The sequence below is a fragment of the Schistocerca gregaria genome, chromosome 9 (assembly GCF_023897955.1).
Source record: "Schistocerca gregaria isolate iqSchGreg1 chromosome 9, iqSchGreg1.2, whole genome shotgun sequence".
Taxonomy (NCBI): Eukaryota; Metazoa; Arthropoda; class Insecta; order Orthoptera; family Acrididae; genus Schistocerca; species Schistocerca gregaria.
The window spans coordinates 746688-818776 of record NC_064928.1 but is presented as its reverse complement, the minus strand read 5'-3'; positions in this window follow the sequence as shown (position 1 = coordinate 818776).

The following is a 72089-nucleotide window of genomic DNA, read 5'->3' as shown; positions in this document are numbered from 1 at the left end:
AAACACTCCACGCTTTGATCGTTCCCTGGAAGGCCAGAACTAGTTTCCGATGCACATCTGGAGGCATTCTGTAATCTGTCTACTATCAGAGTGTTGATGGAACACAGAAATTGCATCGGGATTGAATACAACAGTCACCATGCGCACTTTCCTCCATGGGAGTAATGTCTCAAACAGCCTACGCCTTGATCGTTCCCTGGAAGACAAGTAGTAGTTTCCGATGCACGTCTGGTGGCATTCTGTAATCTGTGGACTATCAGTGTGTTGATGAAACACAGAAATTGCATCGGGATTGAATACAACAGTCACCATGTGCACTTTCTCCACGGGAGTAATGTCTCAAACAGCCAAAGATTTAATCGTTCCCTGGAAGACCAGTAATAATTTCCGATGCACATCTGGTGGCATTCTGTAATCTGTGGACTATCAGAGTGTTGATGAAACACAGAAATTGCATCGGGATTGAATACAACAATCACCATGCGCATTTTCCTCCATGGGAGTAGTGTCTCAAACAGTCTACGCTTTGTTCGTTCCCTGGAAGACCAGTAGTAGTTTCTGATGCAAATCAGGAGGCATTCTGTAATCTGTGGACTATCAGAGTGTTGATGAAACACAGAAATTGCATCGGGATTGAATACAACAGTCAATATTCGCACATTCCTCCATGGAAGTAGTGTCTCAAACAGTGTACGCTTTGATCGTTCCCTGGAACACCAGTAGTAGTTTCCGATGCACATCTGGAGGCATTCTGTAAGCAGTGGACTATCAGAGTGTTGATGAAACACAGAAATTGCATCGGGATTGAATACAACAGTCACCATGCGCACTTTCTTGCATGAGAGTAGTGTCTCAAACAGTCTACGCTTTGATCGTTCCCTGGAAGACCAGAAGTAGTTTCCGATGCACATCTGGAGGCATTCTGTAATCTGTCTACTATCAGAGTGTTGATGGAACAAAGAAATTGCATCGGAATTGAATACAACAGTCACCATGCGCACTTTCCTCCATGGAAGTAGTGTCTCAAACAGTCTACGCATTGATAGTTCCCTGGAAGACCAGTAGTAGTTTCTGATGCAAATCAGGAGGCAATCTGTAATCTGTGGACTATCAGAGTGTTGATGAAACACAGAAATTTCATCGGGATTGAATACAACAGTCACCATTCGCACTTTCCCCCATGGGAGTAGTGTCTCAAACAGTCTACGCTTTGATCGTTCCCAGGAAGACCAGTAGTAGTTTCCGATGCACATCTTCAGGCATTCTGTAATCTGTGGAATATCAGAGTGTTGATGAAACACAGAAATTGATTCGGTATTGAATACAACAGTCACCATGCGCACTTCCCTCCATGGGAGTAGTGTCTCAAACAGTCTACGCTTTGTTCGTTCCCTGGAAGACCAGAAGTAGTTTCCGATGCACATATGAAGGCATTCTGAAATCTGTCTACTATCAGAGTGTTGATGGAACACAGAAATCGCATCGGGATTGAATACAACAGTCACCATGCGCACTTTCCTCCATGGGAGTAATTTCACAAACACTCTACGCTTTGATCGTTCCCTGGAAGACCAGAAGTAGTTTCTGATGCACATCTAGACGCATTCTGTAATCTGTGGACTATCAGAGTGTTGATGAAACATAGAAAATGCATCGGGATTGAATACAACAATCACCATGCGCACTTTCCTCCATGGGAGTAATGTCTGAAACAGTCTACGCTCTGATCTTTCCGTGGAAGACCATTAGTACTTTCCGGTGCACATCTGGAAGCATTCTGTAATCTGTGGACCTACAAAATGTTGATGAAACACAGAAATTGCATCGGGATTAAATACAACAGTCACCATCAGCACTTTCATCCATGGGAGTAACGTCTGAAACAGTCTACGTTTTGATCGTTAGCAGGAAAACCAGTAGTAGTTTCTTATGCACATCTGGAGGGAATCTGTAATCTGTGGACTATCAGAGTGCTGATGAAACACAGAAATAGCATCGGGATTGAATACAACAGACATCATGCGCACTTTCCGCCATGGGAGTAATGTCTCAAACAGTCTACGCTTTGATCTTTCCCTGGAAGACCAGTCGTAGTTTCCGATGCACATTTGGTGGCATTCTGTAATCTGTGGACTATCAGAGTGTTGATGAAACACAGAAATTGCATCGGGATTGAATACAACAGTCACCATGCGCACTTTCCTCCATGGGACTAATTCTCAAACATTCTACGCTTTGATCGATCCTTATAAGACCAGTAGTAGTTTCCGATGCACATCTGGTGGCACTCTGTAATCTGTGGACTATCAGAGTGTTGATGAAACACAGAAATTGCATCGGGATTGAATACAACAGTCACCATACGCACTTTCCTCCATGTGAGTAACGTCTCAAACAGTCTACGCTTTGATCGTTCCCTGGAATACCAGTAGTAGTTTCCGATGCACATCTGGAGGCATTCTGTAATCTGTGGACCTTCAAAGTGTTGAGGAAACACAGAATTTGCATCGGGAGTGAATACAACAGTCACAATCCGCTCTTTCCACCATGGGGTAATTTCTGATACAGTCTACGCTTTGATCGTTCCCAGGAAGACCTGTAGTAGTTTCCGATGCACATCTGGAGACAATCAGAGTGTTGATGAAACACAGAAATTGCATCGGGATTGAATACAACAGTCACCATCCGCACTTTCCTCCATGGGAGTAACGTCTGAAACAGTCTACGCTTTGATCGTTCCCTGGCAGACCAGTGATAGTTTCCGATGCACATCTGGTGGCATTCTGTAATCTGTGGACTGTCAGAGTGTTGATGAAACACAGAAATGGCATCGGGATTAGATACAACAGTCACCATGCGCACTTTCCTCCATGGGAGTATTGTCTCAAACAGTGTACGCTTTGATCGTTCCCTGCAAGACCAGTAGTAGTTTCCGATGCACATCTGGTGTCATTCTGTAATCTGTCTACAATCAGAGTGTTGATGAAACACGGAAATTGCATCGCGATTGAATACCACAGTCACCATGCGCACTTTCCTCCATGGGAGTAACGTCTCAAACAGTCTACTCTTTGATCGTTCCCCGGAAGACCAGTAGTTGTCTCCGATGCACATCTGGTGGCATTCTGTAGTCTGTGGACTAACAGAGTGTTGATGAAACACAGAAATTGCATCGGGATTGAATACAACAGTCAATACTGGCACTTTCCTCCATGGGAGTAACGTCTCAAACAGTCTACGATTTGATCGTTCCCTGGAATACCAGTAGTAGTTTCCGATGCACATCTGGTGGCATTCTGTAATCTGTGGACTATCAGAGTGTTGAAGAAACACAGAAATATCATCGGGATTGAATACAACAGTCACCATGCGCACTTTCCTCCATGGGAGTAACGTCCGAAACAGTCTACGCTTTGATCGTTCCATGGAAGACCAGTAGTTGTCTCCGATGCACATCTGGTGGCATTCTGTAATTTGTGGACTAACACAGTGTTGATGAAACACAGAAATTGCATCGGGATTGAATACAACAGTCAATACTGGCACTTTCCTCCATGGGAGTAATGTCTCAAACAGTTTACGCTTTGAACGCTCCCTGGAAGACCTCTAGTACTTTCCGATGCACATCTGGAGGCATTCTGTAATCTGTGGACTATCAGGGTGTTGATGAAACACAAAAATTGCATCGGGATTGAATACATCAGACACCATGCGCACTTTCCTCCATGGGAGTAATGTCTCAAACAGTCTACGCTTTAATCGTTCCCTGGAAGACAAGTTGTAGTTTCCGATGCACATCTGGTGGCATTCTGTAATCTGTGGACTGTCAGAGTGTTGATGAAACACAGAAATGGCATCGGGATTAGATACAACAGTCACCATGCGCACTTTCCTCCATGGGAGTAATGTCTCAAACAGTGTGCGCTTTGATCGTTCCCTGCAAGACCAGTAGTAGTTTCCGATGCACATCTGGTGGCACTCTGTAATCTGTGGACTATCAGAGTGTTGATGAAACACCGAAATATCATTGGGTTTGAATACAACAGTCACCATGCGCACTTTCCTCCATGGGAGTAACGTCTCAAACAGTCTACGATTTGATCGTTCCCTGGAAGACCAGTAGTTGTCTCCGATGCACATCTGGTGGCATTCTGTAATCTGTGGACTAACAGAGTGTTGATGAAACACAGAAATTGCATCGGGATTGAATACAACAGTCAATACTGGCAGTTTCCTCCATGTCTCAAACAGTTTACGCTTTGAACGCTCCCTGGAAGACCTCTAGTACTTTCCGATGCACATCTGGAGGCATTCTGTAATCTGTGGACTATCAGAGTGTTGATGAAACACAAAAATTGCATCGGGATTGAATACAACAGACACCATGCGCACTTTCCTCCATGTGAGTAATGTCTCAAACAGTCTACGCTTTGATCGATCCCTGGAAGACCAGTAGTAGTTTCCGATGCACATCTGGAGGCATTCTGTAATGTGTGGAGTATCAGAGTGTTGATGAAACACAGAAATTGCATCGGGATTGAATACAACAGTCACCATGCGCACTTTCCTCCACGGGAGTAATGTCTCAAACAGACTACGCCTTGATCGTTCCCTGGAAGACAAGTAGTAGTTTACGATGCACGTCTGGGTGCATTCTGTAATCTGTGGACTATCAGAGTGTTGATGAAACACAGAAATTGCATCGGGATTGAATACAACCGTCACCATGCGCACTTTCCTCCATTGGAGTAATGTCTCAAACAGTCTACGCTTTGTTCGTTCCCTGGAAGACCAGTAGCAGTTTCCGATACACATCTGGAGGCATTCTGTAATCTGTGGACTATCAGAGTGTTGATGAAACACAGAAATGGCATCGGGATTGAATACAACAGTCACAATGCGCACTTTCTTCCATGAGAGTAGTGTCTCAAACAGAATACGCTTTGATCGTTCCCTGGAAGGCCAGAACTAGTTTCCGATGCACATCTGGAGGCATTCTGTAATCTGTCTACTATCAGAGTGTTGATGGAACACAGAAATTGCATCGGGATTGAATACAACAGTCACCATGCGCACTTTCCTCCATGGGAGTAATGTCTCAAACAGCCTACGCCTTGATCGTTCCCTGGAAGACAAGTAGTAGTTTCCGATGCACGTCTGGTGGCATTCTGTAATCTGTGGACTATCAGTGTGTTGATGAAACACAGAAATTGCATCGGGATTGAATACAACAGTCACCATGTGCACTTTCTCCACGGGAGTAATGTCTCAAACAGCCAAAGATTTAATCGTTCCCTGGAAGACCAGTAATAATTTCCGATGCACATCTGGTGGCATTCTGTAATCTGTGGACTATCAGAGTGTTGATGAAACACAGAAATTGCATCGGGATTGAATACAACAATCACCATGCGCATTTTCCTCCATGGGAGTAGTGTCTCAAACAGTCTACGCTTTGTTCGTTCCCTGGAAGACCAGAAGTAGTTTCCGATGCACATATGAAGGCATTCTGAAATCTGTCTACTATCAGAGTGTTGATGGAACACAGAAATCGCATCGGGATTGAATACAACAGTCACCATGCGCACTTTCCTCCATGGGAGTAATTTCACAAACACTCCACGCTTTGATCGTTCCCTGGAAGACCAGAAGTAGTTTCCGATGCACATCTAGACGCATTCTGTAATCTGTGGACTATCAGAGTGTTGACGAAACATAGAAAATGCATCGGGATTGAATACAACAATCACCATGCGCACTTTCCTCCATGGGAGTAATGTCTGAAACATTCTACGCTCTGATCGTTCCGTGGAAGACCATTAGTACTTTCCGGTGCACATCTGGAAGCATTCTGTAATCTGTGGACCTACAAAATGTTGATGAAACACAGAAATTGCATCGGGATTAAATACAACAGTCACCATCAGCACTTTCATCCATGGGAGTAACGTCTGAAACAGTCTACGTTTTGATCGTTAGCAGGAAAACCAGTAGTAGTTTCTTATGCACATCTGGAGGGAATCTGTAATCTGTGGACTATCAGAGTGTTGATGAAAATCAGAAATTGCATCGGTATTGAATACAACAGTCACCATGCGCAATTTCCTCCATGGGACTAATGTCTCAAACAGTCTACGCTTTGATCGTTCCCTGGAAGACCAGTAGTAGTTTCCGATGCACATCTCGAGGCATTCTCTAATCTGTGGACTATCAGAGTGTTGATGAAACACAGAAATTGCATCGTTATTGAATACAACAGTCACCATGCGCACTTTCCTCCATGGGAGTATCGTCTCAAACAGTCTACGCTTTGATCGTTCCCTGGAAGACCAGTAGTTGTCTCCGATGCACATCTGGTGGCATTCTGTAATCTGTGGACTATCAGAGTGTTGATGAAACATAGAAAATGCATCGGGATTGAATACAACAATCACCATGCGCACTTTAATACACGGGAGTGATATCTCAAACAGTCTAGCTTTTGATAGTTCCCTGGAATACCAGTAGTAGTTTCCAATGCACATCTGGTGGCATTCTGTAATCTGTGGACTATCAGAGTGTTGATGAAACACAGAAATAGCATCGGGATTGAATACAACAGACATCATGCGCACTTTCCGCCATGGGAGTAATGTCTCAAACAGTCTACGCTTTCATCTTTCCCTGGAAGACCAGTCGTAGTTTCCGATGCACATTTGGTGGCATTCTGTAATCTGTGGACTATCAGAGTGTTGATGAAACACAGAAATTGCATCGGGATTGAATACAACAGTCACCATGCGCACTTTCCTCCATGGGACTAATTCTCAAACATTCTACGCTTTGATCGATCCCTATAAGACCAGTAGTAGTTTCCGATGCACGTCTGGTGGCACTCTGTAATCTGTGGACTATCAGAGTGTTGATGAAACACAGAAATTGCATCGGGATTGAATACAACAGTCACCATACGCACTTTCCTCCATGTGAGTAACGTCTCAAACAGTCTACGCTTTGATCGTTCCCTGGAATACCAGTAGTAGTTTCCGATGCACATCTGGAGGCATTCTGTAATCTGTGGACCTTCAAAGTGTTGAGGAAACACAGAATTTGCATCGGGAGTGAATACAACAGTCACAATCCGCTCTTTCCGCCATGGGGTAATTTCTGATACAGTCTACGCTTTGATCGTTCCCAGGAAGACCTGTAGTAGTTTCCGATGCACATCTGGAGACAATCAGAGTGTTGATGAAACACAGAAATTGCATCGGGATTGAATACAACAGTCACCATCCGCACTTTCCTCCATTGGAGTAACGTCTGAAACAGTCTACGCTTTGATCGTTCCCTGGCAGACCAGTGATAGTTTCCGATGCACATCTGGTGGCATTCTGTAATCTGTGGACTGTCAGAGTGTTGATGAAACACAGAAATGGCATCGGGATTAGATACAACAGTCACCATGCGCACTTTCCTCCATGGGAGTAATGTCTCAAACAGTGTACGCTTTGATCGTTCCCTGCAAGACCAGTAGTAGTTTCCGATGCACATCTGGTGTCATTCTGTAATCTGTCTACAATCAGAGTGTTGATGAAACACGGAAATTGCATCGGGATTGAATACAACAGTCACCATGCGCACTTTCCTCCATGGGAGTAACGTCTCAAACAGTCTACTCTTTGATCGTTCCCCGGAAGACCAGTAGTTGTCTCCGATGCACATCTGGTGGCATTCTGTAATCTGTGGACTAACAGGGTGTTGATGAAACACAGAAATTGCATCGGAATTGAATACAACAGTCAATACTGGCACTTTCCTCCATGGGAGTAACGTCTCAAACAGTCTACGATTTGATCGTTCCCTGGAATACCAGTAGTAGTTTCCGATGCACATCTGGTGGCATTCTGTAATCTGTGGACTATCAGAGTGTTGAAGAAACACAGAAATATCATCGGGATTGAATACAACAGTCACCATGCGCACTTTCCTCCATGGGAGTAACGTCTCAAACAGTCTACGCTTTGATCGTTCCATGGAAGACCAGTAGTTGTCTCCGATGCACATCTGGTGGCATTCTGTAATCTGTGGACTAACAGAGTGTTGATGAAACACAGAAATTGCATCGGGATTGAATACAACAGTCAATACTGGCACTTTCCTCCATGGGAGTAATGTCTCAAACAGTTTACGCTTTGAACGCTCCCTGGAAGACCTCTAGTACTTTCCGATGCACATCTGGAGGCATTCTGTAATCTGTGGACTATCAGGGTGTTGATGAAACACAAAAATTGCATCGGGATTGAATACATCAGACACCATGCGCACTTTCCTCCATGGGAGTAATGTCTCAAACAGTCTACGCTTTAATCGTTCCCTGGAAGACAAGTTGTAGTTTCCGATGCACATCTGGTGGCATTCTGTAATCTGTGGACTGTCAGAGTGTTGATGAAACACAGAAATGGCATCGGGATTAGATACAACAGTCACCATGCGCACTTTCCTCCATGGGAGTAATGTCTCAAACAGTGTACGCTTTGATCGTTCCCTGCAAGACCAGTAGTAGTTTCCGATGCACATCTGGTGGCACTCTGTAATCTGTGGACTATCAGAGTGTTGATGAAACACCGAAATATCATCGGGATTGAATACAACAGTCACCATGCGCACTTTCCTCCATGGGAGTAACGTCTCAAACAGTCTACGCTTTGATCGTTCCCTGGAAGACCAGTAGTTGTCTCCGATGCACATCTGGTGGCATTCTGTAATCTGTGGACTAACAGAGTGTTGATGAAACACAGAAATTGCATCGGGATTGAATACAACAGTCAATACTGGCAGTTTCCTCCATGTCTCAAACAGTTTACGCTTTGAACGCTCCCTGGAAGACCTCTAGTACTTTCCGATGCACATCTGGATGCATTCTGTAATCTGTGGACTATCAGAGTGTTGATGAAACACAAAAATTGCATCGGGATTGAATACAACAGACACCATGCGCACTTCCCTTCATGGGAGTAATGTCTCAAACAGTCTACGCTTTGATCGTTCCCTAGAAGACCAGTAGTGGTTTCCGATGCACAACAGGTGGCATTCTGTAATCTGTGGACTATCAGAGTGGTGATGAAATACAGAAAATGCATCGGGATTGAATACAACAATCACCATGCGCACTTTCCTCCATGGGAGTAATGTCTCAAACAGTCTACGATTTGATCGTTCCCTGGAAGACCAGTAGTAGTTTCCGATGCACATCTGGTGGCAATCTGTAATCTCTTTACTATCAGAGTGTTGATGAAACACAGAAATAGCATCGGGATTCAATACAACAGTCACCATGCGCACTTTCCTCCATGGGAGTAACGTCTCAAACAGTCTACGCTTTGATCGTTCCCTGGAAGAGCAGTAGTACTTTCCGGTGCACATCTGGAGGCATTCTGTAATCTGTGGACTATCAGAGAGTTGATGAAACACAGAAATTTCATCGGGATTGAATACAACAGACACCATGCGCACTTTCCTCCATGGGAGTAATGTCTCAAACAGTCTACGCTTTGATCGTTCCCTGGAAGACCAGTAGTAGTTTCCGATGCACATTTGGTGGCATTCTGTAATCTGTGGACTATCAGATTGTTGATGAAACACAGTAATTGCATCGGGATTAAATACAACAGTCACCATCAGCACTTTCATCCATGGGACTAACGTCTGAAACAGTCTACAATTTGATCGTTAGCAGGAAAACCAGTAGTAGTTTCCGATGCACATCTGGAGGGAATCTGTAATCTGTGGACTATCAGAGTGTTGATGAAAATCAGAAATTGCATCGGGATTGAATACAGCAGTCACCATGCGCAATTTCCTCCATGGGACTAATGTCTCAAACAGTGTACGCTTTGATCGTTCCCTGGAAGACCAGTAGTAGTTTCCGATGCACATCTCGAGGCATTCTCTAATCTGTGGACTATCAGAGTGTTGATGAAACACAGAAATTGCATCGGGATTGAATACAACAGTCAATATTGGCACTTTCCTCCATGGGAGAGATGTCTCAAACAGTCTACGCTTTGATCGTTCCCTGGAAGACCAGTAGTACTTTCCGGTGCACATCTGGAGGCATTCTGTAATCTGTGGACTATCAGAGTGTTGATGAATCACGGAAATTGCATCGGGATTGAATACAACAGTCAATACTGGCACTTTCCTCCATGGGAGTAACGTCTCAAACAGTCTACGATTTGATCGTTCCCTGGAATACCAGTAGTACTTTCCGATGCACATCTGGTGGCATTATGTAATCTGTGGACTATCAGAGTGTTGAAGAAACACAGAAATATCATCGGGATTGAATACAACAGTCACCATGCGCACTTTCCTCCATGGGAGTAACGTCTCAAACAGTCTACGCTTTGATCGTTCCATGGAAGACCAGTAGTTGTCTCCGATGCACATCTGGTGGCATTCTGTAATCTGTGGACTAACAGAGTGTTGATGAAACACAGAAATTGCATCGGGATTGAATACAACAGTCAATACTGGCAGTTTCCTCCATGGGAGTAATGTCTCAAACAGTTTACGCTTTGAACGCTCCCTGGAAGACCTCTAGTACTTTCCGATGCACATCTGGAGGCATTCTGTAATCTGTGGACTATCAGGGTGTTGATGAAACACAAAAATTGCATCGGGATTGAATACATCAGACACCATGCGCACTTTCCTCCATGGGAGTAATGTCTCAAACAGTCTACGCTTTAATCGTTCCCTGGAAGACAAGTTGTAGTTTCCGATGCACATCTGGTGGCATTCTGTAATCTGTGGACTGTCAGAGTGTTGATGAAACACAGAAATGGCATCGGGATTAGATACAACAGTCACCATGCGCACTTTCCTCCATGGGAGTAATGTCTCAAACAGTGTACGCTTTGATCGTTCCCTGCAAGACCAGTAGTAGTTTCCGATGCACATCTGGTGGCATTCTGTAATCTGTGGACTATCAGAGTGTTGATGAAACACCGAAATATCATCGGGATTGAATACAACAGTCACCATGCGCACATTCCTCAATGGGAGTAACGTCTCAAACAGTCTACGCTTTGATCGTTCCCTGGTAGACCAGTAGTTGTCTCCGATGCACATCTGGTGGCATTCTGTAATCTGTGGACTAACAGAGTGTTGATGAAACACAGAAATTGCATCGGGATTGAATACAACAGTCAATACTGGCAGTTTCCTCCATGTCTCAAACAGTTTACGCTTTGAACGCTCCCTGGAAGACCTCTAGTACTTTCCGATGCACAACTGGAGGCATTCTGTAATCTGTGGACTATCAGAGTGTTGATGAAACACAAAAATTGCATCGGGATTGAATACAACAGACACCATGCGCACTTTCCTCCATGTGAGTAATGTCTCAAACAGTCTACGCTTTAATCGTTCCCTGGAAGACAAGTTGTAGTTTCCGATGCACATCTGGTGGCATTCTGTAATCTGTGGTTTATCAGAGTGTTGATGAAACACAGAAATTGCATCGGGATTGAATACAACAGTCACCATGCGCACTTTCCTCCATAGGACTAATTCTCAAACATTCAACGCTTCGGTCGTTCCCTGGAAGACCAGTAGTAGTTTCCGATGCACATCTGGTGGCATACTGTAATCTGTGGACTATCAGAGTGTTGATGAAACACAGAAATTGAATCGGGATAGAATTCAACAGTCACCATGCGCACTTCCCTTCATGGGAGTAATGTCTCAAACAGTCTACGCTTTGATCGTTCCCTGGAAGACCAGTAGTGGTTTCCGATGCACAACAGGTGGCATTCTGTAATCTGTGGACTATCAGAGTGGTGATGAAATACAGAAAATGCATCGGGATTGAATACAACAATCACCATGCGCACTTTCCTCCATGGGAGTAATGTCTCAAACAGTCTACGATTTGATCGTTCCCTGGAAGACCAGTAGTAGTTTCCGATGCACATCTGGTGGCAATCTGTAATCTGTTTACTATCAGAGTGTTGATGAAACACAGAAATAGCATCGGGATTGAATACAACAGTCACCATGCGCACTTTCCTCCATGGGAGTAACGTCTCAAACAGTCTACGCTTTGATCGTTCCCTGGAAGACCAGTAGTACTTTCCGGTGCACATCTGGAGGCATTCTGTAATCTGTGGACTATCAGAGAGTTGATGAAACACAGAAATTTCATTGGGATTGAATACAACAGACACCATGCGCACTTTCCTCCATGGGAGTAATGTCTCAAACAGTCTACGCTTTGATCGTTCCCTGGAAGACCAGTAGTAGTTTCCGATGCACATTTGGTGGCATTCTGTAATATGTGGACTATCAGATTGTTGATGAAACACAGAAATTGCATCGGGATTAAATACAACAGTCACCATCAGCACTTTCATCCATGGGAGTAACGTCTGAAACAGTCTACAATTTGATCGTTAGCAGGAAAACCAGTAGTAGTTTCCGATGCACATCTGGAGGGAATCTGTAATCTGTGGACTATCAGAGTGTTGATGAAAATCAGAAATTGCATCGGGATTGAATACAGCAGTCACCATGCGCAATTTCCTCCATGGGACTAATGTCTCAAACAGTGTACGCTTTGATCGTTCCCTGGAAGACCAGTAGTAGTTTCCGATGCACATCTCGAGGCATTCTCTAATCTGTGGACTATCAGAGTGTTGATGAAACACAGAAATTGCATCGGGATTGAATACAACAGTCAATATTGGCACTTTCCTCCATGGGAGAGATGTCTCAAACAGTCTACGCTTTGATCGTTCCCTGGAAGACCAGTAGTACTTTCCGGTGCACATCTGGAGGCATTCTGTAATCTGTGGACTATCAGAGTGTTGATGAATCACAGAAATAGCATCGGGATTGAATACAACAGTCACCATGCGCACTTTCCTCCATGGGAGTAACGTCTCAAACAGTCTACGCTTTGATCGTTCCCTGGAAGACCAGTAGTTGTCTCCGATGCACTTCTGGAGGCATTCTGTAATCTGTGCACTATCAGAGTGTTGATGAAACACAGAAATTGCATCGGGATTGAATACAACAGTCACCATGCGCAATTTCCTCCATGAGAGTAATCTCTCAAACAGTCTACGCTTTATCGTTCCCTGGAAGTTAATGTAATAGTTTCCGATGCACATCTGGAGTCATTCTGTAATCTGTGGACCTTCAAAGTGTTGATGAAACACAGGAATTGCATCGCGATTGAATACAACAGTCACCATGCGCACTTTCCTACATATGAGTAATGTCTCAAACAGTTTACGCTTCGATCGTTCCCTGGAAGACCTGTAGTAGTTTCCGATGCACATCTGGAGGCATTTTGTAATCTGTGGACTATCAGAGTGTTGATGAAACACAGAAATTGCATCGGGATTGAATACAACAGTCACCATGCGCACTTTCCTCCATGGGAGTAATATCTCAAACAGTCTACGGTTTGATCGTTCCCTGGAAGACCAGTAGTAGTTTACGATGCACTTTTGGAGGCATTCTGTAATCTGTGGACCTTCAAAGTGTTGATGAAACATAGAAAATGCCTCGGGATTGAATACAACAGTCATCATTCGCATTTTCCTCCATGGGAGTAATGTATCAAACTGTCTAAGTTTTGATCGTACCCTGGAACACCAGTAGTAGTTTCTGATGCACATCTGGAGGCATTCTGTAATCTGTGGACCTTCAAAGTGTTGATGAAACACAGAAAGGGCATCGGGATTGATTACAACAGTCACCATGCCCACTTTCCTCCATGGGAGTAATGTCGCAAACAGTCTACGATTTGATCGATCCCTGGAAGACCAGTAGTAGTTTCCGATGCACATCTGGAGCCATTCTGTAATCTGTGGACTATCTGAGTGTTGATGAAACACAGAAATTGCATCGGGATTGAATACAACAGTCTCCATGCCCACTTTCCTCCATGGGAGTAATGTCGCAAACAGTCTACGCTTTGATCATTCCCTGGAAGACCAGTAGTAGTTTCCGATTCACATCTGGAGGCATTCTGTAATCTGTGGATCTTCAAAGTGTTGATGAATCACAGAAATTGCATCGGCATGGAATACAACAGTCACCGTGCGCACTTTCCTCCGTGGGAGTAATGTCTCAAACTGTCTACGCTTTGATCGTTCCCTGGAAGACCAGTAGTAGTTTCCGATGCACATCTGGAGGCATTCTGTAATCTGTGTACCTTCAAAGTGTTGATGAAACACAGAAATTGCATCGGGATTGAATACAACAATCACCATGCGCACTATCCTCCATGTGAGTAATGTCTCAAACAGTCTACGCTTTGATCGTTCCCTGGAAGACCAGTAGTAATTTCCGATGCACATCTGGAGGCATTCTGTAATCTGTGGTCTATATGAGTCTTGATGAAACACAGAAATTGCATCGGGATTGAATACAACAGTCACCATGCGCACTTACCTCCATTGAGGTAATGTCTCAAACAGTTTACGCTTTGATCGTTCCCTGGAAGACCAGTAGTAGGTTCCGATGCACATCTGGAGGTATTCTGTAATCTGTGTACCTTCAAAGTGTTGATGAAACACAGAAATTGCATCCGGATTGAATGCAACTGTCACCATGCGCACTATCCTCCATGTGAGTAATGTCTCAAACAGTCTACGCTTTGATCGTTCCCTGGAAGACCAGTAGTAGTTTCCGATGCACATGTGGAGGCAATCTGTAATCTGTGGACTATCAGAGTCTTGATGAAACACAGAAATTGCATCGGGATTGAATACAACAGTCACCATGCGCACTTTCCTACATTGGTGTAATGTCTCAAAGAGTTTACGCTTTGATCGTTCCCTGGAAGACCAGTAGTAGTTTCCGATGCACATCTGGAGGCATTCTGTAATCTGTGGACTATCAGAGTGTTAATGAAACACAGATATTGCATTGGGATTGAATACAACAGTCACCATGCGCACTTTCCTCCATGGTTGTAATGTCTCAAACAGTTTACGATTTGATCGTTCCCTGGAAGACCAGTAGTAGTTTCCGATGCACATCTGGAGGCATTCGGTAATCTGTGGACTATCAGAGTCTTGATGAGACACAGAAATTGCATCGGGATTGAATACAACAGTCACCATGCGCACATTCCTCCATGGATGTAATGTCTCAAACAGTTTACGCTTCGATCGTTCCCTGGAAGACCAGTAGTAGTTTCCGATGCACATCTGGAGGCATTCAGTAATCTGTGGACCTTCAAAGTGTTGATGAAACACAGAAATTGCATCGGGATTGAATACAACAGTCACCATGCGCACTTTCCTCCATATGAGTAATGTCACAAACAATCTACGTTTTGATCGTTACCTGGAAGCCCACTAGTGGTTTCCGATGCACATCTGGAGGCATTCTGTAATGTGTGGACTATCAGAGTTTTGATGAAACACAGAAATTGCATCAGGATTGAATACAACAGTCACCATGCGCACTTTCCGCAATGCGAGTAATGTCTCAAACAGTTTACACTTTTATCGTTCCCTGGAAGACCAGTAGTAGTTTCCGATGCACATCTGGAGGCATTCTGTAATCTGTGGACTATCAGAGTCTTGATGAGACACAGAAATTGCATCGGGATTGAATACAACAGTCACCATGCGCACTTTCCTCCATGGGTGTAATGTCTCAAACAGTTTACGCTTTGATCGTTCCCTGGAAGACCAGTAGTAGTTTCCGATGCACATCTGGAGGCATTCTGTAATCTGTGGACTATCAGAGTGTTGATGAAACACAGAAATTGCATCGGGATTGAATACTACAGTCACCATGCTAACTCTCCTCCATGGGAGTAATGTCGCTAACAATCGACGCTTTGATCGTTCCCTGGAAGACCAGTAGTAGTTTCCGATGCACATCTGGAGGCATTCTGTAATCTGTGGACCTTCAAAGTGTTGATGAAACACAGAAATTGCATCGGGATTGAATACAACAGTCACCATGCGCACTTTCCTCCATATGAGTAATGTCACAAACAGTCTAAATTTTGATCGTTCCCTGGGAGACCAGTAGTAGTTTCCGATGCACATCTGGAGGCATTCTGTAATCTGTGGACTATCAGAGTGTTGATGAAACACAGAAATAGCATCGGGATGAATACAACAGTCACCATGCGCACTTTCCTCCATGGGAGTAATGTCTCAAACAGTTTACACTTTGATCGTTCCCTGGAAGACCAGTAGTGGTTTCCGATGCACATCTTCTGACCTTCTGTATTGTGTGGACTATCCGAGTGTTGATGCAACACTGAAATAGCATCGGGATTGAATACAACAATGACCATGCGCACTTTCCTCCATAGGAGTAATGTCTCAAACAGTCTACGCTTTGATCGTTCCCTGGAAGACCAGAAGTAGTTTCCGATGCACTTCTGGAGGCATTCTGTAATCTGTGGATCTTCAAAGTGTTGATGAAACACAGAAATTATATCGGTATAGAATACAAAAGTTACCATGCGCACTTTCCTTCATGGGAGTGATGTCTCAAACTGTCTACGTTTTGATCGTTCCCTGGAAGACCAGTAGTAGTTTCCGATTCACATCTGGAGGCATTCTGTAACCTGTCGACCTTCAAAGTGTTGATGAAACACAGAAATTGCATCGGGATTGAATACAACAGCCACCTTGCGCACTTTCCTCCATGTGAGTAATGTCTCAAACAGTCTACGCTCTGATCGTTCCCTGGAAGACCAGTAGTAGTTTCCGATGCACATCTGGAGTCATTCTGTAATCTGTGGACCTTCAAAGTGTTGATGAAACACAGGAATTGCATCGCGATTGAATACAACAGTCACCATGCGCACTTTCCTACATGGGAGTAATGTCTCACACAGTCTACGCTTTGATCGTTCCCTGGAAGACCTGTAGTAGTTTCCGATGCACATCTGGAGGCATTTTGTAATCTGTGGACTATCGGAGTGTTGATGAAACACAGAAATTGCATCGGAAATGAATACAACAGTCACCATGCGCACTTTCCTCCATGGGAGTAATATGTCAAACAGTCTACGGTTTGATCGTTCCCTGGAAGACCAGTAGTAGTTTCCGATGCACATCTGGAGTCATTCTGTAATCTGTGGACCTTCAAAGTGTTGATGAAACACAGGAATTGCATCGCGATTGAATACAACAGTCACCATGCGCACTTTCCTACATATGAGTAATGTCTCAAACAGTTTACGCTTCGATCGTTCCCTGGAAGACCTGTAGTAGTTTCCGATGCACATCTGGAGGCATTTTGTAATCTGTGGACTATCAGAGTGTTGATGAAACACAGAAATTGCATCGGGATTGAATACAACAGTCACCATGCGCACTTTCCTCCATGGGAGTAATATCTCAAACAGTCTACGGTTTGATCGTTCCCTGGAAGACCAGTAGTAATTTCCGATGCACATCTGGAGGCATTCTGTAATCTGTGGACCTTCAAAGTGTTGATGAAACATAGAAAATGCCTCGGGATTGAATACAACAGTCATCATTCGCATTTTCCTCCATGTTAGTAATGTATCAAACTGTCTAAGTTTTGATCGTACCCTGGAACACCAGTAGTAGTTTCTGATGCACATCTGGAGGCATTCTGTAATTTGTGGACCTTCAAAGTGTTGATGAAACACAGAAAGTGCATCGGGATTGATTACAACAGTCACCATGCCCACTTTCCTCCATGGGAGTAATGTCGCAAACAGTCTACGCTTTGATCACTCCCTGGAAGACCAGTAGTAGTTTCCGATTCACATCTGGAGGCATTCTGTAATCTGTGGATCTTCAAAGTGTTGCTGAATCACAGAAATTGCATCGGCATGGAATACAACAGTCACCGTGCGCACTTTCCTCCGTGGGAGTAATGTCTCAAACTGTCTACGCTGTGATCGTTCCCTGGAAGACCAGTAGTAGTTTCCGATGCACATCTGGAGGCATTCTGTAATCTGTGTACCTTCAAAGTGTTGATGAAACACAGAAATTGCATCGGGATTGAATACAACAATCACCATGCGCACTATCCTCCATGTGAGTAATGTCTCAAACAGTCTACGCTTTGATCGTTCCCTGGGAGACCAGTAGTAGTTTCCGATGCACATCTGGAGGCATTCTGTAATCTGTGGACTATCAGAGTGTTGATGAAACACAGAAATAGCATCGGGATTGAATACAACAGTCACCATGCGCACTTTCCTCCATTGAGGTAATGTCTCAAAGAGTTTACGCTTTGATCGTTCCCTGGAAGACCAGTAGTAGTTTCCGATGCACATCTGGAGGTATTCTGTAATCTGTGTACCTTCAAAGTGTTGATGAAACACAGAAATTGCATCCGGATTGAATGCAACTGTCACCATGCGCACTATCCTCCTTGTGAGTAATGTCTCAAACAGTCTACGCTTTGATCGTTCCCTGGAAGATCAGTAGTAGTTTCCGATGCACATGTGGAGGCAATCTGTAATCTGTGGACTATCAGAGTCTTGATGAAACACAGAAATTGCATCGGGATTGAATACAACAGTCACCATGCGCACTTTCCTCCATTGGTGTAATGTCTCAAAGAGTTTACGCTTTGATCATTCCCTGGAAGACCAGTAGTAGTTTCCGATGCACATCTGGAGGCATTCTGTAATCTGTGGACTATCAGAGTGTTAATGAAACACAGATATTGCATTGGGATTGAATACAACAGTCACCATGCGCACTTTCCTCCATGGTTGTAATGTCTCAAACAGTTTACGATTTGATCGTTCCCTGGAAGACCAGTAGTAGTTTCCGATGCACATCTGGAGGCATTCGGTAATCTGTGGACTATCAGAGTCTTGATGAGACACAGAAATTGCATCGGGATTGAATACAACAGTCACCATGCGCACATTCCTCCATGGATGTAATGTCTCAAACAGTTTACGCTTTGATCGTTCCCTGGAAGACCAGTAGTAGTTTCCGATGCACATCTGGAGGCATTCAGTAATCTGTGGACCTTCAAAGTGTTGATGAAACACAGAAATTGCATCGGGATTGAATACAACAGTCACCATGCGCACTTCCCTCCATATGAGTAATGTCACAAACAGTCTACGTTTTGATCGTTCCCTGGGAGACCAGTAGTAGTTTCCGATGCACATCTGGAGGCATTCTGTAATCTGTGGACTATCAGAGTGTTGATGAAACACAGAAATAGCATCGGGATTGAATACAACAGTCACCATGCGCACTTTCCTCCATGGGAGTAATGTCTCAAACAGTTTACACTTTGATCGTTCCCTGGAAGACCAGTAGTGGTTTCCGATGCACATCTTCTGACCTTCTGTATTGTGTGGACTATCAGAGTGTTGATGCAACACTGAAATAGCATCGGGATTGAATACAACAATGACCATGCTCACTTTCCTCCATAGGAGTAATGTCTCAAACAGTCTACGCTTTGATCGTTCCCTGGAAGACCAGAAGTAGTTTCCGATGCACATCTGGAGGCATTCTGTAATCTGTGGACCTTCAAAGTGTTGATGAAACACAGAAAATGCCTCGGGATTGAATACAACAGTCATCATTCGCATTTTCCTCCATGGGAGTAATGTATCAAACTGTCTAAGTTTTGATCGTACCCTGGAACACCAGTAGTAGTTTCTGATGCACATCTGGAGGCATTCTGTAATCTCTGGACCTTCAAAGTGTTGATGAAACACAGAAAGTGCATCGGGATTGATTACAACAGTCACCATGCCCACTTTCCTCCATGGGAGTAATGTCGCAAACAGTCTACGATTTGATCGTTCCCTGGAAGACCAGTAGTAGTTTCCGATGCACATCTGGAGACATTCTGTAATCTGTGGACTATCTGAGTGTTGATGAAACACAGAAATTGCATCGGGATTGAATACAACAGTCTCCATGCCCACTTTCCTCCATGGGAGTAATGTCGCAAACAGTCTACGCTTTGATCATTCCCTGGAAGACCAGTAGTAGTTTCCGATTCACATCTGGAGGCATTCTGTAATCTGTGGACCTTCAAAGTGTTGATGAATCACAGAAATTGCATCGGCATGGAATACAACAGTCACCGTGCGCACTTTCCTCCGTGGGAGTAATGTCTCAAACTGTCTACGCTTTGATCGTTCCCTGGAAGACCAGTAGTAGTTTCCGATCCACATCTGGAGGCATTCTGTAATCTGTGTACCTTCAAAGTGTTGATGAAACACATCAATTGCATCGGGATTGAATACAACAATCACCATGCGCACTATCCTCCATGTGAGTAATGTCTCAAACAGTCTACGCTTTGATCGTTCCCTGGAAGACCTGTAGTAATTTCCGATGCACATCTGGAGGCATTCTGTAATCTGTGGACTATATGAGTCTTGATGAAACACAGAAATTGCATCGGGATTGAATACAACAGTCACCATGCGCACTTTCCTCCATTGGGGTAATGTCTCAAACAGTTTACGCTTTGATCGTTCCCTGGAAGACCAGTAGTAGTTTCCGATGCACATCTGGAGGCATTCTGTAATCTGTGGACCTTCAAAGTGTTGATGAAACACAGAAATTGCATCGGGATTGAATACAACAGTCACCATGCGCACTTTCCTCCATATGAGTAATGTCACAAACAGTCTACGTTTTGATCGTTCCCTGGAAGACCAGTAGTAGTTTCCGATGCACATCTGGAGGCATTCTGTAATCTGTGGACTATCAGAGTGTTGATGAAACACAGAAATTGCATCGGGATTGAATACAACAGTCACCATGCGCAATTTCCTCCATGAGAGTAATCTCTCAAACAGTCTACGCTTTATCGTTCCCTGGAAGTTAATGTAATAGTTTCCGATGCACATCTGGAGGCATTCTGTAATCTGTGGACTATATGAGTCTTGATGAAACACAGAAATTGCATCGGGATTGAATACAACAGTCACCATGCGCACTTTCCTCCATTGAGGTAATGTCTCAAACAGTTTACGCTTTGATCGTTCCCTGGAAGACCAGTAGTAGTTTCCGATGCACATCTGGAGGTATTCTGTAATCTGTGTACCTTCAAAGTGTTGATGAAACACAGAAATTGCATCCGGATTGAATGCAACTGTCACCATGCGCACTATCCTCCATGTGAGTAATGTCTCAAACAGTCTACGCTTTGATCGTTCCCTGGAAGATCAGTAGTAGTTTCCGATGCACATGTGGAGGCAATCTGTAATCTGTGGACTATCAGAGTCTTGATGAAACACAGAAATTGCATCGGGATTGAATACAACAGCCACCATGCGCACTTTCCTCCATTGGTGTAATGTCTCAAAGAGTTTACGCTTTGATCGTTCCCTGGAAGACCAGTAGTAGTTTCCGATGCACATCTGGAGGCATTCTGTAATCTGTGGACTATCAGAGTGTTAATGAAACACAGATATTGCATTGGGATTGAATACAACAGTCACCATGCGCACTTTCCTCCATGGTTGTAATGTCTCAAACAGTTTACGATTTGATCGTTCCCTGGAAGACCAGTAGTAGTTTCCGATGCACATCTGGAGGCATTCGGTAATCTGTGGACTATCAGAGTCTTGATGAGACACAGAAATTGCATCGGGATTGAATACAACAGTCACCATGCGCACATTCCTCCATGGATGTAATGTCTCAAACAGTTTACGCTTTGATCGTTCCCTGGAAGACCAGTAGTAGTTTCCGATGCACATCTGGAGGCATTCAGTAATCTGTGGACCTTCAAAGTGTTGATGAAACACAGAAATTGCATCGGGATTGAATACAACAGTCACCATGCGCACTTTCCTCCATATGAGTAATGTCACAAACAGTCTACGTTTTGATCGTTCCCTGGGAGACCAGTAGTAGTTTCCGATGCACATCTGGAGGCATTCTGTAATCTGTGGACTATCAGAGTGTTGATGAAACACAGAAATAGCATCGGGATTGAATACAACAGTCACCATGCGCACTTTCCTCCATGGGAGTAATGTCTCAAACAGTTTACACTTTGATCGTTCCCTGGAAGACCAGTAGTGGTTTCCGATGCACATCTTCTGACCTTCTGTATTGTGTGGACTATCAGAGTGTTGATGCAACACTGAAATAGCATCGGGATTGAATACAACAATGACCATGCTCACTTTCCTCCATAGGAGTAATGTCTCAAACAGTCTACGCTTTGATCGTTCCCTGGAAGACCAGAAGTAGTTTCCGATGCACTTCTGGAGGCTTTCTGTAATCTGTGGATCTTCAAAGTGTTGATGAAACACAGAAATTATATCGGTATAGAATACAAAAGTTACCATGCGCACTTTCCTTCATGGGAGTGATGTCTCAAACTGTCTACGTTTTGATCGTTCCCTGGAAGACCAGTAGTAGTTTCCGATTCACATCTGGAGGCATTCTGTAACCTGTCGACCTTCAAAGTGTTGATGAAACACAGAAATTGCATCGGGATTGAATACAACAGCCACCTTGCGCACTTTCCTCCATGTGAGTAATGTCTCAAACAGTCTACGCTCTGATCGTTCCCTGGAAGACCAGTAGTAGTTTCCGATGCACATCTGGAGTCATTCTGTAATCTGTGGACCTTCAAAGTGTTGATGAAACACAGGAATTGCATCGCGATTGAATACAACAGTCACCATGCGCACTTTCCTACATGGGAGTAATGTCTCAAACAGTCTACGCTTTGATCGTTCGTTGGAAGACCTGTAGTAGTTTCCGATGCACATCTGGAGGCATTTTGTAATCTGTGGACTATCGGAGTGTTGATGAAACACAGAAATTGCATCGGGAATGAATACAACAGTCACCATGCGCACTTTCCTCCATGGGAGTAATATCATAAACAGTCTACGGTTTGATCGTTCCCTGGAAGACCAGAAGTAGTTTCCGATGCACATCTGGAGGCATTCTGTAATCTGTGGACCTTCAAAGTGTTGATGAAACACAGAAAATGCCTCGGGATTGAATACAACAGTCATCATTCGCATTTTCCTCCATGGGAGTAATGTATCAAACTGTCTAAGTTTTGATCGTACCCTGGAACACCAGTAGTAGTTTCTGATGCACATCTGGAGGCATTCTGTAATCTGTGGACCTTCAAAGTGTTGATGAAACACAGAAAGTGCATCGGGATTGATTACAACAGTCACCATGCCCACTTTCCTCCATGGGAGTAATGTCGCAAACAGTCTACGATTTGATCGTTCCCTGGAAGACCAGTAGTAGTTTCCGATGCACATCTGGAGCCATTCTGTAATCTGTGGACTATCTGAGTGTTGATGAAACACAGAAATTGCATCGGGATTGAATACAACAGTCTCCATGCCCACTTTCCTCCATGGGAGTAATGTCGCAAACAGTCTACGCTTTGATCATTCCCTGGAAGACCAGTAGTAGTTTCCGATTCACATCTGGAGGCATTCTGTAATCTGTGGACCTTCAAAGTGTTGATGAATCACAGAAATTGCATCGGCATGGAATACAACAGTCACCGTGCGCACTTTCCTCCGTGGGAGTAATGTCTCAAACTGTCTACGATTTGATCGTTCCCTGGAAGACCAGTAGTAGTTTCCGATCCACATCTGGAGGCATTCTGTAATCTGTGTACCTTCAAAGTGTTGATGAAACACAGAAATTGCATCGGGATTGAATACAACAATCACCATGCGCACTATCCTCCATGTGAGTAATGTCTCAAACAGTCTACGCTTTGATCGTTCCCTGGAAGACCTGTAGTAATTTCCGATGCACATCTGGAGGCATTCTGTAATCTGTGGACTATATGAGTCTTGATGAAACACAGAAATTGCATCGGGATTGAATACAACAGTCACCATGCGCACTTTCCTCCATTGGGGTAATGTCTCAAACAGTTTACGCTTTGATCGTTCCCTGGAAGACCAGTAGTAGTTTCCGATGCACATCTGGAGGCATTCTGTAATCTGTGGACCTTCAAAGTGTTGATGAAACACAGAAATTGCATCGGGATTGAATACAACAGTCACCATGCGCACTTTCCTCCATATGAGTAATGTCACAAACAGTCTACGTTTTGATCGTTCCCTGGAAGACCAGTAGTAGTTTCCGATGCACATCTGGAGGCATTCTGTAATCTGTGGACTATCAGAGTGTTGATGAAACACAGAAAAAGCATCGGGATTGAATACAACAGTCACCATGCGCACTTTCCTCCATGGGAGTAATGTCTCAAACAGTTTACGCTTTGATCGTTCCCTGGAAGACCAGTAGTGGTTTCCGATGCACATCTTCTGACATTCTGTATTGTGTGGACTATCAGAGTGTTGATGCAACACAGAAATAGCATCGGGATTGAATACAACAGTGACCATGCGCACTTTCCTCCATAGGAGTAATGTCTCAAACAGTCTACGCTTTGATCGTTCCCTGGAAGACCAGAAGTAGTTTCCGATGCACTTCTGGAGGCATTCTGTAATCTGTGGATCTTCAAATTGTTGATGAAACACAGAACGTGCATCGGGATTGTATACAACAGGCACCATGCAGGCTTTTCTCCATGGGAGTAATGTCTCAAACTGTTTACGCTTTGATCGTTCCCTTGAAAACCAGTAGTAGTTTCCGATGCACATCTGGAGGCATTCTGTAATCTGTGGACTATCAGAGTGTTGATGAAACACAGAAATTGCATCGGGATTGAATACAACAGTCACCATGCGCAATTTCCTCCATGAGAGTAATCTCTCAAACAGTCTACGCTTTATCGTTCCCTGGAAGTTAATGTAATAGTTTCCGATGCACATCTGGAGGCATTCTGTAATCTGTGGACTATCAGAGTGTTGATGAAACACAGAAACTGCATCGAGATTGAATACAACAGTCACCATGAGCACTTTCCTCCATAGGAGTAATGTCTGAAACAGTCTACGCTTTGATCGTTCCCTGGAAGACCAGAAGTAGTTTCCGATGCACTTCTGGAGGCATTCTGTAATCTGTGGATCTTCAAAGTGTTGATGAAACACAGAAATTATATCGGTATAGAATACAAAAGTTACCATGCGCACTTTCCTTCATGGGAGTGATGTCTCAAACTGTCTACGTTTTGATCGTTCCCTGGAAGACCAGTAGTAGTTTCCGATTCACATCTGGAGGCATTCTGTAACCTGTCGACCTTCAAAGTGTTGATGAAACACAGAAATTGCATCGGGATTGAATACAACAGCCACCTTGCGCACTTTCCTCCGTGTGAGTAATGTCTCAAACAGTCTACGCTCTGATCGTTCCGTGGAAGACCAGTAGTAGTTTCCGATGCACATCTGGAGTCATTCTGTAATCTGTGGACCTTCAAAGTGTTGATGAAACACAGGAATTGCATCGCGATTGAATACAACAGTCACCATGCGCACTTTCCTACATGGGAGTAATGTCTCAAACAGTCTACGCTTTGATCGTTCCCTGGAAGACCTGTAGTAGTTTCCGATGCACATCTGGAGGCATTTTGTAATCTGTGGACTATCGGAGTGTTGATGAAACACAGAAATTGCATCGGGATTGAATACAACAGTCACCATGCGCACTTTCCTCCATGGGAGTAATATCTCAAACAGTCTACGGTTTGATCGTTCCCTGGAAGACCAGTAGTAGTTTCCGATGCACATCTGGAGGCATTCTGTAATCTGTGGACCTTCAAAGTGTTGATGAAACACAGAAAATGCCTCGGGATTGAATACAACAGTCATCATTCGCATTTTCCTCCATGGGAGTAATGTATCAAACTGTCTAAGTTTTGATCGTACCCTGGAACACCAGTAGTAGTTTCTGATTCACATCTGGAGGCATTCTGTAATCTGTGGACCTTCAAAGTGTTGATGAAACACAGAAAGTGCATCGGGATTGATTACAACAGTCACCATGCCCACTTTCCTCCATGGGAGTAATGTCGCAAACAGTCTACGATTTGATCGTTCCCTGGAAGACCAGTAGTAGTTTCCGATGCACATCTGGAGCCATTCTGTAATCTGTGGACTATCTGAGTGTTGATGAAACACAGAAACTGCATCGGGATTGAATAGAACAGTCTCCATGCCTACTTTCCTCCATAGGAGTAATGTCGCAAACAGTCTACGCTTTGATCATTCCCTGGAAGACCAGTAGTAGTTTCCGATTCACATCTGGAGGCATTCTGTTATCTGTGGACCTTCAAAGTGTTGATGAATCACAGAAATTGCATCGGCATGGAATACAACAGTCACTGTGCGCACTTTCCTCCGTGGGAGTAATGTCTCAAACTATCTACGCTTTGATCGTTCCCTGGAAGACCAGTAGTAGTTTCCGATGCACATCTGGAGGCATTCTGTAATCTGTGTACCTTCAAAGTGTTGATGAAACACAGAAATTGCATCGGGATTGAATACAACAATCACCATGCGCACTCTCCTCCATGTGAGTAATGTCTCAAACAGTCTACGCTTTGATCGTTCCCTGGAAGACCTGTAGTAATTTCCGATGCACATCTGGAGGCATTCTGTAATCTGTGGACTATATGAGTCTTGATGAAACACAGAAATTGCATCGGGATTGAATACAACAGTCACCATGCGCACTTTCCTCCATTGGGGTAATGTCTCAAACAGTTTACGCTTTGATCGTTCCCTGGAAGACCAGTAGTAGTTTCCGATGCACATCTGGAGGCATTCTGTAATCTGTGTACCTTCAAAGTGTTGATGAAACACAGAAATTGCATCGGGATTCAATGCAACAGTCACCATGCGCACTATCCTCCATGTGAGTAATGTCTTAGTCTACGCTTTGATCGTTCCCTGGAAGACCAGTAGTAGTTTCCGATGCACATCTGGAGGCATTTTGTAAACTGTGGACTATCAGAGACTTGATGAAACACAGAAATTGCATCGGGATTGAATACAACAGTCACCATGCGCACATTCCTCCATTGGTGTAATGTCTCAAACAGTTTACGCTTTGATCGTTCCCTGGAAGACCAGTAGTAGTTTCCGAGGCACATCTGAAGGCATTCTGTAATCTGTGGACTATCAGAGTGTTAATGAAACACAGATATTGCATTGGGATTGAATACAAAAGTCACCATGCGCACTTTCCTCCATGGTTGTAATGTCTCAAACAGTTTACGATTTGATCGTTCCCTGGAAGACCAGTAGTAGTTTCCGATACATCTGGAGGCATTCGGTAATCTGGGGACTATCAGAGTCTTGATGAGACACAGAAATTGCATCGGGATTGAATACAACAGTCACCATGCGCACATGCCTCCATGGATGTAATGTCTCAAACAGTTTACGCTTTGATCGTTCCCTGGAAGCCCACTAGTGGTTTCCGATGCACATCTGGAGGCATTCTGTAATGTGTGGACTATCAGAGTGTTGATGAAACACAGAAATTGCATCAGGATTGAATACAACAGTCACCATGCGCACTTTCCGCCATGCGAGTAATGTCTCAAACAGTTTACGCTTTGATCGTTCCCTGGAAGACCAGTAGTAGTTTCCGATGCACATCTGTGGGCATTCTGTAATGTGTGGACTATCAGAGTGTTGATGAAACACAGAAATTGCATCGGGATTGAATACAACAGTCACCATGCGCACTTTCCTCCATGGGAGTAATGTCTCAATCAGTCTACGCTTTGATCGTTCCCTGGAAGACTTGTAGTAGTTTCCGATGAACATCTGGAGGCATTCTATAATGTGTGGACTACCAGAGTGTTGATGAAACACAGAAATTGCATCAGGATTGAATACTACAGTCACCATGAACACTTTCCTCCATGGGAGTAATGTCTCAAACAGTCTACGTTTTGATCGTTCCCTGGAAGACCAGTAGTAGCTTCCGATGCACATCTGGAGGCATTCTGTAATCTGTGGACTATCAGAGTGTTGATGAAACACAGAAATTGCATCGGGATTGAATACAACAGTCACCATGCTCACTTTCCTCCATTGGAGTAATGTCTCAAACAGTCGACGCTTTGATCGTTCCCTGGAAGACCAGTAGTAGTTTCCGATGCACATCTGGAGGCATTCTGTAATCTGTGGACTATCAGAGTGTTGATGAAACACAGAAATTGCATCGGGATTGAATACAACAGTCACCATGCTCACTTACCTCCATTGGAGTAATGTCTCAAACAGTCGACGCTTTGATCGTTCCCTGGAAGACCAGTAGTAGTTTCCGATGCACATCTTTAGGCATTCTGTAATCTGTGGACCTTCAAAGTGTTGATGAAACACAGAAATTGCATCGGGATTGAATACAACAGTCACCATGCGCACTTTCCTCCATATGAGAAATGTCACAAACAGTCTACGTTTTGATCGTTCCGTGGAAGACCAGTAGTAGTTTCCGATGCACATCTGGAGGCATTCTGTAATCTTTGGACTATCAGAGTGTTGATGAAACACAGAAATTGCATCGGGATTGAATACAACAGTCACCATGCGCACTTTCCTCCATGGGAGTAATGTCTCAATCAGTTTACGCTTTGGTCGTTCCCTGGAAGACCAGTAGTGGTTTCCGATGCACATCTTCTGACATTCTGTATTGTGTGGACTATCAGAGAGTTGATGAAACACAGAAATAGCATCGGGATTGAATACAACAGTCATCATGCGCACTTTCCTCCATGGTTGTAATGTCTCAAACAGTTTACGCTTTGTTCGTTCCCTGGAAGACCAGTAGTAGTTTCCGATGCACATCTGGAGGCATTCTCTAATGTGTGGACTATCAGAGTCTTGATGAGACACAGAAATTGCATCGGGATTGAATACAACTGTCACCATGCTTACTTTCCTCCATGGGAGTAATGTCTCGAATTGTCTACGATTTGATCGTTCCCTGGAAGACCAGTAGTAGTTTCCGATGAACATCTGGAGGCATTCTGTAATCTGTGGACTATCAGAGTGTTGATGAAACACAGAAATTGCATCGGGATTGAATACAACAGTCACCATGTGCACTTTCCTCCATTGGTGTAATGTCTCAAACAGTTTACGCTTTGATCGTTCCCTGGAAGACCAGTAGTAGTCTCCGATGCACGTCTGGAGGCATTCTGTAATCTGTGGACTATCAGAGTGTTGATGAAACACAGAAATTGCATCGGGATTGAACACTACAGTCACCATGCCACCTCTCCTCCATGGGAGTAATGTCTCAAACAGTCGACGCTTTGATCGTTCCCTGGAAGACCAGTAGTAGTCTCCGATGCACATCTGGATTCATTCTGTAATCTGTGGACATTCAAAGTGTTGATGAAACACAGAAATTGCATCGGGATTGAATACAACAGTCACCATGCGCACTTTCCTCCATATGAGAAATGTCACAAACAGTCTACGTTTTGATCGTTCCCTGGAAGACCAGTAGTAGTTTCCGATGCACATCTGGAGGCATTCTGTAATCTTTGGACTATCAGAGTGTTGATCAAACACAGAAATAGCATCGGGATTGAATACAACAGTCACCATGCGCACTTTCCTCCATGGGAGTAATGTCTCAATCAGTTTACGCTTTGGTCGTTCCCTGGAAGACCAGTAGTGGTTTCCGATGCACATCTTCTGACATTCTGTATTGTGTGGACTATCAGAGAGTTGATGAAACACAGAAATAGCATCGGGATTGAATACAACAGTCACCATGCGCACTTTCCTCCATGGGAGTAATGTCTCAACAGTTTACGCTTTGATCCTTCCCTGGAAGACCAGTATTAGTTTCCGATGCACATCTGGAGGCATTCTGTAATCTGTGGACTATCAGAGTGTTGATGAAACACAGATATTGCATTGGGATTGAATACAACAGTCACCATGCGCACTTTCCCCCATGGTTGTAATGTCTCAAACAGTTTACGCTTTGCTCGTTCCCTTTAAGGCCAGTAGTAGTTTCCGATGCACATCTGGAGGCATTCTGTAATGTGTGGACTATCAGAGTCTTGATGAGACACAGAAATTGCATCGGGATTGAATACAACAGTCGCCATGCGCACTTTCCTCCATGGGAGTAATGTCTCAATCTGTTTACGCTTTGGTCGTTCCCTGGAAGACCAGTAGTGGTTTCCGATGCACATCTTCTGACATTCTGTATTGTTTGGACTATCAGAGATTTGATGAAACACAGAAATAGCATCGGGATTGAATACAACAGTCACCATGCGCACTTTCCTCCATGGGAGTAAAGTCTCAACAGTTTACGCTTTGATCCTTCCCTGGAAGACCAGTAGTAGTTTCCGATGCACATCTGGAGGCATTCTGTAATCTGTGGACCTTCAAAGTGTTGATGAAACACAGAAATTGCATCGGGATTGAATACAACAGTCACCATGCGCACTTTCCTCCATATGAGTAATGTTACAAACAGTCTACGTTTTGATCGTTCCCTGGAAGACCAGTAGTAGTTTCCGATGCACATCTGGAGGCATTCTGTAATCTGTGGACTATCAGAGTGTTGATGAAACACAGAAATAGCATTGGGATTGAATACAACAGTCACCATGCGCACTTTCCTCCATAGGAGTAATGTCTCAAACAGTTTACGCTTTGATCGTTCCCTGGAAGACCAGTAGTGGTTTCCGATGCACATCTTCTGACATTCTGTATTGTGTGGACTATCAGAGTGTTGATGAAACACAGAAATTGCATCGGGATTGAATACAACAGTCACCATGCGCACATTCCTCCATTGGTGTAATGTCTCAAACAGTTTACGCTTTGATCGTTCCCTGGAAGACCAGTAGTAGTTTCCGAGGCACATCTGAAGGCAATCTGTAATCTGTGGACTATCAGAGTGTTAATGAAACACAGATATTGCATTGGGATTGAATACAACAGTCACCATGCGCACTTTCCTCCATGGTTGTAATGTCTCAAACAGTTTACGATTTGATCGTTTCCTGGAAGACCAGTAGTAGTTTCCGATACATCTGGAGGCATTCGGTAATCTGGGGACTATCAGAGTCTTGATGAGACACAGAAATTGCATCGGGATTGAATACAACAGTCACCATGCGCACATGCCTCCATGGATGTAATGTCTCAAACAGTTTACGCTTTGATCGTTCCCTGGAAGCCCACTAGTGGTTTCCGATGCACATCTGGAGGCATTCTGTAATGTGTGGACTATCAGAGTGTTGATGAAACACAGAAATTGCATCAGGATTGAATACAACAGTCACCATGCGCACTTTCCGCCATGCGAGTAATGTCTCAAACAGTTTACGCTTTGATCGTTCCCTGGAAGACCAGTAGTAGTTTCCGATGCACATCTGTGGGCATTCTGTAATGTGTGGACTATCAGAGTGTTGATGAAACACAGAAATTGCATCGGGATTGAATACAACAGTCACCATGCGCACTTTCCTCCATGGGAGTAATGTCTCAATCAGTCTACGCTTTGATCGTTCCCTGGAAGACTTGTAGTAGTTTCCGATGAACATCTGGAGGCATTCTATAATGTGTGGACTACCAGAGTGTTGATGAAACACAGAAATTGCATCAGGATTGAATACTACAGTCACCATGAACACTTTCCTCCATGGGAGTAATGTCTCAAACAGTCTACGTTTTGATCGTTCCCTGGAAGACCAGTAGTAGTTTCCGATGCACATCTGGAGGCATTCTGTAATCTGTGGACTATCAGAGTGTTGATGAAACACAGAAATTGCATCGGGATTGAATACAACAGTCACCATGCTCACTTTCCTCCATTGGAGTAATGTCTCAAACAGTCGACGCTTTGATCGTTCCCTGGAAGACCAGTAGTAGTTTCCGATGCACATCTGGAGGCATTCTGTAATCTGTGGACTATCAGAGTGTTGATGAAACACAGAAATTGCATCGGGATTGAATACAACAGTCACCATGCTCACTTACCTCCATTGGAGTAATGTCTCAAACAGTCGACGCTTTGATCGTTCCCTGGAAGACCAGTAGTAGTTTCCGATGCACATCTTTAGGCATTCTGTAATCTGTGGACCTTCAAAGTGTTGATGAAACACAGAAATTGCATCGGGATTGAATACAACAGTCACCATGCGCACTTTCCTCCATATGAGAAATGTCACAAACAGTCTACGTTTTGATCGTTCCGTGGAAGACCAGTAGTAGTTTCCGATGCACATCTGGAGGCATTCTGTAATCTTTGGACTATCAGAGTGTTGATGAAACACAGAAATTGCATCGGGATTGAATACAACAGTCACCATGCGCACTTTCCTCCATGGGAGTAATGTCTCAATCAGTTTACGCTTTGGTCGTTCCCTGGAAGACCAGTAGTGGTTTCCGATGCACATCTTCTGACATTCTGTATTGTGTGGACTATCAGAGAGTTGATGAAACACAGAAATAGCATCGGGATTGAATACAACAGTCATCATGCGCACTTTCCTCCATGGTTGTAATGTCTCAAACAGTTTACGCTTTGTTCGTTCCCTGGAAGACCAGTAGTAGTTTCCGATGCACATCTGGAGGCATTCTCTAATGTGTGGACTATCAGAGTCTTGATGAGACACAGAAATTGCATCGGGATTGAATACAACTGTCACCATGCTTACTTTCCTCCATGGGAGTAATGTCTCGAATTGTCTACGATTTGATCGTTCCCTGGAAGACCAGTAGTAGTTTCCGATGAACATCTGGAGGCATTCTGTAATCTGTGGACTATCAGAGTGTTGATGAAACACAGAAATTGCATCGGGATTGAATACAACAGTCACCATGTGCACTTTCCTCCATTGGTGTAATGTCTCAAACAGTTTACGCTTTGATCGTTCCCTGGAAGACCAGTAGTAGTCTCCGATGCACGTCTGGAGGCATTCTGTAATCTGTGGACTATCAGAGTGTTGATGAAACACAGAAATTGCATCGGGATTGAACACTACAGTCACCATGCCACCTCTCCTCCATGGGAGTAATGTCTCAAACAGTCGACGCTTTGATCGTTCCCTGGAAGACCAGTAGTAGTCTCCGATGCACATCTGGATTCATTCTGTAATCTGTGGACCTTCAAAGTGTTGATGAAACACAGAAATTGCATCGGGATTGAATACAACAGTCACCATGCGCACTTTCCTCCATATGAGAAATGTCACAAACAGTCTACGTTTTGATCGTTCCCTGGAAGACCAGTAGTAGTTTCCGATGCACATCTGGAGGCATTCTGTAATCTTTGGACTATCAGAGTGTTGATCAAACACAGAAATAGCATCGGGATTGAATACAACAGTCACCATGCGCACTTTCCTCCATGGGAGTAATGTCTCAATCAGTTTACGCTTTGGTCGTTCCCTGGAAGACCAGTAGTGGTTTCCGATGCACATCTTCTGACATTCTGTATTGTGTGGACTATCAGAGAGTTGATGAAACACAGAAATAGCATCGGGATTGAATACAACAGTCACCATGCGCACTTTCCTCCATGGGAGTAATGTCTCAACAGTTTACGCTTTGATCCTTCCCTGGAAGACCAGTATTAGTTTCCGATGCACATCTGGAGGCATTCTGTAATCTGTGGACTATCAGAGTGTTGATGAAACACAGATATTGCATTGGGATTGAATACAACAGTCACCATGCGCACTTTCCCCCATGGTTGTAATGTCTCAAACAGTTTACGCTTTGATCGTTCCCTTTAAGGCCAGTAGTAGTTTCCGATGCACATCTGGAGGCATTCTGTAATGTGTGGACTATCAGAGTCTTGATGAGACACAGAAATTGCATCGGGATTGAATACAACAGTCGCCATGCGCACTTTCCTCCATGGGAGTAATGTCTCAATCTGTTTACGCTTTGGTCGTTCCCTGGAAGACCAGTAGTGGTTTCCGATGCACATCTTCTGACATTCTGTATTGTTTGGACTATCAGAGATTTGATGAAACACAGAAATAGCATCGGGATTGAATACAACAGTCACCATGCGCACTTTCCTCCATGGGAGTAAAGTCTCAACAGTTTACGCTTTGATCCTTCCCTGGAAGACCAGTAGTAGTTTCCGATGCACATCTGGAGGCATTCTGTAATCTGTGGACCTTCAAAGTGTTGATGAAACACAGAAATTGCATCGGGATTGAATACAACAGTCACCATGCGCACTTTCCTCCATATGAGTAATGTTACAAACAGTCTACGTTTTGATCGTTCCCTGGAAGACCAGTAGTAGTTTCCGATGCACATCTGGAGGCATTCTGTAATCTGTGGACTATCAGAGTGTTGATGAAACACAGAAATAGCATTGGGATTGAATACAACAGTCACCATGCGCACTTTCCTCCATGGGAGTAATGTCTCAAACAGTTTACGCTTTGGTCGTTCCCTGGAAGACCAGTAGTGGTTTCCGATGCACATCTTCTGACATTCTGTATTGTGTGGACTATCAGAGTGTTGATGAAACACAGAAATATAATCGGGATTGAATACAACAGTCGCCATGCGCACTTTCCTCCATGGGAGTAATGTCTCAACTGTTTACGCTTTGATCCTTCCCTGGAAGACCAGTAGTAGTTTCCGATGCACATCTGGAGGCATTCTGTAATCTGTGGACTATCAGAGTGTTGATGAAACACAGATATTGCATTGGGATTGAATACAACAGTCACCATGCGCACTTTCCTCCATGGTTGTAATGTCTCAAACAGTTTACGCTTTCATCGTTCCCTGGAAGACCAGTAGTAGTTTCCGATGCATATCTGGAGGCATTCGGTAATCTGTGGACTATCAGAGTCTTGATGAGACACAGAAATTGCATCGGGATTGAATACAACAGTCACCATGCGCACATTCCTCCATGGGTGTAATGTCTCGAACAGTTTACGCTTTGATCGTTCCCTGGAAGACCAGTAGTAGTTTCCGATGCACATCTAGAGGCATTCTGTAATCTTTGGACTATCAGAGTGTTGATGAAACACAGAAAATGCATCGGGATTGAATACTACAGTCACCATGCCCACTTTCCTCCATGGGAGTAATGTCGCAAACAGTCGACGCTTTTATCGTTTCCTGGAAGACCAGTAGTAGTTTCCGATGCACATCTGGAGGCGTTCTGTAATGTGTGGACTTTCAAAGTGTTGATGAAACACAGAAATTGCCTCGGGATTGAATACAACAGTAACCATGCGTACTTTCCTCCATGGGAGTAATGTCTCAAACTGTCTACGCTTTGATCGTTCCCTGGAAGACCAGTAGTAGTTTCCGATGTACATCTGGAGGCATTCTGTAATCTGTGGACTATCAGAGTGTTGATGAAACACAGAAATTGCATCGGGATTGAATACAACAGTCACCATGCGCACTTTCCTCCATTGGTGTAATGTCTCAAACAGTTTACGCTTTGAACGTTCCCTGGAAGACCAGTAGTAGTATCCGATCCACATCTGGAGTCATTCTGTAATCTGTGGACTATCAGAGTGTTAATGAAACACAGATAATGCATTGGGATTGAATACAACAGTCACCATGCGCACATTACTCCATGGGTGTAATGTCTCAAACAGTTTACGCTTTGATCGTTCCCTGGAAGACCAGTAGTAATTTCCGATGCACATCTGGAGGCATTCTGTAATCTTTGGACTATCAGAGTGTTGATGAAACACAGAAAATGCATCGGGATTTATACTACAGTCACCATGCCCACTTTCCTCCATGGGAGTAATGTCGCAAACAGTCGACGCTTTGATCGTTTCCTGGAAGACCAGTAGTAGTTTCCGATGCACATCTGGAGGCATTCTGTAATCTGTGGACCTTCAAAGTGTTGATGGAACACAGAAATTGCATCGGGATTGAATGCAACAGTCACCATGCGCACTTTCCTCCATATGAGTAATTTCACAAACAGTCTACGTTTTGATCGTTCCCTGGAAGACCAGTAGTAGTTTCCGATGCACATCTGGAGGCATTCTGTAATCTGTGGACTATCAGAATGTTGATGAAACACAGAAATTGCATCGGGATTGAATACAACGGTCACCATGCGCACTTTCCTCCATGGGAGTAATGTCTCAAACTGTCTACGCTTCGATCTTTCCCTGGAAGACCAGTAGTAGTTTCCGATGGATATCTGGAGGCATTCTGTAATCTGTGGACCTTCAAAGTGTTGATGACACACAGAAATTGCATCGGGATTGAATACAACAGTCACCATGTGCACTTTCCTCCATGTGAGTAATGTCTCAAACAGTCTACGCTTTGATCGTTCCCTGGAAGACCAATAGTAGTTTCCGATGAACATCTGGAGGCATTCTTTAATCTGTGGACTATCGGAGTCTTGATGAAACACAGAAATTGCATCGGGATTGAATACAACAGTCACCATGCCCACTTTCCTCCATGGGTGTTATGTCTCAAACAGTTTACGCTTTGATCGTTCCCTGGAAGACCAGTGGTAGTTTCCGATGCACACCTGGAGGCATTTGGTAATGTGTGGACTATCAGAGTCTTGATGAGACACAGAAATTGCATCGGGATTGAATACAACAGTCACCATGCGCACTTTCCTCCATATGAGTAATGTCACAAACTGTCTACGTTTTGATCGTTCCCTGGAAGCCCAGTAGTAGTTTCCGATGCACATCTGGAGGCATTCTGTAAACTGTGGTGTATCAGAGTGTTGATGAAACGCAGAAATTGCATCGGAATTGAATACAACAGTCACCATGCGCACTTTCCTCCATGGGAGTAATATCTCAAACAGTTTACGCTTTGATCGTTCCCTGGAAGACCAGTAGTAGTTTCCGATGCACATCTTCTGACATTCTGTAATGTGAGGACTATCAGAGTGTTGGTGAAACACAGAAATTGCATCAGGATTGAATACAACAGTTACCATGCGCACTTTCCGCCATGCGAGTAATGTCTCAAACAGTTTACGCTTTGATCGTTCCCTGGAAGACCAGTAGTAGTTTCCGATGCACATCTGTGGGCATTCTGTAATGTGTGGACTATCAGAGTGTTGATGAAACACAGAATTGCATCGGGATTGAATACAACAGTCACCATGCGCACTTTCCGCCATGCGAGTAATGTCTCAAACAGTTTACGCTTTGATCGTTCCCTGGAAGACCAGTAGTAGTTTCCGATGCACATCTGTGGGCATTCTGTAATGTGTGGACTATCAGAGTGTTGATGAAACACAGAAATTGCATCGGAATTGAATACAACAGTCACCATGCGCACATTCCTCCATGGGTGTAATGTCTCAAACAGTTTACGCTTTGATCGTTCCCTGGAAGACCAGTAGTAGCTTCCGATGCACATCTGGAGGCATTCTGTAATCTTTGGACTATCAGAGTGTTGATGAAACACAGAAAATGCATCGGGATTTATACTACAGTCACCATGCCCACTTTCCTCCATGGGAGTAATGTCGGAAACAGTCGACGCTTTGATCGTTTCCTGGAAGACCAGTAGTAGTTTCCGATGCACATCTGGAGGCATTCTGTAATCTGAGGACCTTCAAAGTGTTGATGGAACACAGAAATTGCATCGGGATTGAATGCAACAGTCACCATGCGCACTTTCCTCCATATGAGTAATGTCACAAACAGTCTACGATTTGATCGTTCCCTGGAAGACCAGTAGTAGTTTCCGATGCACATCTGGAGGCATTCTGTAATCTGTGGACTATCAGAGTGTTGATGAAACACAGAAATTGCATCGGGATTGAATACAACAGTCACCATGCGCACTTTCCTCCATGTGAGTAATGTCTCCAACAGTCTACGCTTTGATCGTTCCCTGGAAGACCAATAGTAGTTTCCGATGCACATCTGGAGGCATTCTTTAATCTGTGGACTATCAGAGTCTTGATGAAACACAGAAATTGCATCGGGATTGAATACAACAGTCACCATGCGCACTTTCCTCCATGGGTGTTATGTCTCAAACAGTTTACGCTTTGATCGTTCCCTGGAAGACCAGTAGTAGTTTCCGATGCACACCTGGAGGCATTTGGTAATCTGTGGACTATCAGAGTCTTGATGAGACACAGAAATTGCATCGGGATAGAATACAACAGTCACCATGCGCACATTCCTCCATGGGTGTAATGTCTCAAACAGTTTACGCTTTGATCGTTCCCTGGAAGACCAGTAGTAGTTTCCGATGCACATCTGGAGGCATTCTGTAATCTTTGGACTATCAGAGTGTTGATGAAAGACAGAGAATGCATCGGGATTGAATACTACAGTCACCATGCCCACTTTCCTCCATGGGAGTAATGTCGCTAGCCGTCGACGCTTTGACCGTTCCCTGGAAGACCAGTAGTAGTTTCCGATGCACATCTGGAATCATTCAGTAATCTGTGGACCTTCAAAGTGTTGGTGAAACACAGAAATAGCATCGGGATTGAATACAACAGTCACCATGCGCACTTTCCTCCATATGAGTAATGTCACAAACTGTCTACGTTTTGATCGTTCCCTGGAAGCCCAGTAGTAGTTTCCGATGCACATCTGGAGGCATTCTGTAATCTGTGGAGTATCAGAGTGTTGATGAAACGCAGAAATTGCATCGGAATTGAATACAACAGTCACCATGCGCACTTTCCTCCATGGGAGTAATATCTCAAACAGTTTACGCTTTGATCGTTCCCTGGAAGACCAGTAGTAGTTTCCGATGCACATCTTCTGACATTCTGTAATGTGAGGACTATCAGAGTGTTGGTGAAACACAGAAATTGCATCAGGATTGAATACAACAGTTACCATGCGCACTTTCCGCCATGCGAGTAATGTCTCAAACAGTTTACGCTTTGATCGTTCCCTGGAAGACCAGTAGTAGTTTCCGATGCACATCTGTTTGCATTCTGTAATGTGTGGACTATCAGAGTGTTGATGAAACACAGAAATTGCATCGGGATTGAATACAACAGTCACCATGCGCACTTTCCGCCATGCGAGTAATGTCTCAAACAGTTTACGCTTTGATCGTTCCCTGGAAGACCAGTAGTAGTTTCCGATGCACATCTGTGGGCATTCTGTAATGTGTGGACTATCAGAGTGTTGATGAAACACAGAAATTGCATCGGGATTGAATACAACAGTCACCATGCGCACTTTCCTCCATGGGAGTAATGTCTCAAACAGTCTACGCTTTGATCGTTCATTGCAAGACCAGTAGTAGTTTCCGATGCACATCTGGAGGCATTCTGTAATCTGTGGACCTTCAAAGTGTTGATGAAACACAGAAATTGCATCGGGATTGAATACAACAGTCACCATGAACACTTTCCTCCATGGGAGTAATGTCTCAAACAGTCTACGGTTTGATCGTTCCCTGCAAGACCCGTAGTAGTTTCCGATGCACATCTGGAGGCATTCTGTAATCTGTAAACTATCAGAGTTTTGCTCAAACACAGAAATTGCATCGGGATTGAATACAACAGTCACCATGCGCACTTTCCTCCATGGGAGTAATGTCTCATTAGTTTACGCTTTGATCCTTCCCTGGAAGACCAGTATTAGTTTCCGATGCACATTTGGGGGCATTCTGTAATGTGTGGACTATCAGAGTGTTGATGAAACACAGAAATTGCATCGGGATTGAATACAACAGACACCATGCGCACTTTCCTCCATGGGAGTAATGTCTCAAACAGTCTACGCTTTGATCGTTCCCTGCTTGACCAGTAGTAGTTTCCGATGCACATCTGGAGGCGTTCTGTAATGTGTGGACTTTCAAAGTGTTGATGAAACACAGAAATTGCCTCGGGATTGAATACAACAGTCACCATGCGCACTACCCTCCATGGGAGTAATGTCTCAAACTGTCTACGATTTGATCGTTCCCTGGAAGACCAGTAGTAGTTTCCGATGCACATCTGGAGGCATTCTGTAATCTGTGGACCTTCAAAGTGTTGATGAAACACAGAAATTGCATCGGGATAGAATACAACAGTCACCATGCGCACTTTCCTCCATGGCAGTAATGTCTCAATCAGTCTACGCTTTGATCATTCCCTGGAAGACCTGTAGTAGTTTCCGATGCACATCTGGAGGCATTCTATAATCTGTGGGCTGTCAGAGTGTTAAAGAAACACAGAAATAGCATCGGGATTGAATACAACAGTCACCATGCGCACTTTCCTCCATTGGTGTACTATCTCAAACAGTTTACGCTTTGATCGCTCCCTGGAAGACCAGTAGTAGTTTCCGATGCACATCTGGAGGCATTCTGTAATCTGTGGACTATCAGAGTGTTGATGAAACACAGATATTGCATTGGGATTGAATACAACAGTCAACATGCGCACTTTCCTCCATGGTTGTAATGTCTCAAACAGTTTACGCTTTGATCGTTCCCTGGAAGACCAGTAGTAGTTTCCGATGCACATCTGGAGGCATTCTGTAATCTGTGGACTATCAGAGTGTTGATGAAACACAGATATTGCATTGGGATTGAATACAACAGTCAACATGCGCACTTTCCTCCATGGTTGTAATGTCTCAACAGTTTACGCTTTGATCCTTCCCTGGAAGTCCAGTATTAGTTTCCGAAGCACATATGGGGGCATTCTGTAATGTGTGGACTATCAGAGTGTTGATGAAACACAGTAATTGCATCGGGATTGAATACAACAGACACCATGCGCACTTTCATCTATGGGAGTAATGTCTCAAACAGTCTACGCTTTGATCGTTCCCTGCTTGACCAGTAGTAGTTTCCGATGCACATCTGGAGGCGTTCTGTTATGTGTGGACTTTCAAAGTGTTGATGAAACACAGAAATTGCCTCGGGATTGAATACAACAGTCACCATGCGCACTTTCCTCCTTTGGTGTAATGTCTCAAACAGTTTACGCTTTGATCGTTAGCTGGAAGACCAGTAGTAGTTTCCGATGCACATCTGGAGGCATTCTGTAATCTGTGGACTATCAGAGTATTTATGTAACACAGATATTGCATTGGGATTTAATACAACAGTCACCATGCGCACTTTCCTCCACGGTTGTAATGTCTCAAACATTTTACGCTTTGATCGTTCCCTGGAAGACCAGTGGTAGTTTCCGATGCACATCTGGAGCATTCTGTAATCTGTGGACCTTCAAAGTGTTGATGAAACACATAAATTGCATCGGGATTTAATACAACAGTCACCATGCCCACTTTCCTCCATATGAGTAATGTCACAAACTGTCTACGTTTTGATCGTTCCCTGGAAGCCCAGTAGTAGTTTCCGATGCACATCTGGAGGCATTCTGTAATCTGTGGAGTATCAGAGTGTTGATGAAACGCAGAAATTGCATCGGAATTGAATACAACAGTCACCATGCGCACTTTCCTCCATGGGAGTAATATCTCAAACAGTTTACGCTTTGATCGTTCCCTGGAAGACCAGTAGTAGTTTCCGATGCACATCTTCTGACATTCTGTAATGTGAGGACTATCAGAGTGTTGGTGAAACACAGAAATTGCATCAGGATTGAATACAACAGTTACCATGCGCACTTTCCGCCATGCGAGTAATGTCTCAAACAGTTTACGCTTTGATCGTTCCCTGGAAGACCAGTAGTAGTTTCCGATGCACATCTGTTTGCATTCTGTAATGTGTGGACTATCAGAGTGTTGATGAAACACAGAAATTGCATCGGGATTGAATACAACAGTCACCATGCGCACTTTCCGCCATGCGAGTAATGTCTCAAACAGTTTACGCTTTGATCGTTCCCTGGAAGACCAGTAGTAGTTTCCGATGCACATCTGTGGGCATTCTGTAATGTGTGGACTATCAGAGTGTTGATGAAACACAGAAATTGCATCGGGATTGAATACAACAGTCACCATGCGCACTTTCCTCCATGGGAGTAATGTCTCAAACAGTCTACGCTTTGATCGTTCATTGCAAGACCAGTAGTAGTTTCCGATGCACATCTGGAGGCATTCTGTAATCTGCGGACCTTCAAAGTGTTGATGAAACACAGAAATTGCATCGGGATTGAATACAACAGTCACCATGAACACTTTCCTCCATGGGAGTAATGTCTCAAACAGTCTACGGTTTGATCGTTCCCTGCAAGACCCGTAGTAGTTTCCGATGCACATCTGGAGGCATTCTGTAATCTGTAAACTATCAGAGTTTTGCTCAAACACAGAAATTGCATCGGGATTGAATACAACAGTCACCATGCGCACTTTCCTCCATGGGAGTAATGTCTCATTAGTTTACGCTTTGATCCTTCCCTGGAAGACCAGTATTAGTTTCCGATGCACATTTGGGGGCATTCTGTAATGTGTGGACTATCAGAGTGTTGATGAAACACAGAAATTGCATCGGGATTGAATACAACAGACACCATGCGCACTTTCCTCCATGGGAGTAATGTCTCAAACAGTCTACGCTTTGATCGTTCCCTGCTTGACCAGTAGTAGTTTCCGATGCACATCTGGAGGCGTTCTGTAATGTGTGGACTTTCAAAGTGTTGATGAAACACAGAAATTGCCTCGGGATTGAATACAACAGTCACCATGCGCACTACCCTCCATGGGAGTAATGTCTCAAACTGTCTACGATTTGATCGTTCCCTGGAAGACCAGTAGTAGTTTCCGATGCACATCTGGAGGCATTCTGTAATCTGTGGACCTTCAAAGTGTTGATGAAACACAGAAATTGCATCGGGATAGAATACAACAGTCACCATGCGCACTTTCCTCCATGGCAGTAATGTCTCAATCAGTCTACGCTTTGATCATTCCCTGGAAGACCTGTAGTAGTTTCCGATGCACATCTGGAGGCATTCTATAATCTGTGGGCTGTCAGAGTGTTAAAGAAACACAGAAATAGCATCGGGATTGAATACAACAGTCACCATGCGCACTTTCCTCCATTGGTGTACTATCTCAAACAGTTTACGCTTTGATCGCTCCCTGGAAGACCAGTAGTAGTTTCCGATGCACATCTGGAGGCATTCTGTAATCTGTGGACTATCAGGGTGTTGATGAAACACAGATATTGCATTGGGATTGAATACAACAGTCAACATGCGCACTTTCCTCCATGGTTGTAATGTCTCAAACAGTTTACGCTTTGATCGTTCCCTGGAAGACCAGTAGTAGTTTCCGATGCACATCTGGAGGCATTCTGTAGTCTGTGGACTATCAGAGTGTTGATGAAACACAGATATTGCATTGGGATTGAATACAACAGTCAACATGCGCACTTTCCTCCATGGTTGTAATGTCTCAACAGTTTACGCTTTGATCCTTCCCTGGAAGTCCAGTATTAGATTCCGAAGCACATATGGGGGCATTCTGTAATGTGTGGACTATCAGAGTGTTGATGAAACACAGAAATTGCATCGGGATTGAATACAACAGACACCATGCGCACTTTCATCTATGGGAGTAATGTCTCAAACAGTCTACGCTTTGATCGTTCCCTGCTTGACCAGTAGTAGTTTCCGATGCACATCTGGAGGCGTTCTGTTATGTGTGGACTTTCAAAGTGTTGATGAAACACAGAAATTGCCTCGGGATTGAATACAACAGTCACCATGCGCACTTTCCTCCATTGGTGTAATGTCTCAAACAGTTTACGCTTTGATCGTTAGCTGGAAGACCAGTAGTAGTTTCCGATGCACATCTGGAGGCATTCTGTAATCTGTGGACTATCAGAATATTTTTGTAACACAGATATTGCATTGGGATTTAATACAACAGTCACCATGCGCACTTTCCTCCACGGTTGTAATGTCTCAAACATTTTACGCTTTGATCGTTCCCTGGAAGACCAGTGGTAGTTTCCGATGCACATCTGGAGCATTCTGTAATCTGTGGACCTTCAAAGTGTTGATGAAACACATAAATTGCATCGGGATTTAATACAACAGTCACCATGCCCACTTTCCTCCATATGAGTAATGTCACAAACTGTCTACGTTTTGATCGTTCCCTGGAAGCCCAGTAGTAGTTTCCGATGCACATCTGGAGGCATTCTGTAATCTGTGGACTATCAGAGTGTTGATGAAACGCAGAAATTGCATCGGGATTGAATACAACAGTCACCATGCGCACTTTCCTCCATGGGAGTAATATCTCAAACAGTTTACGCTTTGATCGTTCCCTGGAAGACCAGTAGTAGTTTCCGATGCACATCTTTTGACATTCTGTAATATGAGGACTATCAGAGTGTTGGTGAAACACAGAAATTGCATCAGGATTGAATACAACAGTCACCATGCGCACTTTCCGCCATGCGTGTAATGTCTCAAACAGTTTACGCTTTGATCGTTCCCTGGAAGACCAGTAGTAGTTTCCGATGCACATCTGTGGGCATTCTGTAATGTGTGGACTATCAGAGTGTTGATGAAACACAGAAATTGCTTCGGGATTGAATACAACAGTCACCATGCGCACTTTCCGCCATGCGAGTAATGTCTCAAACAGTTTACGCTTTGATCGTTCCCTGGAAGACCAGTAGTAGTTTCCGATGCACATCTGGAGGCATTCTGTAATCTTTGGACTATCAGAGTGTTGAGGAAACACAGAAAATGCATCGGGATTTATACTACAGTCACCATGCCCACTTTCCTCCATGGGAGTAATGTCGCAGACAGTCGACGCTTTGATCGTTTCCAGGAAGACCAGTAGTAGTTTCCGATGCACATCTGGAGGCATTCTGTAATCTGTGGACCTTCAAAGTGTTGATGGAACACAGAAATTGCATCGGGATTGAATGCAACAGTCACCATGCGCACTTTCCTCCATATGAGTAATTTCACAAACAGTCTACGTTTTGATCGTTCCCTGGAAGACCAGTAGTAGTTTCCGATGCACATCTGGAGGCATTCTGTAATCTGTGGACTATCAGAGTGTTGATGAAACACAGAAATTGCATCGGGATTGAATACAACAGTCACCATGCGCACTTTCCTCCATGGGTCTAATGTCTCAAACTGTCTACGCTTCGATCTTTCCCTGGAAGACCAGTAGTAGTTTCCGATGGACATCTGGAGGCATTCTGTAATCTGTGGACCATCAAAGTGTTGATGACACATAGAAATTGCATCGGGATTGAATACAACAGTCACCATGTGCACTTTCCTCCATGTGAGTAATGTCTCAAACAGTCTACGCTTTGATCGTTCCCTGGAAGACCAATAGTAGTTTCCCATGCACATCTGGAGGCATTCTGTAATCTGTGGACTATCAGAGTGTTGATGAAACACAGATATTGCATTGGGATTGAATACAACAGTCAACATGCGCACTTTCCTCCATGGTTGTAATGTCTCAAACAGTTTACGCTTTGATCGTTCCCTGGAAGACCAGTAGTAGTTTCCGATGCACATCTGGAGGCATTCTGCAATCTGTGGACTATCAGAGTGTTGATGAAACACAGATATTGCATTGGGATTGAATACAACAGTCAACATGCGCACTTTCCTCCATGGTTGTAATGTCTCAACAGTTTACGCTTTGATCCTTCCCTGGAAGTCCAGTATTAGTTTCCGAAGCACATATGGGGGCATTCTGTAATGTGTGGACTATCAGAGTGTTGATGAAACACAGAAATTGCATCAGGATTGAATACAACAGACACCATGCGCACTTTCATCTATGGGAGTAATGTCTCAAACAGTCTACGCTTTGATCGTTCCCTGCTTGACCAGTAGTAGTTTCCGATGCACATCTGGAGGCGTTCTGTTATGTGTGGACTTTCAAAGTGTTGATGAAACACAGAAATTGCCTCGGGATAGAATACAACAGTCACCATGCGCACTTTCCTCCATTGGTGTAATGTCTCAAACAGTTTACGCTTTGATCGTTAGCTGGAAGACCAGTAGTAGTTTCCGATGCACATCTGGAGGCATTCTGTAATCTGTGGACTATCAGAGTATTTATGTAACACAGATATTGCATTGGGATTTAATACAACAGTCACCATGCGCACTTTCCTCCACGGTTGTAATGTCTCAAACAGTTTACGCTTTGATCGTTCCCTGGAAGACCAGTAGTAGTTTCCGATGCACATCTGGAGCATTCTGTAATCTGTGGACCTTCAAAGTGTTGATGAAACACATAAATTGCATCGGGATTTAATACAACAGTCACCATGCCCACTTTCCTCCATATGAGTAATGTCACAAACTGTCTACGTTTTGATCGTTCCCTGGAAGCCCAGTAGTAGTTTCCGATGCACATCTGGAGGCATTCTGTAATCTGTGGACTATCAGAGTGTTGATGAAACGCAGAAATTGCATCGGGATTGAATACAACAGTCACCATGCGCACTTTCCTCCATGGGAGTAATATCTCAAACAGTTTACGCTTTGATCGTTCCCTGGAAGACCAGTAGTAGTTTCCGATGCACATCTTCTGACATTCTGTAATATGAGGACTATCAGAGTGTTGGTGAAACACAGAAATTGCATCAGGATTGAATACAACAGTCACCATGCGCACTTTCCGCCATGCGAGTAATGTCTCAAACAGTTTACGCTTTGATCGTTCCCTGGAAGACCAGTAGTAGTTTCCGATGCACATCTGTGGGCATTCTGTAATGTGTGGACTATCAGAGTGTTGATGAAACACAGAAATTGCTTCGGGATTGAATACAACAGTCACCATGCGCACTTTCCGCCATGCGAGTAATGTCTCAAACAGTTTACGCTTTGATAGTTCCCTGGAAGACCAGTAGTAGTTTCCGATGCACATCTGGAGGCATTCGGTAATCTGTGGACTATCAGAGTCTTGATGAGACACAGAAATTGCATCGGGATTGAATACAACAGTCACCATGCGCACATTCCTCCATGGGTGTAATGTCTTAAACAGTTTACGCTTTGATCGTTCCCTGGAAGACCAGTAGTAGTTTCCGATGCACATCTGGAGGCATTCTGTAATCTTTGGACTATCAGAGTGTTGAGGAAACACAGAAAATGCATCGGGATTTATACTACAGTCACCATGCCCACTTTCCTCCATGGGAGTAACGTCGCAGACAGTCGACGCTTTGATCGTTTCCAGGAAGACCAGTAGTAGTTTCCGATGCACATCTGGAGGCATTCTGTAATCTGTGGACCTTCAAAGTGTTGATGGAACACAGAAATTGCATCGGGATTGAATGCAACAGTCACCATGCGCACTTTCCTCCATATGAGTAATTTCACAAACAGTCTACGTTTTGATCGTTCCCTGGAAGACCAGTAGTAGTTTCCGATGCACATCTGGAGGCATTCTGTAATCTGTGGACTATCAGAGTGTTGATGAAACACAGAAATTGCATCGGGAATGAATACAACAGTCACCATGCGCACTTTCCTCCATGGGTCTAATGTCTCAAACTGTCTACGCTTCGATCTTTCCCTGGAAGACCAGTAGTAGTTTCCGATGGGCATCTGGAGGCATTCTGTAATCTGTGGACCTTCAAAGTGTTGATGACACACAGAAATTGCATCGGGATTGAATACAACAGTCACCATGTGCACTTTCCTCCATGTGAGTAATGTCTCAAACAGTCTACGCTTTGATCGTTCCCTGGAAGACCAATAGTAGTTTCCCATGCACATCTGGAGGCATTCTTTAATCTGTGGACTATCAGAGTCTTGATGAAACACAGAAATTGCATCGGGATTGAATACAACAGTCACCATGCGCACTTTCCTCCATATGAGTAATGTCACAAACTGCCTACGTTTTGATCGTTCCCTGGAAGCCCAGTAGTAGTTTCCGATGCACATCTGGAGGCATTCTGTAATCTGTGGAGTATCAGAGTGTTGCTGAAACGCAGAAATTGCATCGGAAGTGAATACAACAGTCACCATGCGCACTTTCCTCCATGGGAGTAATATCTCAAACAGTTTACGCTTTGATCGTTCTCTGGAAGACCAGTAGTAGTTTCCGATGCACATCTTCTGACATTCTGTATTTTGTGGACTATCAGAGTGTTGATGAGACACAGAAATTGCATCAGGATTGAATACAACAGTCACCATGCGCACTATCCACCATGGGAGTAATGTCTCAAACAATTTACGCTTTGATCGTTCCCTGGAAGACCAGTAGTAGTTTCCGATGCACATCTGTGGGCATTCTGTAATGTGTGGACTATCAGAGTGTTGATGAAACACAGAAATTGCATCGAGATTGAATACAACAGTCACCATTCGCACTTTCCTCCATGGGAGTAATGTCTCAAAGAGTCTACGCTTTGATCGTTCATTGCAAGACCAGTAATAGTTTCCGATGCTCATCTGGAGGCATTCTGTAATCTGTGGACCTTCAAAGTGTTGATGAAACACAGAAATTGCATCGGGATTTAATACAACAGTCACCATGCGCACTTTCCTCCATGGGAGTAATGTCTCAACAGTTTACGCTTTGATCCTTCCCTGGATGACCAGTATTAGTTTACGATGCACATATGGGGGCATTCTGTAATGTGTGGACTATCAGAGTGTTGATAAAATACAGAAATTGCATCGGGATTGAATACAACAGTCACCATGCGCACTTTCCTCAGTATGAGTAATGTCACAAACTGTCTACGTTTTGATCGTTCCCTGGAAGTCCAGTAGTAGTTTCCGATGCACATCTGGAGGCATTCTGTAATCTGTGGACTATCAGAGTGTTGATGAAACGCAGAAATTGCATCGGGATTGAATACAACAGTCACCATGCGCCCTTTCCTCCATGGGAGTAATATCTCAAACAGTTTACGCTTTGATCGTTCCCTGGAAGACCAGTAGTAGTTTCCGATGCACACCTGGAGGCATTTGGTAATCTGTGGACTATCAGAGTCTTGATGAGACACAGAAATTGCATCGGGATTGAATACAACAGTCACCATGCGCACATTCCTCCATGGGTGTAATGTCTCAAACAGTTTACGCTTTGATCGTTCCCTGGAAGACCAGTAGTAGTTTCCGATGCACATCTGGAGGCATTCTGTAATCTTTGGACTATCAGAGTGTTGATGAAAGACAGAGAACGCATCGGGATTGAATACTACAGTCACCATGCCCACTTTCCTCCATGGGAGTAATGTCGCTAGCCGTCGACGCTTTGATCGTTCCCTGGAAGACCAGTAGTAGTTTCCGATGCACACCTGGAGGCATTTGGTAATCTGTGGACTATCAGAGTCTTGATGAGACACAGAAATTGCATCGGGATTGAATACAACAGTCACCATGCGCACATTCCTCCATGGGTGTAATGTCTCAAACAGTTTACGCTTTGATCGTTCCCTGGAAGACCAGTAGTAGTTTCCGATGCACATCTGGAGGCATTCTGTAATCTTTGGACTATCAGAGTGCTGATGAAAGACAGAGAACGCATCGGGATTGAATACTACAGTCACCATGCCCACTTTCCTCCATGGGAGTAATGTCGCTAGCCGTCGACGCTTTTATCGTTCCCTGGAAGACCAGTAGTAGTTTCCGATGCACATCTGGAATCATTCAGTAATCTGTGGACATTCAAAGTGTTGATGAAACACAGAAATAGCATCGGGATTGAATACAACAGTCACCATGCGCACTTTCCTCCATATGAGTAATGTCACAAACTGTCTACGTTTTGATCGTTCCCTGGAAGCCCAGTAGTAGTTTCCGATGCACTTCTGGAGGCATTCTGTAATCTGTGGAGTATCAGAGTGTTGCTGAAACGCAGAAATTTCATCGGAATTGAATACAACAGTCACCATGCGCACTTTCCTCCATGGGAGTAATATCTCAAACAGTTTACGCTTTGATCGTTCCCTGGAAGACCAGTAGTAGTTTCCGATGCACATCTTCTGACATTCTGTATTTTGTGGACTATCAGAGTGTTGATGAGACACAGAAATTGCATCAGGATTGAATACAACAGTCACCATGCGCACTTTCCACCATGGGAGTAATGTCTCAAACAAATTACGCTTTGATCGTTCCCTGGAAGACCAGTAGTAGTTTCCGATGCACATCTGTGGGCATTCTGTAATGTGTGGACTATCAGAGTGTTGATGAAACACAGAAATTGCATCGGGATTGAATATAACAGTCACCACGCGCACTTTCCTCCATGGGAGTAATGTCTCAAAGAGTCTACGCTTTGATCGTTCATTGCAAGACCAGTAGTAGTTTCCGATGCACATCTGGAGGCATTCTGTAATCTGTGGACCTTCAAAGTGTTGATGAAACACAGAAATTGCATCGGGATTTAATACAACAGTCACCATGCGCACTTTCCTCCATGGGAGTAATGTCTCAACAGTTTACGCTTTGATCCTTCCCTGGATGACCAGTATTAATTTACGATGCACATATGGGGGCATTCTGTAATGTGTGGTCTATCAGAGTGTTGATAAAATACAGAAATTGCATCGGGATTGAATACAACAGTCACCATGCGCACTTTCCTCAGTATGAGTAATGTCACAAACTGTCTACGTTTTGATCGTTCCCTGGAAGCCCAGTAGTAGTTTCCGATGCACATCTGCAGGCATTCTGTAATCTGTGGACTATCAGAGTGTTGATGAAACGCAGAAATTGCATCGGGATTGAATACAACAGTCACCATGCGCACTTTCCTCCATGGGAGTAATATCTCAAACAGTTTACGCTTTGATCGTTCCCTGGAAGACCAGTAGTAGTTTCCGATGCACATCTGGAGGCATTCGGTAATCTGTGGACTATCAGAGTCTTGATGAGACACAGAAATTGCATCGGGATTGAATACAACAGTCACCATGCGCACATTCCTCCATGGGTGTAATGTCTCAAACAGTTTACGCTTTGATCGTTCCCTGGAAGACCAGTAGTAGTTTCCGATGCACATCTGGAGGCATTCTGTAATCTTTGGACTATCAGAGTGTTGATGAAACACAGAAAATGCATCGGGATTTATACTACAGTCACCATGCCCACTTTCCTCCATGGGAGTAATGTCGCAAACAGTCTACGCTTTTATCGTTTCCTGGAAGACCAGTAGTAGTTTCCGATGCACATCTGGAGGCATTCTGTAATCTGTGGACCTTCAAAGTGTTGATGGAACACAGAAATTGCATCGGGATTGAATGCAACAGTCACCATGCGCTCTTTCCTCCATATGAGTAATGTCACAAACAGTCTACGTTTTGATCGTTCCCTGGAAGACCAGTAGTAGGTTCCGATGCACATCTGGAGGCATTCTGTAATCTGTGGACTATCAGAGTGTTGATGAAACACAGAAGTTGCATCGGGATTGAATACAACAGTCACCATGCGCACTTTCCTCCATTGGAGTAATGTCTCAAACTGTCTACGCTTCGATCTTTCCCTGGAAGACCAGTAGTAGTTTCCGATGGACATCTGGAGGCATTCTGTAATCTGTGGACCTTCAAAGTGTTGATGACACACAGAAATTGCATCGGGATTGAATACAACAGTCACCATGTGCACTTACCTCCATGTGAGTAATGTCTCAAACAGTCTACGCTTTGATCGTTGCCTGGAAGACCAATAGTAGTTTCCGATGCATATCTGGAGGCATTCTTTAATCTGTGGACTATCAGAGTCTTGATGAAACACAGAAATTGCATCGGGATTGAATACAACAGTCACCATGCGCACTTTCCTCCATGGGTGTTACGTCTCAAACAGTTTACGCTTTGATCGTTCCCTGGAAGACCAGTAGTAGTTTCCGATGCACACCTGGAGGCATTTGGTAATCTGTGGACTATCAGAGTCTTGATGAGACACAGAAATTGCATCGGGATTGAATACAACAGTCACCATGCGCACATTCCTCCATGGGTGTAATGTCTCAAACAGTTTACGCTTTGATCGTTCCCTGGAAGACCAGTGGTAGTTTCCGATGCACATCTGGAGGCATTCTGTAATCTTTGGACTATCAGAGTGTTGATGAAAGACAGAGAACGCATCGGGATTGAATACTACAGTCACCATGCCCACTTTCCTCCATGGGAGTAATGTCGCTAGCTGTCGACGCTTTTATCGTTCCCTGGAAGACCAGTAGTAGTTTCCGATGCACATCTGGAATCATTCAGTAATCTGTGGACCTTCAAAGTGTTGATGAAACACAGAAATAGCATCGGGATTGAATACAACAGTCACCATGCGCACTTTCCTCCATATGAGTAATGTCACAAACTGTCTACGTTTTTATCGTTCCCTGGAAGCCCAGTAGTAGTTTCCGATGCACATCTGGAGGCATTCTGTAATCTGTGGAGTATCAGAGTGTTGCTGAAACGCAGAAATTGCATCGGAATTGAATACAACAGTCACCATGCGCACTTTCCTCCATGGGAGTAATATCTCAAACAGTTTACGCTTTGATCGTTCCCTGGAAGACCAGTAGTAGTTTCCGATGCACACCTGGAGGCATTTGGTAATCTGTGGACTATCAGAGTCTTCATGAGACACAGAAATTGCATCGGGATTGAATACAACAGTCACCATGCGCACATTCCTCCATGGGTGTAATGTCTCAAACAGTTTACGCTTTGATCGTTCCCTGGAAGACCAGTAGTAGTTTCCGATGCACATCTGGAGGCATTCTGTAATCTGTGGACTATCAGAGTGTTGATGAAACACAGATATTACATTGGGATTGAATACAACAGTCACCATGCGCACACTCCTCCACGGTTGTAACGTCACAAACATTTTACGCTTTGATCGTTCCCTGGAAGACCAGTAGTAGTTTCCGATGCACATCTGGAGGCATTCTGTAATCTGTGGTTTATCAGAGTCTTGATGAGACACAGAAATTGCATCGGGATTGAATACAACAGTCACCATGCGCACTTTCCTCCATGGGTGTAATGTCTCAAACAGTTTACGCTTTGATCGTTCCCTGGAAGACCAGTAGTAGTTTCCGATGCACATCTGGAGGAATTCTGTAATATGTGGACTATCAGAGTGTTGATGAAACACAGAAATTGCATCGGGATTGAATACAACAAACACCATAAACACTTTCCTCCATGGGAGTAATGTCTCAAACAGTATACGCTGTGATCGTTCCCCGGAAGACCAGTAGTGGTTTCCGATGCACATCTCCTGACATTCTGTATTTTGTGGACTATCAGAGTGTTGATGAGACACAGAAATTGCATCAGGATTGAATACAACAGTCACCATGCGCACTTTCCACCATGGGAGTAATGTCTCAAACAATTTACGCTTTGATCGTTTCCTGGAAGACCAGTAGTAGTTTCCGATGCACATCTGTGGGCATTCTGTAATGTGTGGACTATCATAGTGTTGATGAAACACAGAAATTGCATCGGGATTGAATACAACAGTCACCATGCGCACTTTCCTCCATGGGAGTAATGTCTCAAAGAGTCTACGCTTTGATCGTTCATTGCAAGACCAGTAGTAGTTTCCGATGCACATCTGGAGGCATTCTGTAATCTGTGGACCTTCAAAGTGTTGATGAAACACAGAAATTGCATCGTTATTTAATACAACAGTCACCATGCGCACTTTCCTCCATGGGAGTAATGTCTCAACAGTTTACGCTTTGATCCTTCCCTGGATGACCAGTATTAGTTTACGATGCACATATGGGGGTATTCTGTAATGTGTGGACTATCAGAGTGTTGATAAAATACAGAAATTGCATCGGGATTGAATACAACAGTCACCATGCGCACTTTCCTCCATGGGAGTAATGTCTCAAACTGTCGACGCTTTGATCGTTCCCTGGAAGACCAGTAGTATTTTCCGATGCACATCTGGAGGCATTCTGTAATCTGTGAACTATCAGAGTGTTGATGAAACACAGAAATTGCAACAGGATTGAATACAACAGTCACCATGCCCACTTTCCTCCAGGGGAGAAATGTCTCAAACAGTATACGCTTTGATCGTTCCCTGGAAGACCAGTAGAAGTTTCCTATGCACATCTGGAGGCATTCTGTAATCTGTGGACTTTCAAAGTGTTGATGAAACACAGAAAATGCATCGGGATTGTATACAATAGGCACCATGCAGGCTTTTCTCCATGAGAGTAATGTCTCAAACAGTTTACGCTTTGATCGTTCCCTTGAAGACCAGTAGTAGTTTACGATGCACATCTGGAGGCATTCTGTAATCAGTGGACCTTCAAAGTGTTGATGAAACGCAGAAATTGCATCGGGATTGAAAACAACAGTCACCATGCCCACTTTCCTCCATATGAGTAATGTCACAAACAGTCTACGTTTTGATCGTTCCCTGGAAGACCAGTAGTAGTTCCGATGCACATCTGGAGGCATTCTGTAATCAGTGGACTATCAGAGTGTTGAAGAACACAGAAATTGTATCGGGATTGAATACAACAAACACCATGCGCACTTTCCTCCATGGGAGTAATGTCTCAAAGAGTCTACGCTTTGATCGTTCATTGCAAGACCAGTAGTAGTTTCCGATGCACATCTGGAGGCATTCTGTAATCTGTGGACCTTCAAAGTGTTGATGAAACACAGAAATTGCATCGGGATTTAATACAACAGTCGACATGCGCACTTTCCTCCATGGGAGTAATGTCTCAAACTGTCGACGCTTTGATCGTTCCCTGGAACACCAGTAGTAGTTTCCGATGCACATCTGGAGGCATTCTGTAATCAGTGGACTTTCAAAGTGTTGATGAAACACAGAAAATGCATCGGGAATGTATACAATAGGCACCATGCAGGCTTTTCTCCATGGGAGTAATGTCTCAAACAGTTTACGCTTTGATCGTTCCCTTGAAGACCAGTAGTAGTTTACGATGCACATCTGGAGGCATTCTGTAATCTGTGGACTATCAGAGTGTTGATGAAACACAGAAATTGCATCGGGATTGAATACAACAGTCACCATGCCCACATTCCTCCATGCGAGTAATGTCGCAAACAGTCTACGATTCGATCGTTCCCTGGAAGACCACTAGTAGTTTCCGATGCACATCTGGAGGCATTCTGTAATCTGTGGACTATCTGAGTGTTGATGAAACACAGAAATTTGATCGGGATTGAATACAACAGTATCCATGCCCACTTTCCTCCATGGGAGTAATGTCGCAAACAGTCTACGCTTTGATCATTCCCTGGAACACCAGTAGTAGTTTCCGATGCACATATGGAGGCATTCTGTAATCTGTGTACCTTCTAAGTGTTGATGAAACACAGAAATTGCATCGGGATTAAATACAACAATCACCATGCGCACTATCCTCAATGTGAGTAATGTCTCAAACGGTCTACGCTTTGATCGTTCCCTGGAAGACCAGTAGTTGTTTCCGATGCACATCTGGAGGCATTCTGTAATCTGTGTACCTTCAAAGTGTTGAAAAACACAGAAATTGCATCGGGATTGAAAACAACAGTCACCATGCCCACTTTCCTCCATATGAGTAATGTCACAAACACTCTACGTTTTGATCGTTCCCTGGAGGACCAGTAGTAGTTTCCGATGCACATCTGGAGGCATTCTGTAATCTGTGGACTATCAGAGTGTTGATGAAACACAGAAATTGTATCGGAATTGAATACAACAAACACCATACACACTTTCCTCCATGGGAGTAATGTCTCAAACAGTATACGCTGTGATCGTTCCCCGGAAGACCAGTAGTGGTTTCCGATGCACATCTCCTGACATTCTGTATTTTGTGGATTATCAGAGTGTTGATGAGACACAGAAATTGCATCAGGATTGAATACAACAGTCACCATGCGCACTTTCCACCATGGGAGTAATGTCTCAAACAATTTACGCTTTGATCGTTTCCTGGAAGACCAGTAGTAGTTTCCGATGCACATCTGTGGGCATTCTGTAATGTGTGGACTATCAGAGTGTTGATGAAACACAGAAATTGCATCGGGATTGAATACAACAGTCACCATGCGCACTTTCCTCCATGGGAGTAATGTCTCAAAGAGTCTACGCTTTGATCGTTCATTGCAAGACCAGTAGTAGTTTCCGATGCACATCTGGAGGCATTCTGTAATCTGTGGAGTATCAGAGTGTTGCTGAAACGCAGAAATTGCATCGGAATTGAATACAACAGTCACCATGCGCACTTTCCTCCATGGGAGTAATATCTCAAACAGTTTACGCTTTGATCGTTCCCTGGAAGACCAGTAGTAGTTTCCGATGCACATCTTCTGACATTCTGTAATGTGAGGAATATCAGAGTGTTGGTGAAACACAGAAATTGCATCAGGATTGAATACAACAGTTACCATGCGCACTTTCCGCAATGCGAGTAATGTCTCAAACAGTTTACGCTTTGATCGTTCCCTGGAAGACCAGTAGTAGTTTCCGATGCACATCTGTGGGCATTCTGTAATGTGTGGACTATCAGAGTTTTGATGAAACACAGAAATTGTATCGGGATTGAATACAACAGTCACCATGCGCACTTTCCGCCATGCGAGTAATGTCTCAAACAGTTTACGCTTTGATCGTTCCCTGGAAGACCAGTAGTAGTTTCCGATGCACATCTTTGGGCATTCTGTAATGTGTGGACTATCAGAGTGTTGATGAAACACAGAAATTGCATCGGGATTGAATACAACAGTCACCATGCGCACTTTCCTCCATGGGAGTAATGTCTCAAACAGTCTACGCTTTGATCGTTCATTGCAAGACCAGTAGTAGCTTCCGATGCACATCTGGAGGCATTCTGTAATCTGTGGACCTTCAAAGTGTTGATGAAACACAGAAATTGCATCGGGATTGAATACAACAGTCACCATGAACACTTTCCTCCATGGGAGTAATGTCTCAAACAGTCTACGGTTTGATCGTTCCCTGCAAGACCAGTAGTAGTTTCCGATGCACATCTGGAGGCATTCTGTAATCTGTAAACTATCAGAGTTTTGCTCAAACACAGAAATTGCATCGGGATTGAACACAACAGTCACCATGCGCACTTTCCTCCATGGGAGTAATGTCTCAACAGTTTACGCTTTGATCGTTCCCTGGAAGACCAGTATTAGTTTCCGATGCACATTTGGGGGCATTCTGTAATGTGTGGACTATCAGAGTGTTGATGAAACACAGAAATTGCATCGGGATTGAATACAACAGACACCATGCGCACTTTCCTCCATGGGAGTAATGTCTCAAACAGTCTACGCTTTGATCGTTCCCTGCTTGACCAGTAGTAGTTTCCGATGCACATCTGGAGGCGTTCTGTAATGTGTGGACTTTCAAAGTGTTGATGAAACACAGAAATTGCCTCGGGATTGAATACAACAGTCACCATGCGCACTACCCTCCATGGGAGTAATGTCTCAAACTGTCTACGATTTGATCGTTCCCTGGAAGACCAGTAGTAGTTTCCGATGCACATCTGGAGGCATTCTGTAATCTGTGGACCTTCAAAGTGTTGATGAAACACAGATATTGCATCGGGATTGAATACAACAGTCACCATGCGCACTTTCCTCCGTGGCAGTAATGTCTCATTCAGTCTACGCTTTGATCATTCCCTGGAAGACCTGTAGTAGTTTCCGATGCACATCTGGAGGCAATCTGTAATCTGTGGACTATCAGAGTGTTTATGTAACACAGATATTGCATTGGGATTGAATACAACAGTCACCATGCGCACTTTCCTCCATGGGAGTAATGTCTCAAACAGTTTACGCTTTGATCGTTCCCTGGAAGACCAGTAGTAGTTTCCGATGCACATCTGGAGGCATTCTGTAATCTGTGGACTATCAGAGTGTTGATGAAACACAGATATTACATTGGGATTGAATACAACAGTCACCATGCGCACTTTCCTCCACGGTTGTAACGTCACAAACATTTTACGCTTTGATCGTTCCCTGGAAGACCAGTAGTAGTTTCCGATGCACATCTGGAGGCATTCTGTAATCTGTGGTTTATCAGAGTCTTGATGAGACACAGAAATTGCATCGGGATTGAATACAACAGTCACCATGCGCACTTTCCTCCATGGGTGTAATGTCTCAAACAGTTTACGCTTTGATCGTTCCCTGGAAGACCAGTAGTAGTTTCCGATGCACATCTGGAGGAATTCTGTAATATGTGGACTATCAGAGTGTTGATGAAACACAGAAATTGCATCGGGGTTGAATACTACAGTCACCATGCCCACTTTCCTCCATGGGAGTAATGTCGCAAACAGTCGACGCTTTGATCGTTCCCTGGACGACCAGTAGTAGTTTCCGATGCACATCTGGAGGCATTCTGTAATCTGTGGACCTTCAAAGTGTTGATGAAACACAGAAATTGCATCGGGATTGAAAACAACAGTCACCATGCCCACTTTCCTCCATATGAGTAATGTCACAAACACTCTACGTTTTGATCGTTCCCTGGAGGACCAGTAGTAGTTTCCGATGCACATCTGGAGGCATTCTGTAATCTGTGGACTATCAGAGTGTTGATGAAACACAGAAATTGTATCGGGATTGAATACAACAAACACCATACACACTTTCCACCATGGGAGTAATGTCTCAAACAATTTACGCTTTGATCGTTTCCTGGAAGACCAGTAGTAGTTTCCGATGCACATCTGTGGGCATTCTGTAATGTGTGGACTATCACAGTGTTGATGAAACACAGAAATTGCATCGGGATTGAATACAACAGTCACCATGCGCACTTTCCTCCATGGGAGTAATGTCTCAAAGAGTCTACGCTTTGATCGTTCATTGCAAGACCAGTAGTAGTTTCCGATGCACATTTGGAGGCATTCTGTAATCTGTGGACCTTCAAAGTGTTGATGAAACTCAGAAATTGCATCGGGATTTAATACAACAGTCACCATGCGCACTTTCCTCCATGGGAGTAATGTCTCAACAGTTTACGCTTTGATCCTTCCCTGGATGACCAGTATTAGTTTACGATGCACATCTGGAGGCATTCTGTAATCTGTGGACTTTCAAAGTGTTGATGAAACACAGAAAATGCATCGGGATTGTATACAATAGGCACCATGCAGGCTTTTCTCCATGAGAGTAATGTCTCAAACAGTTTACGCTTTGATCGTTCCCTTGAAGACCAGTAGTAGTTTACGATGCACATCTGGATGCATTCTGTAATATGTGGACTATCAGAGTGTTGATGAAACACAGAAATTGCATCGGGATTGAATACTACAGTCACCATGCCCACTTTCCTCCATGGGAGTAATGTCTCAAAGAGTCTACGCTTTGATCGTTCATTGCAAGACCAGTAGTAGTTTCCGATGCACATCTGGAGGCATTCTGTAATCTGTGGACCTTCAAAGTGTTGATGAAACGCAGAAATTGCATCGGGATTGAAAACAACAGTCACCATGCCCACTTTCCTCCATATGAGTAATGTCACAAACAGTCTACGTTTTGATCGTTCCCTGGAAGACCAGTAGTAGTTCCGATGCACATCTGGAGGCATTCTGTAATCAGTGGACTATCAGAGTGTTGATGAAACACAGAAATTGTATCGGGATTGAATACAACAAACACCATGCGCACTTTCCTCCATGGGAGTAATGTCTCAAACAGTATACGCTTTGATCGTTCCCTGGAAGACCAGTAGTGGTTTCCGATGCACATCTCCTGACATTCTGTATTGTGTGGACTATCAGAGTGTTGATGAGACACAGAAATTGCATCAGGATTGAATACAACAGTCACCATGCGCACTTTCCACCATGGGAGTAATGTCTCAAACAATTTACGCTTTGATCGTTTCCTGGTAGACCAGTAGTAGTTTCCGATTCACATCTGTGGGCAGTCTGTAATGTGTGGACTATCAGAGTCTTGATGAAACACAGAAATTTTATCGGGATTGAATACAACAGTCACCATGCGCACTTTCCTCCATGGGAGTAATGTCTCAAAGAGTCTACGCTTTGATCGTTCATTGCAAGACCAGTAGTAGTTTCCGATGCACATCTGGAGGCATTCTGTAATCTGTGGACCTTCAAAAGGTTGATGAAACACAGAAATTGCATCGGGATTTAATACAACAGTCGACATGCGCACTTTCCTCCATGGGAGTAATGTCTCAAACTGTCGACGCTTTGATCGTTCCCTGGAACACCAGTAGTAGTTTCCGATGCACATCTGGAGGCATTCTGTAATCAGTGGACTTTCAAAGTGTTGATGAAACACAGAAAATGCATCGGGAATGTATACAATAGGCACCATGCAGGCTTTTCTCCATGGGAGTAATGTCTCAAACAGTTTACGCTTTGATCGTTCCCTTGAAGACCAGTAGTAGTTTACGATGCACATCTGGAGGCATTCTGTAATCTGTGGACTATCAGAGTGTTGATGAAACACAGAAATTGCATCGGGATTGAATACAACAGTCACCATGCCCACTTTCCTCCATGCGAGTAATGTCGCAAACAGTCTACGATTCGATCGTTCCCTGGAAGACCACTAGTAGTTTCCGATGCACATCTGGAGGCATTCTGTAATCTGTGGACTATCTGAGTGTTGATGAAACACAGAAATTTGATCGGGATTGAATACAACAGTATCCATGCCCACTTTCCTCCATGGGAGTAATGTCGCAAACAGTCTACGCTTTGATCATTCCCTGGAACACCAGTAGTAGTTTCCGATGCACATCTGGAGGCATTCTGTAATCTGTGTACCTTCTAAGTGTTGATGAAACACAGAAATTGCATCGGGATTGAATACAACAATCACCATGCGCACTATCCTCAATGTGAGTAATGTCTCAAACGGTCTACGCTTTGATCGTTCCCTGGAAGACCAGTAGTTGTTTCCGATGCACATCTGGAGGCATTCTGTAATCTGTGTACCTTCAAAGTGTTGAAAAACACAGAAATTGCATCGGGATTGAAAACAACAGTCACCATGCCCACTTTCCTCCATATGAGTAATGTCACAAACACTCTACGTTTTGATCGTTCCCTGGAGGACCAGTAGTAGTTTCCGATGCACATCTGGAGGCATTCTGTAATCTGTGGACTATCAGAGTGTTGATGAAACACAGAAATTGTATCGGAATTGAATACAACAAACACCATACACACTTTCCTCCATGGGAGTAATGTCTCAAACAGTATACGCTGTGATCGTTCCCCGGAAGACCAGTAGTGGTTTCCGATGCACATCTCCTGACATTCTGTATTTTGTGGACTATCAGAGTGTTGATGAGACACAGAAATTGCATCAGGATTGAATACAACAGTCACCATGCGCACTTTCCACCATGGGAGTAATGTCTCAAACAATTTACGCTTTGATCGTTTCCTGGAAGACCAGTAGTAGTTTCCGATGCACATCTGTGGGCATTCTGTAATGTGTGGACTATCAGAGTGTTGATGAAACACAGAAATTGCATCGGGATTGAATACAACAGTCACCATGCGCACTTTCCTCCATGGGAGTAATGTCTCAAAGAGTCTACGCTTTGATCGTTCATTGCAAGACCAGTAGTAGTTTCCGATGCACATCTGGAGGCATTCTGTAATCTGTGGACCTTCAAAGTGCTGATGAAACACAGAATTTGCATCGGGATTTAATACAACATTCACCATGCGCACTTTCCTCCATGGGAGTAATGTCTCAACAGTTTACGCTTTGATCCTTCCCTGGATGACCAGTATTAGTTTACGATGCACATATGGGGGCATTCTGTAATGTGTGGACTATCAGAGTGTTGATAAAATACAGAAATTGCATCGGGATTGAATACAACAGTCACCATGCGCACTTTCCTCCATGGGAGTAATGTCTCAAACTGTCGACGCTTTGATCGTTCCCTGGAAGACCAGTAGTATTTTCCGATGCACATCTGGAGGCATTCTGTAACCTGTGAACTATCAGAGTGTTGATGAAACACAGAAATTGCAACAGGATTGAATACAACAGTCACCATGCCCACTTTCCTCCATGGGAGTAATGTCTCAAACAGTCTACGCTTTGATCGTTCCCTGGAAGACCAGTAGAAGTTTCCTATGCACATCTGGAGGCATTCTGTAATCTGTGGACTTTCAAAGTGTTGATGAAACACAGAAAATGCATCGGGATTGTATACAATAGGCACCATGCAGGCTTTTCTCCATGAGAGTAATGTCTCAAACAGTTTACGCTTTGATCGTTCCCTTGAAGACCAGTAGTAGTTTACGATGCACATCTGGATGCATTCTGTAATATGTGGACTATCAGAGTGTTGATGAAACACAGAAATTGCATCGGGATTGAATACTACAGTCACCATGCCCACTTTCCTCCATGGGAGTAATGTCTCAAAGAGTCTACGCTTTGATCGTTCTTTGCAAGACCAGTAGTAGTTTCCGATGCACATCTGGAGGCATTCTGTAATCTGTGGACCTTCAAAGTGTTGATGAAACGCAGAAATTGCATCGGGATTGAAAACAACAGTCACCATACCCACTTTCCTCCATATGAGTAATGTCACAAACAGTCAACGTTTTGATCGTTCCCTGGAAGACCAGTAGTAGTTCCGATGCACATCTGGAGGCATTCTGTAATCAGTGGACTATCAGAGTGTTGATGAAACACAGAAATTGTATCGGGATTGAATACAACAAACACCATGCGCACTTTCCTCCATGGGAGTAATGTCTCAAACAGTATACGCTTTGATCGTTCCCTGGAAGACCAGTAGTGGTTTCCGATGCACATCTCCTGACATTCTGTATTTTGTGGACTATCAGAGTGTTGATGAGACACAGAAATTGCATCAGGATTGAATACAACAGTCACCATGCGCACTTTCCACCATGGGAGTAATGTCTCAAACAATTTACGCTTTGATCGTTTCCTGGAAGACCAGTAGTAGTTTCCGATTCACATCTGTGGGCAGTCTGTAATGTGTGGACTATCAGAGTCTTGATGAAACACAGAAATTTTATCGGGATTGAATACAACAGTCACCATGCGCACTTTCCTCCATGGGAGTAATGTCTCAAAGAGTCTACGCTTTGATCGTTCATTGCAAGACCAGTAGTAGTTTCCGATGCACATCTGGAGGCATTCTGTAATCTGTGGACCTTCAAAGTGTTGATGAAACACAGAAATTGCATCGGGATTTAATACAACAGTCGACATGCGCACTTTCCTCCATGGGAGTAATGTCTCAAACTGTCGACGCTTTGATCGTTCCCTGGAACACCAGTAGTAGTTTCCGATGCACATCTGGAGGCATTCTGTAATCAGTGGACTTTCAAAGTGTTGATGAAACACAGAAAATGCATCGGGAATGTATACAATAGGCACCATGCAGGCTTTTCTCCATGGGAGTAATGTCTCAAACAGTTTACGCTTTGATCGTTCCCTTGAAGACCAGTAGTAGTTTACGATGCACATCTGGAGGCATTCTGTAATCTGTGGACTATCAGAGTGTTGATGAAACACAGAAATTGCATCGGGATTGAATACAACAGTCACCATGCCCACTTTCCTCCATGCGAGTAATGTCGCAAACAGTCTACGATTCGATCGTTCCCTGGAAGACCACTAGTAGTTTCCGATGCACATCTGGAGGCATTCTGTAATCTGTGGACTATCTGAGTGTTGATGAAACACAGAAATTTGATCGGGATTGAATACAACAGTATCCATGCCCACTTTCCTCCATGGGAGTAATGTCGCAAACAGTCTACGCTTTGATCATTCCCTGGAACACCAGTAGTAGTTTCCGATGCACATCTGGAGGCATTCTGTAATCTGTGTACCTTCTAAGTGTTGATGAAACACAGAAATTGCATCGGGATTGAATACAACAATCACCATGCGCACTATCCTCAATGTGAGTAATGTCTCAAACGGTCTACGCTTTGATCGTTCCCTGGAAGACCAGTAGTTGTTTCCGATGCACATCTGGAGGCATTCTGTAATCTGTGTACCTTCAAAGTGTTGAAAAGCACAGAAATTGCATCGGGATTGAATACAACAGACACCATGCGCACTTTCCTCCATGGGAGAAATGTCTCAAAACGTCTACGCTTTGATGGTTCCCTGGAAGACCAGTAGTAGTTTCCGATTCACATCTGGAGGCATTCAGTTAACTGTGGACTATCAGAGTGTTGATGAAACACAGAAATTGCATCGGGATTGAATACAACAGTCACCATGCGCAATTTCCTCCATGGGAGTAATGTCTCAAACAGTCTACGCTTTGATCGTTCTCTGGAAGTCAATGTAATAGTTTCCGATGCACATGTGTAGGCATTCTGTAATCTGTGGACTATCATAGTGCTGATGAAACACAGAAACTGCATCGGGATTGAAAACAACAGTCACCATGAGCACTATCCTCCATGGGAGTAATGTCTCAAACTGTCTACGTTTTGATCGTTCCCTGGAAGACCAGTAGTAGTTTCCGATGCACATCTGGTAGCATTCTGTAATCTGTGGACCTTCAAAGTGTTGATGAAACACAGAAATTGCATCGGTATTGAATACAACAGCCACCATGCGCACTTTCCTCCATGTGAGTAATGTCTCAAACAATGTACGATTTGATCGTTCCCTGGAAGACCAGTAGTAGTTTCCAATGCACATCTGGAGGCATTCTGTAATCTGTGTACCTTCAAAGTTTTGATGAAACACAGAAATTGCATCGGGATTGAATACAACAGTCACCATGCGCACTTTCCTCCATGGGAGTAATGTCTCAAACAGTCTACGCTTTGATCGTTCCCTGGAAGACCTGTAGTAGTTTCCGATGAACATCTGGAGGCATTCTGTAATCTGTGGACTATCAGAGTGTTGATGAAACACAGAAATTGCATCGGGATTGAATACAACAGTCACCATGCGCACTTACCTCCATGGGAGTAATGTCTCAAACAGTCTACGGTTTGATCGTTCCCTGCAAGACCAGTAGTAGTTTCCGTTGCACATCTGGAGGCATTCTGTAATCTGTGGACCTTCAAAGTGTTGATGAAACACAGAAATTGCATCGGGATTGAATACAGCAGTCATCTTTCGCATTTTCCTCCATGGGAGTAATGTCTCCAACAGTCTACGCTTTGATCGTTCCCTGGAAGACCATTAGTAGTTTCCGATGCACATCTGGAGGCATTCTGTAATCTGTAAACTATCAGAGATTTGCTCAAACACAGAAATTGCATCGGGATTGAATACAACAGTCACCAGTCTGGATTCCAGCGGCTATCTGATTTGGTGAAGGCTGCCGGTCTTGCTTACGAGATGAAGGCAGAGCTCACCATCTGCAGCATCGTTGACAGAATCGACTGCGGACCTTTGGTGCAGAGCCGGGTGGAGGGTCTGAATCAGAGGCCCAGACGGTTTTGCGACCGTATTGGCTGCAGATTCCTTGACTTGCGCCATAGTGTGGTGGGGTTTCGGGTTCCGCTGAATAGGTCAGGAGTTCACAACACTCAGCTGGCGGCTACACGGGTAGCGGAGGCTGTGTGGCATGGACTGGGCGGTTTTTTAGGTTAGAAGGGGATGGGCTGCAATGTCAAAGGTTGCTTGGCAATTCCAGGAGGTGCTTGGATCAAGGAACAGCCGGAATTATAGTTGTAAACTGTTGTAGTTGCGCTGGAAAAGTCCCTGAGCTTCAAGCGCTAATAGAAAGCACAGAAGCTGATATCGTTATAGGTACAGAAAGCTGGCTAAAGCCTGAAATAAGTTCTGCAGAAATTTTTACGAAGTCTCAGACGGTGTTCAGGAAAGATAGATTAGGCAGAATTGGTGGTGGAGTGTTGGTGTTTGTCAGTAGTGGTTTATCTTGTAGTTAAGTCGAAGTAGATACTCCTTGCGAATTGGTGTGGGTGGAGGTTATACTTAACAGCCGAATTAAGTTAATAATTGGCTCCTTCTACCGACCCCCAGACTCCGATGATACAGTTGCGGAACAGTTCAGAGAAAGTTTGAGTCTCGTAACCAATAAATACCCCACTCATACGGTTATAGTTGGTGGGGACTTCAACCTACCCTCGGTATGTTGGCAAAAATACTTGTTCAAAACCAGTGGTAGGCAGAAATCGTCTTCCGAGATTGTCCTAAATGCATTCTCCGAAAATAATTTCGAGCAGTTAGTCCACGAACCCAGGCGAATTGTAAATGGTTGCGAAAACACACTTGACCTCTTGGCCACAAACAATCCAGAGCTGATAGAGAGCATCATGACTGATACAGGGATTAGTGATCACAAGGTCATTGTAGCTATTCTCAATACCATTTCTTCCAAATCCATCAGAAACAAACGCAAAATAATTTTATTTAAAAAAGCGGATAAAGTGCCACTAGAAGCCTTCCTAAAAGACAATTCCCATTCCTTCCGAACTGACTATGCGAATGTAGACGAGATGTGGCTCAAATTCAAAGATATAGTAGCAACAGCAATTGAGATATTCATACCTCATAAATTGGTAAGAGACGGAACGGATCCCCCGTGGTACACAAAAAAGGTCCGAACGCTGTTGCAGAGGCAACGGAAAAAGCATGCGAAGTTCAGAAGAACGCGAATCCTGAAGATGGGCTGAAATTTACAGATGCGCGAAATTTGGCACGTACTTCGATGCGAGATGCCTTTAATAGCTTCCACAACGAAACATTGTCTCGAAATTTGGTAAAAATCCGAAGAAATTCTGGTCGTATGTAAAGTACACAAGCGGCAAGACGCAGTCAATACCTTCGCTGCGCAGTGCCGATGGTACTGTTATCGACGACTGTGCCGCTAAAGCGGAGTTATTGAACGCAGTTTTCCGAAATTCCTTCACCAGGGAAGACGAATTGAATATTCCAGAATTTGAAACACGAACATCTGCTAGCATGAGTTTCTTAGAAGTAGATACCTTAGGGGTTGCGAAGCAACTCAAATCGCTTGATACGGGCAAGTCTTCAGGTCCAGATTGTATACCGATTAGGTTCCTTTCAGATTACGCTGATACTATAGCTCCCTACTTAGCACTCATATACAACCGCTCGCTCACCGATAGATCTGTACCTACAGATTGGAAAATTGCGCAGGTCGCACCAGTGTTCAAGAAGGGTAGTAGGAGTAATCCATTTAACTACCGACCTATATCATTGACGTCGGTTTGCAGTAGGGTTTTGGAGCATATACTGTATTCAAACATTATGAATCACCTCGAAGAGAACGATCTATTGACACGTAATCAGCATGGCTTCAGAAAACATCGCTCTTGTGCAACGCAGCTAGCTCTTTATTCGCACGAAGTAATGGCCGCTGTCGACAGGGGATCTCAAGTTGATTCCGTATTTCTAGATTTCCGGAAAGCTTTTGACACCGTTCCTCACAAGCGACTTCTAATCAAGCTGCGGAGCTATGGGGTATCGTCTCAGTTGTGCGACTGGATTCGTGATTTCCTGTCAGGAAGGTCGCAGTTCGTAGTAATAGACGGCAAATCATCGCGTAAAACTGAAGTGATATCAGGTGTTCCCCAGGGAAGCGACCTGGGACCTCTACTGTTCCTGATCTATATAAATGACCTGGGTGACAATCTGAGCAGTTCTCTTAGACTGTTCGCAGATGATGCTGTAATTTACCGTCTAGTAAGGTCATCCGAAGACCAGTATCAGCTGCAAAGCGATTTAGAAAAGATTGCTGTATGGTGTGTCAGGTGGCAGTTGACGCTAAATAACGAAAAGTGTGAGATGATCCACATGAGTTCCAAAAGAACTCCGTTGGAATTCGATTACTCGATAAATAGTACAATTCTCAAGGCTGTCAATTCAACTAAGTACCTGGGTGTTAAAATTACGAACAACTTCAGTTGGAAGGACCACATAGATAATATTGTCGGGAAGGCGAGCCAAAGGTTGCGTTTCATTGGCAGGACACTTAGAAGATGCAACAAGTCCACTAAAGAGACAGCTTACACTACACTCGTTCGTCCTCTGTTGGAATATTGCTGCGCGGTGTGGGATCCTTACCAGGTGGGATTGACGGAGGACATCGAGAGGGTGCAAAGAAGGGCAGCTCGTTTTGTATTATCGCGTTATAGAGGAGAGAGTGTGGCAGATATGATACACGAGTTGGGATGGAAGTCATTACAGCATAGACGTTTTTCGTCGCGGCGAGAGCTTTTTACGAAATTTTAGGCACCAACTTTCTCTTCCGAATGCGAAAATATTTTGTTGAGCCCAACCTACATAGATAGGAATGATCATCAAAATAAAATAAGAGAAATCAGAGGTCGAACAGAAAGGTTTAGGTGTTCGTTTTTCCCGCTCGCTGTTCGGGAGTGGAATAGTAGAGAGATAGTATGATTGTGGTTCGATGAACACTGTGCCAAGCACTTAAATGTGAATTGCAGAGTAGTCATGCAGATGTAGATGTAGATGCGCACTTTCCTCCATGGGAGTAATGTCTCAAACAGTTTACGCTTTGATCCTTCCCTGGAAGACCAGTATTAGTTTCCGATGCACATATGGGGGCATTCTGTAATGTGTGGACTATCAGAGTGTTGATGAAACACAGAAATTGCATCGGGATTGAATACAACAGACACCATGCGCACTTTCCTCCATGGGAGTAATGTCTCAAACAGTCTACGCTTTGATCGTTCCCTGGAAGACCAGTAGTAGTTTCCGATGCACATCTGGCGGCATTCTGTAATCTGTGGACTTTCAAAGTGTTGATGAAACACAGAAAGTGAATCGGAATTGTATACAACAGGCACCATGCAGTCTTTTCTCCATGGGAGTAATGTCTTAAACAGTTTACGCTTTGATCGTTCCCTTGAAGAACAGTAGTAATTTCCGATGCACGTCTGGAGGCATTCTGTAATCTGAGGACTATCAGAGTGTTGATGAAACACAGAAATTGCATCGGAATTCAATACAACAGTCACCATGCCCACTTTCCTCCATGGGAGTAATGTCGCAAACAGTCTACGATTTGATCGTTCCCTGGAAGACCAGTAGTAGTTTCCGATGAACATCTGGAGGCATTCTGTAATCTGTGGACTATCTGAGTGTTGATGAAACACAGGAATGGCATCGGGATTGAATACAACAGTCTCCATGCCCACTTTCCTCCATGGGAGTAATGTCGCAAACAGTCTACGCTTTGATCATTCTCTGGAAGACCAGTAGTAGTTTCCGATGCACATCTGGAGGCATTCTGTAATCTTTGGACCTTCAAAGTGTTGATGAAACACAGAAATTGCATCGGGATGGAATACAACAGTCACCATGCGCACTTTCCTCCGTGGGAGTAATGTCTCAAACTGTCTACGCTTTGATCGTTCCCTGGAAGACCAGTAGTAGTTTCCGATGCACATCTGGAGGCATTCTGTAATCTGTGTACCTTCAAAGTGATGATGAAACACTGAAATTGCATCGGGATTGAATACAACAGTCACCATGCGCACTATCGTCCATGTGAGAAATGTGTCAAACAGTCTACGCTTTGATCGTTCCCTGGAAGACCAGTAGTAGTTTCCGAAGCACATCTGGAGGCATTCTGTAATCTGTGGACTATCAGAGTCTTGATGAAACACAGACATTGCATCGGGATTGAATACAACAGTCACCATGCGCACTTTCCTCCATTGGTGTAATGTCTCAAACAGTTTACGCTTTGATCGTTCCCTGGAAGACCAGTAGTATTTTCCGATGCACATCTGGAGGCATTCTGTAATCTGTGGACTATCAGAGTGTTGATGAAACACAGAAATTGCATCGGGATTGAATACAACAGTCACCATGCGCACTTACCTCCATGGGAGTAATGTCTCAAACAGTCTACGGTTTGATCGTTCCCTGCAAGACCAGTAGTAGTTTCCGTTGCACATCTGGAGGCATTCTGTAATCTGTGGACCTTCAAAGTGTTGATGAAACACAGAAATTGCATCGGGATTGAATACAGCAGTCATCTTTCGCATTTTCCTCCATGGGAGTAATGTCTCCAACAGTCTACGCTTTGATCGTTCCCTGGAAGACCATTAGTAGTTTCCGATGCACATCTGGAGGCATTCTGTAATCTGTAAACTATCAGAGATTTGCTCAAACACAGAAATTGCATCGGGATTGAATACAACAGTCACCAGTCTGGATTCCAGCGGCTATCTGATTTGGTGAAGGCTGCCGGTCTTGCTTACGAGATGAAGGCAGAGCTCACCATCTGCAGCATCGTTGACAGAATCGACTGCGGACCTTTGGTGCAGAGCCGGGTGGAGGGTCTGAATCAGAGGCCCAGACGGTTTTGCGACCGTATTGGCTGCAGATTCCTTGACTTGCGCCATAGTGTGGTGGGGTTTCGGGTTCCGCTGAATAGGTCAGGAGTTCACAACACTCAGCTGGCGGCTACACGGGTAGCGGAGGCTGTGTGGCATGGACTGGGCGGTTTTTTAGGTTAGAAGGGGATGGGCTGCAATGTCAAAGGTTGCTTGGCAATTCCAGGAGGTGCTTGGATCAAGGAACAGCCGGAATTATAGTTGTAAACTGTTGTAGTTGCGCTGGAAAAGTCCCTGAGCTTCAAGCGCTAATAGAAAGCACAGAAGCTGATATCGTTATAGGTACAGAAAGCTGGCTAAAGCCTGAAATAAGTTCTGCAGAAATTTTTACGAAGTCTCAGACGGTGTTCAGGAAAGATAGATTAGGCAGAATTGGTGGTGGAGTGTTGGTGTTTGTCAGTAGTGGTTTATCTTGTAGTTAAGTCGAAGTAGATACTCCTTGCGAATTGGTGTGGGTGGAGGTTATACTTAACAGCCGAATTAAGTTAATAATTGGCTCCTTCTACCGACCCCCAGACTCCGATGATACAGTTGCGGAACAGTTCAGAGAAAGTTTGAGTCTCGTAACCAATAAATACCCCACTCATACGGTTATAGTTGGTGGGGACTTCAACCTACCCTCGGTATGTTGGCAAAAATACTTGTTCAAAACCAGTGGTAGGCAGAAATCGTCTTCCGAGATTGTCCTAAATGCATTCTCCGAAAATAATTTCGAGCAGTTAGTCCACGAACCCAGGCGAATTGTAAATGGTTGCGAAAACACACTTGACCTCTTGGCCACAAACAATCCAGAGCTGATAGAGAGCATCATGACTGATACAGGGATTAGTGATCACAAGGTCATTGTAGCTATTCTCAATACCATTTCTTCCAAATCCATCAGAAACAAACGCAAAATAATTTTATTTAAAAAAGCGGATAAAGTGCCACTAGAAGCCTTCCTAAAAGACAATTCCCATTCCTTCCGAACTGACTATGCGAATGTAGACGAGATGTGGCTCAAATTCAAAGATATAGTAGCAACAGCAATTGAGATATTCATACCTCATAAATTGGTAAGAGACGGAACGGATCCCCCGTGGTACACAAAAAAGGTCCGAACGCTGTTGCAGAGGCAACGGAAAAAGCATGCGAAGTTCAGAAGAACGCGAATCCTGAAGATGGGCTGAAATTTACAGATGCGCGAAATTTGGCACGTACTTCGATGCGAGATGCCTTTAATAGCTTCCACAACGAAACATTGTCTCGAAATTTGGTAAAAATCCGAAGAAATTCTGGTCGTATGTAAAGTACACAAGCGGCAAGACGCAGTCAATACCTTCGCTGCGCAGTGCCGATGGTACTGTTATCGACGACTGTGCCGCTAAAGCGGAGTTATTGAACGCAGTTTTCCGAAATTCCTTCACCAGGGAAGACGAATTGAATATTCCAGAATTTGAAACACGAACATCTGCTAGCATGAGTTTCTTAGAAGTAGATACCTTAGGGGTTGCGAAGCAACTCAAATCGCTTGATACGGGCAAGTCTTCAGGTCCAGATTGTATACCGATTAGGTTCCTTTCAGATTACGCTGATACTATAGCTCCCTACTTAGCACTCATATACAACCGCTCGCTCACCGATAGATCTGTACCTACAGATTGGAAAATTGCGCAGGTCGCACCAGTGTTCAAGAAGGGTAGTAGGAGTAATCCATTTAACTACCGACCTATATCATTGACGTCGGTTTGCAGTAGGGTTTTGGAGCATATACTGTATTCAAACATTATGAATCACCTCGAAGAGAACGATCTATTGACACGTAATCAGCATGGCTTCAGAAAACATCGCTCTTGTGCAACGCAGCTAGCTCTTTATTCGCACGAAGTAATGGCCGCTGTCGACAGGGGATCTCAAGTTGATTCCGTATTTCTAGATTTCCGGAAAGCTTTTGACACCGTTCCTCACAAGCGACTTCTAATCAAGCTGCGGAGCTATGGGGTATCGTCTCAGTTGTGCGACTG